Below are 70,803 nucleotides of genomic sequence, written 5' to 3' on the forward strand. Positions count from 1 at the left end.
GAGTACTGGATAATATTGTTTTCCGAGCATGAGCACTGGAAAAATTGATTCGGTCCGTGTCCATGGACAAATCCAATCCAATTCATTGTGACCGGTCATGAATGCACCCAATTAAAAAACGATCTAAATGGGTTAAGGATCCAATTAGTCAATGATCTCTAAATGAATGAATATATCCAAACTTTTAAAAGTAGGATTTTGTTAATTTGAGACTTTTTGGTAGGGCTGTTCAATATGGTAAAACCGAACCGTACCGAACCGAACCGAACCGAAATAGACAATATGGTTTGGTTTTGGTATATACCATATAAACCGAATGGATATAATTTTATAAAAACCGTAGGATTTGGATATGGTTTGGTATATGACCGATTAAACCGAATAAACCGAATAAAACCGACTAAAAGTAGAAACATGTAAATATGTATCTATTTTATAACAATACATGAATATCTATTTGTTATATAAGTTAAATTTGTGTTAATAACTATTACCATAATGTTATACTAATAAAGAACAATTTGTAAAACAATTGAACTATAATTAAATAACAATACATCGCAATTCAGTCATCTTTTTTTTATCTTTTTGCTTTATTTTATTATTCATTAAATTAATATGAAGATTATAAATTTGATAGAAAATAATTAATGGAAAATATTTATAACTTTTTTCTTATCTATAAACAAACAGAGTTTCGTGTCCAATCGAAAAAGCATGACTTTAATGAACACTAAATATAGAAGAGTGGAAAAACTTTTCTTTCATGTTTCTGTTTTGTTTCATATTTTTATTTTCAAAATTTCAGACTTTGATTTTAATTATAGATTTGATTATTTTATTTGATGGTAGAAGAATTTTTACCTTTTTATTCATTTATTTGAACATGTAATATATTTTTAATAAATGACTGTGTTGACAATATGACTCTAAAATTCATTTTATATGATCTCAAACTAAATAATTATGTTTTTTGGTATAAAACCGAATAAACCGAAAACTGACGGTATATAAACTGAACCGAACCGAAGTAAATATGGATTTAGAATGGTAGTTATATTTTACTAACCGAAATACCGAAAACCGAAAAAAACCGAACCTAAACCGAACCGATATCCGGATTGAACACCCCTACTTTTTGGACTTGGAAAATGTATTTTTGTAATTTTGGCGGAAAAATGAAGTTTTTATGGTTTTGATTTGAAAACAGAGATTCTACGCGGGAAAACAAGATTTTACGATTTTAACAAAACTACACAATTTTGTACATTTTGGCGGGAAAATACAATTTTACGGTTTTAGCCGGAAAACATGGTACGGAGAGGTCGGAACAGCCATTAGCGAGAACAAAAAAAAAACATTCTTTCTCTCGCATAGAATGGTTAGAAATTTAGAAAATGTAAACAAACTATAGCATATATTGGAACTTGAAAAGCAGACGGTTTCTTTGGGAATCTCATTCGTGACCATTACAGAAAGTCAACATAAAAAGAATAATATACTAATAAAAAACGAACAACTTTATTTACTTCTGTTTCGTCCGTCTGTCTTCGTCTTTTCATTAACACCCTTTGATCTTCTTCTTCTTCTTCCCCCTCCCTGAAGATTAGGGTTTTGTAATGTGTTTGTAAGGAGAAGAAAAAAAACAACAATGATAGGAATCTCGGGGTCAATTGCGAGAGACGGGCTCGAGACCGAACCTGTGTCTCGATCTCCTTCGTTGGCTGATGGATCTCCTCCTTCTGATCTCAATCACGCGGCGGATGTCCTCAGTAAGGAGTTAAAGAATGTGGGTCTGGATGAAGAGAAGATGATGAGTGTCCCTGGCGGTGTTGATTCGAAAGCCCTAGAGGAGGAGGAGGAGGAAGAAGAAGATGGTGTGAGCGAGAATGAGAGTGAGGCGTTGTATCCGGTGAGGCCAGGAGCAGAGGATTGCGCGTTTTACATGAGAACTGGGAGCTGCAAATTCGGATCCACTTGCAAATTCAACCACCCTCTTCCAAATCCCACAAACATCCAAGTAAGTGAATATGCTTTGTCTTTACGTGAAAGATTGTTTGTTTTTTTTTTTTTTTTTGATTAATCTTATGGAAGGTTTGTTTATTTTAATTAGAGCCACATGTGTATAGATACTTCTATATTATACTATCTGTGTGCTATGTGCTGGACCAAAAGGAGAAACCTTTTCTTAGTCTTTATCTTCTGTCTCTCATCTGTATATGCTTCTATTGGAACCAGGGGAAGATTTGCCTTTAAAGAAACATCATTATTTTAATCAGTGGCACATGTGTATAGAGACTAGTATATATATATATATATATATATATATATATATATATATTAATTTGTGCTTCGTTGCTGGACCAAAAGGAGAAAGCTTTGTTTAGTGTTTATCTTATGTATATGCTTTTGGTTGAACCAGTTTTAAAATTCTGTTCTTGTTTCCCTTGTTTTGAAGATTGCTAGGGAGAGTAAAGTAAGAGAAAAGGAAGAGGATGCTGATAAAATGAGACTCATGGATTGCAAGGTTCCTTTTACCAATTACCATGCTCTCTTTTGTAATTATTATCTTCATGGCATAAACTGATACTCAGTTCTTGTATGCGGTTTGCAGTATTACTTCAGGACAGGAGGTTGCAAATATGGATTAACTTGTAGATTCAACCACACTAAACCAAACTCTGATGTGCCACCCTCTGCACCTGAGCTTAACTTCCTCGGCCTTCCCATCAGACCTGTAATTCCCCCATTTTTAATTCACTTTTTTTTTTGTTGCTTTAAGTTTTGTCAAATGCTATATAATCAAATCATATGCAAACAACCCAATTTTGCAGGGAGAGATAGAATGTCTTTTCTACATGCGCAATGGCTCCTGTAAGTTCGGAGCTGACTGCAAATTTAATCATCCTGATCCCACAACTCTTGGAGGAACCGACTCTCCGTCTTTTCATGGTAACAATGGTGGATCCGTCGGATCATTTTCCCCCAAAAGTACATTCCAACCAAGTTCAACCTCATGGTCTTCACCGAGGCATGCCAATGGCACAGCTCCTTTTATTCCATCCATGTTGTCTCAGAGTCGTGGAGCTTCATCCCAAGCTCCCGAGTGGATTGGCTATCAGGTAGTAAGTTGTGGATCTTAATAATAATGATCTATTGTCTGAAGTTTATTTATTTTTTCTTTTTTTTTGTATTTGCCTAGGCTACTTCTATGTATCCGTCAGAAAGGAGTGTGTTTTCTACTTCCACCACATACCTTATGAACAACTCAACAGCTGAAACAAGTATTTTCACACCATACAAATATCAAAAACCTGCTGAGGAGTTTCCAGAACGTCCTGACCAGCCTGATTGCAGTTATTATCTTAAAACTGGGGACTGTAAGTTCAAGTTCACTTGCAAATACAATCATCCTAAGAATCGATTGCCGAAACAGCCTCCTTTCGCTCTCAATGACAAGGGCCTTCCCCTTAGGCCTGTAAGTCCTTGTGCTTCTCTGTTCTTGTGTGTATTGGTATTAGAAAGTTGTTAGGCTTTGTAACCGATTGTCTAATCTCATTTGATGTTTGATGGACTCTTTTGGCTCTAGGATCAAGTCATCTGCACACATTACAGTCGCTACGGCATCTGCAAATTTGGTCCAGCTTGTAGGTTTGACCATTCCATCCAGCTCCCGGATTCGACAGGAAGCTCCCATGTTGTCGTAGAACCTCCTCAGGTCGGTGCTCATGGGAATGAAAGTGACGGTTGGAATTGATCACCAAGCTTCATGAGCTTACATAACTGATACATTTTGTCTTTATCGTGGGTTTTTTTTTAAAAAAATTTCGTCACAAACGTTTAGGTTAAAAAACTACACTCTCTGAACAATATCTATGTGGCAAGCCTATCCTCGGTGCATTTGACAGATTTTCACCAAAGAACTTTTGTAATCTATCCACCACACTAGGCCTGGGCATAATATCCGAAATCCGAAATCCGAACCGAATCCATACCGAAAAATCCAATCCATATCCGGTCCGAAATGTAAAAAATATCTGAATGGATCTTGAAGGTGGTACAAAACATATCCGAACCCGAAGTGTTATTAACCAAATCCGAACAGGTAACCCGAAAAACCGAAAAATCCGAAACAATATCCGAAGAAACCGATCGGAATGTCCAAAATAATATACAATATAATTATATGAAACATGAATATATACTTCAAATATTCAATTTCATATTTATTTTGATACGTTATCTAACAATAAGTATTTAAAATTTAAATAACTACCTTGAATACTTAATTATATATAAATAAATAAGATATTTCTTATGTTTTACTTTTAAATTTTAGATTTTATTTCGGGTATATCCGAACCGATCCGATATAACCCGAATCCGAATGATATATGATTACTTTATGGGTTTTATGATGTGATACAAAACCGACCCGAACCCGATGTGTTATATCCGAACCCGACTCGTTCTTGCAAATTTACTAGAATGGAACCTAGGAGGTGTTATAAAAGAGAACCGAAATCCGAAAAACCCGATCAACGGGTACCCGAACGCCCAGGCCTACACCACTCTCTACCTCTTGAGGTTATAAATGGAACCTGCCTGTTTTTTTCCATTGGTTCTTTATTCGTAACTGCGATCAGTTTTAAGTTTTGGAACCTGAGGACAGTTGATGTTTGTTTTTGCCGCAAAGGGGTTTGAGACGCAGGCTCTTGAGTATTCAGACATATAACATGACGTTTATGCAGTTTTGTATTACATGACTACTAAGGACATATCTCAATCTTTATATATTCGAACCAAGAACAATGTAAAACTATAATTTATTTTTGTACCCCAAAAAAGTGAAGCAAGAAGAAGACAAGTTTGCAACAGCTCACTGGTTCTGCTTCCTTATCATCGACTTCTTCAACCGAGTTAGCGGAAACAAAGCCATCCCTTCTGCAACACAGAGAAGAAGCTAATATCTGTGAGAAGCCTACTCTTTTGTCAAGATTTGGTTTTGGGGGTGGAAAGAAGAAGGTATACCTTTTCTCGTGGAGGTTGAGGATTACGTTTCTTCTGATGGTTGTTTTTACTCTGAGGCTCTGGACCTGTAACCAGACTCTCAGGTCCCGCGACAGCTGTTTTCTTGGTCTTCTTGTCGTCACGAGCCTGGTTGAAGATGACGGTGAACCCTTGTGCTGAGGCTGGATTAGTGGCGTCCCATTCCCCAAACTTTGGCAGTTGTCTTCCTTTGTTTCCCTAGAGAAACATATTTGTTCATCATCATAATTCCATATAAGAGTTTAAGTTATGAAGACAAAGAGATGGATATTGTTCTTACCGTGGCCATTTGTCCAAATTAGAACAGAGGATCTTGAATATGATAAGAGGAGAGAATATTGATGATGATATGGGAAGAGGAGATGAAGTTTTAATATAAAGGATGAGAAAGGAAGACCACGTCGTCGTTGAAACACATCAATCTCCTTTGGTTTCATACACCTTTTCTCCTTCCCGCGTCTTTCCCAACAGATATACCTAAAATAAATTAATTAGCAAATTAAATATATATATATATATATATATATATATATAAATATATTGGTGAACAAAGACTAAAAACGTGGAGTATAGGCAAATGTTCTCGTCTTCTCCACCAATTTCACTATGCATCAATGGTATTAGACCAACTTTCAACAGCCTTAGAAGAATTTTTCGAATCTGTATGGTTATAGTCTACTGCTATGTTTAATTAGTTTCTAGTAGTCTAGCTAAGGTCGTGTCAAAAGCCTGTATATTATAATCTACCTCTGTTATGGTGGGCTGCTACTATATGCCTTCTAGGATCGCAAATGGTTGGCGTTCGAATAAATAAATAAAAGCTTCGTCAAGTCTGCAATGCCTTTTTATTAGTATAAAATAATTACTTTTTTTTTTTAAAAGAAAAAAAATTAAACCCGAATCTATTAAAGATACAGACTTAATCCCTGGATGAGAAGTGCATCCCACTGATAGACCCATATCCGTATACGGTGACCAGAAAAATGTGACTTAATTTCGTATGACAGTTGGATCGAAATTGAAATGTGGTGAGATCCCAAGGCCTTCTTCTTACTATTTGCCCACGGATTCCCGATCTATAAAATAGTTACTTTTCAACTTAATACAAAGGCCCTTGCGATATTCAAATAATAACAGTGTAATCCAAATCTAAAAGCAATGTCCTCGAAGCCAAACTTTACTGACCGAGTAGATGATGAAACGGATACGACTATTGGATTGTGTTTATCTAGCCCCATACTGATTATTATACATATATATTCAGGATCACGATAGTTAACTATAGAGTATAGACTATTATTACATAAATAGTTTTTCGAAAGCTGGTTTAGAGTCACATAAATAATTGCACACAGTATTTTCTTTAGAGTTAAGATTTTTGTTTTTTAATCAAATTCTTTAGAGTTAAGATTTATAATACAAGAGTGGGACAGATCCTCTGGTCCAAAATAACCCAAGAGTGGGGCTTAAAAAACTAATTAAAACTTGAGAGCTTAATTTTTGTTAAAGAAAAATAATTAATAAAAGAAAAAAAAACTTAAAGAGTATTCATAGAGACTACCTATTATGGATTTGTATATAGAGTCGAAGAGTTTCCGAATTGGTCCTGCCATCAGCATGGCTGGCACTTCACAGCCATCTGTAAAACGTTTTGCCTTAGAGAATTCTATTCTGTCGGATATTTTAAAATTTATTATTTTTTAATTAAATTCTTTTACAAGGGATAATGTTAGATATCACCGTACTAAATGTTTTTTCGCCATACAGACATAATTTTCTTACTAATATTTATTAATAAATATATTATTAATTTAAAGATCAGCAAAATAATTTGTTGTCATATACTTACAAACTCTATAAGAAATTTAACATCAACTATTTATATATGATGCAGTTTTCACTAAAAGCATATATAAATATATATATATATAAAAAAAATTAGAAACAATCATCTTATGTAAATATTGTATAAATATATTTATCTACATTTTTTGTTGTATTTTTTTCATTTTAATTTTTTTTTTTCATCAATTATGTTTATCAGAACATAGTTAATATAGATAATTACAATTTTCTAGACCACTGAATGAAGTTCTGAACTCAATATTTTACTGGATATATAAATATACATTCATAAATTTATTTACTGAAAAATATTGATATTATTTAGGATAATAATATAATATACATGAATTTTTTTTTGTCAAAAACTAATTTTCCTTTTGAATATATGATATACCATGGATTTGACCCATTTTCATCCATGGTATATAAGTGTTTTACTATCTATATATTATATATTCTATCCTATTAGGTATGTTTTCAGGTTCAGGAGTATCTCGGAGTAAAGTGATGATTATGGAAAATTTAGGAGCTTAAAAGAGATTTCATCCGAGCTGACCATTAGAGGTCGATACGAAGAAGAAGCAATCGTTCGATGCACATCCAGTGCCGTCGATCGATACAGAAGAGAAGCCTCGACGATTGAAGATTATGATCGATCGATGTACATCCTGTACCATCGATCGATGTCGAGACGCGATATGCGCAACTTGGTTCCAGTCGACTTTAAACCCAAGGCTTCACCAAATTACAAGATTACCCCTGACGAGTTTTTAACCTAATAGTTATATACTTAACTAAGTGTTATGAGGCAAGAGAGTTTTTGGCCACCATTGTATTCTTATTTTCAGCAGAGAGTTGTAGGAGAGAAAATCATAGAGAGATTTGTGATTGGAACTCCATTGATTCATATATTTCATTCTATGCAGTTTTTATCTATATTTTGTGTCATGAATAGCTTAGCTATGTCTGAGTAGTTTACTTGTTAGATTCAGGGTTCAAATAGGTTAGAGAGATTAGCTCCAACTATAGATTTGCTAAGTTATGATATTCAATGATTGATTGTTCATTAATGCTTGTTTTAGCCTTGCTAACTAGAACATGAACCTAGGAATTAGCATGAGTCAAACATCTTTGACCATCATGTCCTGAATCTAATCTGTCATGCTAGGCATGCTAGAGAGATGCTAACCGCTGATCTAGGAGACCAGTGAGCATTATCAACATGCGCCTAGGGCTTAGCTAGAAGCATCGATCGATATTGTCTTCTGACAATCGATCGATATTGCGAAATATCGATTGATTGACACTTTCTTGTGATCAAAAGACGACAGTTGAGATCCAAAATCTAGTTAGTTAACCAGTGAAACATTGTCATCGCTGATCACTGTGATTAAGGAGTTGAGCTCTAATATATCATGCATGCAACTGTTAAGCATCTATAGGATTATAATCTCCAACACCTGAATAGAAACCATGCATCTAATATCTTCCAATAAGTTACACCCCCAATCATCTTGTTAGTCGAGCAATAGACTTGCTCAATTACGATTGCTATTTACTTTTAAACCATAAAACAATAAACAGTTAGAATTAATAATTTGACTAAATTTAATAGGTTCCCTAGCTCCTTGTGAATTCGATCCCTAAGTACTGCAACTGAACCTCTTATTTGAGAGTAATTCATTCTTTAAGATAATTTGAGTGGTATCAATATATTTATTATAGTTAATTCAAGTTTAATGGTTAGTTATGTAAAAATTATTCTAACTATTCATTAAGGGTAACAACAATATTAATTTGTCTAACTTTTAACCCGAAAACTCGAATGCGAAAAATCATGTCGCAAATTTTTCGTTTTGCTAGACTCTTCCAAATTATTTTCATGTTATTAAAAAATTTCTGTATGAACTAATTAACGAAGCTACTATATATTATGAATCTATGATGTCCATTTATATTTTTTTATCAAAACTTGAAAAAATCTCATGTTGTATATATATATATATATACACGTGAGAAAATGGTCTTAACCACTTATAAAGTATATTGATTAGATGTATACTCGATATGAAATGAAAGTCATTTATAATTATATATTCTACTGAAACTCATAATTAAAATAAAAATTCAAATATGCAATAAATGATGTTAAAAACAATAACCATTGTAAAACACGATAAACAGCGACAGATCCAAAATAAAATTATATATTTACATAATACTGATGATATATGGGTCACCAAATATTTAGAGGTTGAGGTAGTGTTAAAGTCAATGGCATCTGATATGCCAACACATGTCATGTCTTGTTTTCGATTGCCAAAAACAGTCACAAGAAAATTAAAAAGTGCAATCGCACACTTTGGTGTAGTAGTGGGAATAATAAAGGTATCCACTAGTTTTCTTGGGATACATGTGTACGTATAAATAGGATGGAGACATATGTTTTCGAGATTTACAAAACTTTGCTACTGCTCTCTTAGCAAACGGTTATGGAGGCTAACTGATAAACCAGAATCATTATTCACCAAAAAATTTAAAGGAAGATATTATTCGAAAACTGGATCCTCTTGATCCAATAAAATCTTATTCTCCATCTTATGCATGGAAGCACTACCTTAACTCGATATCTGGTTAAGAAAGGGCTAATCGAAAGAGAGAACATAAAAATATATTTCTATATGGAATGATCTTTGGATCTCTATTCCTCGTCCGAAATCAGCATTACAAAAATATCAAATTCAATTTCTGAACCTTCTACTGAGAGTAGAAAATTTAACCATTCAATTGATTTTTTTCATGGATTGAGGATCTAATTAAGGTATACAAACATCCTGATGATGTAAAGATTATTATGAGTATACCGGTTAGTCGGTCATCCAAACACCAGATACGTATGAATGGAATCCCACAGTTACAGGAAGGTATGTGGTCAAATCGGGGTACAAAATGGAAAATCACAACTGGACGTGCGATTAACATCTGAAGTTTTTTAGTCCTGACACGAAACCCCTACTAGCATTTACATGGACTTTACAATGTCCTCCAAAATTAAGACAATTTGTTTGGCAAGCAATATATGGGTATGTACCAGTCACAAAAAACTTACAGACTTCTGACATTAAATGTGATTCACAATGTATAATTTTTGTAGTGGAAGAGGAATCTATAAATCATGTTTGTTTTGAATGCCCACGAGCTGTAAAAATGTGGGCATTTTCAAAAATTCCATCGAACCCAAAGATTTTTCCAAGAGCTTCGATCAATACAAATACTGATTATTTGTTTTGGCGATTGCCTAAGGAGTCGGATTTTGGAAATTTCTCTTGGATAATGTTGTATATATGGAAAAATAGGAATGACAACATTTTCAAGATAAAAAAGAAAATCAAGAGGAGATATTACAGATAGCGAACATTAAAGGAGATTCATAGACATAGACAAAAATCGGACACAGTTGTTTCCCACCGAGATGTGACACAGTAATCCTTGAGTATGGGGGAAGATAGATGGTGTTTTGTTGATGGCACTGCGAAAGAACATGATAAATTTACAAGACAAGGATGATTCTGCAGAAAGGAGTCCTTAACTGAAAAAATGATGGGAGCTATGAACATCCAACGAAGCTTGTCACCTTTACATGATGAATGTGAAGCTCTGATCTTGGAAATGGAATGCATGAAGACCCTATCATACAAGGAGATGGTGTTTACAATTGATTGTTCTCAATTGGTAAAAATGGTGTCTGTACCGAAAGAACGCATTTGGAAGAATTTCATCTATGTAAGGAATTTTTCACTCACTTCAGCATTCTACATATCCCGAGGGAAAATAACACAATGGCTGACAAGCTTGCATAAGGTTCTCAGACTCAGTCTTCTGCTATGGTTTATGTTGATTCGATTTCATTGATTGGTTCTCAGACTCGGGATCTTCTTAGTTTAGTATAGCCTATGGTAAAAAAAAAACTATAACTATAAAAATGTAAACACCGCATAACACAAGTGACCAACCACTAGTAAAAATCTTATGATATAATAAAATAGTAATTAAATAAAAATTACAAGTCAGCTACATTTTTATTTTATTACCGGTAATTTTTAGATAATTTTTATTATATTTTCTGGTGTTTTTACATTTTTAATTTATACATATATAATGTTGATGTTAAAAACACATCAAACTCATATATTTACAAAATAAAAATGCTAATTTTGAAAATTTTAAGTTATTAATTTTTAGATAATATTATAAAATTTTGATTTTTGTTGATTTTTTAGATTTTTAATGGTAAAACCCCTCAATTATGTTTATTTAATGTAGAAACCCGTAAACTAAAGATTTACCGGTAATAATGGTAATTATGACCTGATAGAATTTAATTCATTAAATAAAGTTAGTTTGGAAGTTTTTTCGTTAAATATTTAGATTGAGGTTTTTACCCAAAACAAAGGGTGACATAGGAATTTAATGGGAATAATCAATTCCTACTCATGCCTTAAAAATTACATTATTTATGGAGAATTTCTGCTGCGTTTGATTCTTTGTCATTCCTTGAATTTTAAGGATTGATATGGAACAAAAAGAATAAATATTCATTTTCATTCTTTTTATTTTGTTCATATTCATTCATTTCCTATTCGTTCTCATTCTTATTCCTATTCTTATTCCTATTCTAATGGTCACCGACTAGAACTTTAGTTGAGTGGTTTCAACTTTAAAAATCCTATATAAAATATACAACTTTCCAGCCAGTTTTTAAAACATATCTAGTTACTCGGTTGGTTAAATCTAGATTCGAATCTCTAAACAACTTATTGAACCATTTATTTTTTGTACAAAGCCTTTACATTTTTTTGTACTTCCAGCCCAAATTATTTTAGACTTTGTCAGGGCCGGGATAGTTACAGTAATCATATATACTTGCTTTTGTTGCATTATAGTTTTCCTAATTTTTTCTGTTCGGGTTAGAATCTCTCGTTGTAGTTTTACTTTATTTCATTGTAGTTTTATTTCTATTTTTTCATATATTTTTTTTGTATATCTATGTCTTTATAAGAAGAAAATTTGGTGTAAAATTTAATGTATACACACAAAAAGTGTACTGCCAGAATATTCTTATAACACAAACTAAGGAAATTATATAGTCTATCAGTTGTACACTATTATTATCATGTCGTATTATCATCTCAAAACTGTAAACAATAAAAAAACTAAAAAATGATAATTCATTAATTATGAATTGGATGATACCCATGTTCGAGAACTCGTTAGACACTAGTCGGGCGATCGGGTTGGACCTAGTGTATAACAAAAAAATCGGGGATTAATCGGAAATTATGCGGAGCGGAATTTTTCAACTTTTATTTAATTTATCGGTATATATACTAAATTACTTAAGAGAATTACCAAAAACCTAAAGTGGTCTAGTGGCCATTGTCATATTATTGGCCAAAGTAGGGTTGGGTTCAAATCTCCAATGCCTATTTTTCGTCATTGTTTAAAATTCATGTTCCTTTCACCTTCTTCTTTTCTTGTGATACGATCTTAAACCCTAAACATGGTGGCTACCTTTTTGTCATTTTTACAGTGATTTCTTCATTTTTTTGCTAGATCGGTACTAAGTATTGATGAATCTATGAAATATTATTCGTTTTGTAGAGTTTAAATGAAGAAAAAGGAAGTTTTTCCACAACATCTGATTTTTTGGCCGATTACAGCCTAATCCCGGTGGCTCCGGCCCGCTCCGCGACTTTCCGGCAATTACGCGGCCCTCGGCACCGCTTTTTAGAACATGGGACGATACACACATAAAAATGTTTTTTCAGTAAAAATTAAAAAGATGATTAACATTTTTTTCTTTGTGAAAAAACTTAAACATGATGGAAAACATTTAAGAAGATCTTAGAGCATCATTATTGCAGATCCTTAAGTGGGTTTTTAAGCAAATTCAATGATTTAATTAAATCAAAAGAAAATGAAATTCTAATAATTGATTCTTAAACTGTGATTTTCGGAACCGATCCTTAGAGCATCATTATCCTAAATACTCATTTAGGGTCTCTTAGTTATTTTATAATACTTTTAAACAATAAATGAGTGTTAAGAGACCCCGCTAAGAGACCCGAAAATTTATATGCTCCAATGCAAGTATCTTAATTAAGATTTCCTAAAAAAAAAAAATGAATGATGTTTCTCATATGGTAATAGTATTCACGTTAGAGTGCTCTCATACCTCGAGTACCATCAGGGGAAGCAACCAATCCTCTGAAATAGCAGTTGTCCTCAACCTGCAGAGTCAATAACCACTTGTATCAGTTTAATAAAAGATAAAACTGACCCATAAGAACATAAATAAAAGAAATGGCAGCCTCTATGTTGTGACACAAGATGTGAAATCTCACACTCAATGAAGGATACTTGTGGAGTATCTGAGACTTTCTCCTAAGAGAAGCTGTTCCCACAACGCTTACAGCTGGAAGCTCAGCTAACGAAGCTGCAGTCAGACAAATATGACCGTTTATTAAAGCCTCGTCAATCTCTTTGGTGAAAAGCCCTTTCCCACCAATATCAGCAAGCGGCTGAGAGAGGATCTTGTCAGCAGTGGTTTTGATTATCTCGATGTGGATAGCTCCGTCTTCAGTGAGTTCAGGGTGTTTTGACTGGAGCTTTGCTCGTGTCTCGTACGCTTGAGCAAGTGCTAACGGACTGTCCTACACAATGAAGAGTATATATAAGTAGCAGAAGGCCTAAACTTAATTAACCACTAATGCAAAATCAATCACACATAAAAACAATGCCGAGATTGTCTAAGGAATAACCACAAGAACCATGAATCATCTCAAACCAAACACCTTACACACTTATCGCATCTACACATCTACTTAGGATCCAACTATAGGACTGGTAAAAATCAATACTTTGAATCAGAATTGCGGAAACAAAGGCAAACCCATTAGAATTGAATCGCTCTCATAGACTTCAAAAGAGATCAGTGACCCCACAAAGGAGAGAAATTTTACCTTCCATGTGTGCCAATTCTGATGATAGCAGTTCGTGTCTTCTGTTCCACGGCAACACAAGCTCTAACGGCGCCGGAAGAGCTCTGTTTTCAGCGACATTTAGCTAGAGACGGAGAACTGATCTATGGAAGAGAGAATCCGATGACGGAGACCGAACCGAGGGAGCAGGAGTTGACCGGGGGAGAAGGTTGACGCGTGAGAGCGACCTTGTGAGCTTGACAGAGAGATGAATAAGCGATATCCATGGATTCCGGGTAGCAGAGTGCAGAAAGAGAAAAGATTTATCACGAGCTTTTGGATTCGAAACCGACGGATTACACGGGAGAGAGATAGAGATGAGAGAGAGTAGGAGACGTCCATGCGACGCGAGACAGAGAGAGCGCTTCTGCGATTCTTCTTCGATTCTTCTTTCTCATTTTCGATTCCTCTTCCTTGTGTTCGATTCGTCTTCCTCTTCTTCGTTCTTCTTTGGTTTTCCTTCGATTCCTTTGATTTTCCTTCGATTTCTGAGGCCAAAAACAATCATAATCCCTTCGATGGCCAGAAACAAGCTTGATGAACTTCACAATTATAGGAGATAAGTTGTCTGATGGTAATCATAACATTAAGTGCAATCATTGCCATGAGCTCTACAACATAGATCTAGGTAGGAATGGAACTAGTACTTTGCTTAGGCATTCGAGACGGTGTTCAAAGACTCCTGGATCTACACCTGGTAGTAATAGGAAGCTAGATATGATGTCTTCCGTGAGATGATGGCTATTGCTATAGTAGAGCATAATCTGCCTTATGCATTTGTCGAGTATAGAAGGGTGAGAGATGCTCTTGCTTATGCGAATTCAAGTATTGAATTTTGGAGTAGGAACACGGCTGTGTCTGATGTGCTTAGGATTTTTGAGAAGGAGAAAGCCAATCTTAGGAAGGTGTTGACTGAAGTTCCTGGTAGGAATATTGGAAAAATAATAAAGCTCGGTTTAAGGAGTTGCTCGTATGGCGTGTGATGTTCTTTGCATCCCCATAACAACTGTATCTTCAGAGTTTTCTTTTAGTGTTGGAAGCCGGGTCCTTACTAAGTACAGAAGCCGACTGCTCAACTATAATGATGCTCTTAGCCAAAGGAAGAGCACACATGTCCGCATGTGGGCAAACCTCAACTATAATTTTTTCTTTTCTTTTCTCTCCCTTTTCTCTTTGTCGTGTCATCTTCTCTTTGTTTTCTCCGACGATGGCGATCAATTGTTTGAAGGTCTTGATTGTGAGGCTAAAGAGAAGATCGCTAGAGAGTTAGCTAAACTCGTGTTTGGATCACAAGAGAGCTTTGTCTCCATCTGTTTGAGCAGTTTCTCATTGAAAGATTTGTGGAATAAAACGTCGAGAGATGAGGAGATCAATTGGTTTCCGTTTGTGGAAGATCTGAGCCAGAGTTGGTCGATACTTGGAAGAGTAGAGCCATCCACTCTTTCTCTCTCTCCGTAGCGTTCATCTTCTTCCTCCTCAGTCACAACAGAAGAAATCGTTTCGTTTCTTATCTCGCCTCCAAGGCTAGGTGAGAACTCTCTTCCTTGGTCTTATTGACTGAATTTTTCTGATAGTGATTAACAATGAATCGATCCAGCCTTTGATCTAATCTCTTTCATTTCATATGGGTTCTCTTTCATTCGATTTGTTATATTGATTTTGTGTAATGGATTTTTGATGTCTTTGGATTGTTATTGAGAGAAGTCTAGCTTGACTAGTTCTATGTTGGCTCTTGCTCATTCGTGTCTGGTTTAGTAATCTAGGGGATGAGAACTCGTCAGTATATTATGTCAGTTCTGAAACTTATTATGAATTATGACCACGAGAACGGAAGCATACGTTTGTGACAAAAGCTAGCTTATGTGTCTGAAATTATCACTCATGTAATATGATAGATCCTTGATCAATGTAACTCCGTAAAATCTTTATTGAATAGAAAAGCAATACAATATCTCTCAGCTTTGTAGTGTGAAACAATCTAAGCTCTCATGGCGAACTAAGACTGCATCATCGATCTCATAGCGAACGAGTGTTCTAGACTCATAGCGTCTTCAGAACTTACAACAACAAAGCATGATTTCAAAATAGAGAAGTACTTGACTCTTTATACTAAAAGCGTAGAACAATATTGTAACTGCAAACCCTCCTTCTCCAAGCGAGGCTTTCATTTAAATCTTCATTCCTTCATCACTCCAACTCCTTAGCCTTCCCGCTCTTCTTATTCTTCCTATAATATGTGTTATGGTATCTATCATAATATCTGTATGTTGATGCAGGTTTAATGTTGAAGCGAGATGTTGGTAAGTATTCGATAGGCAAAACAATTTATGGAAGTGACAGAGCAAAGCTCAGACCCTCCTTCTACCAGACCAACTGTGGATTTCACAATGGGCGGGTAAGCCACCATACCTTCCAGTTTGATTACTTGATATTTTTACGAGAATTAGTAGTTGCAAGCCGAGTTTTTTTTAATGTAGCTTATCAATATAATTGACTGATTTGTCCAACCTTTGTTTTGAATGGGTTGATGTCTCGCCTGGAGGGATAAAGTGACTGAAGATGGTGTCACCGTTGCTAGAGGCATTGAGTTGAAGGATAAAGTGAAGAACGTTGGTGACGGTACGATTACTCCACTGCTCTTAACTTGATTATATTTTCTTGTTTTTTTTCCTTATTGTCTTGTGTGGATAGTTGTTGATAGAGGTGATTAAAAAATGAGTTAGGTTGTGGTTAGTGAATATGGTTGTGATGAATAAATTAGATACATGTCAACTCACAATGAGTAAAGCCAATTAAAGACCCCTATCACACACGATCTTTTTCTGTTTTAAATGTCTTGTTGGTGTTCTGTTTTAAGAGTTTAAGCTCTGTTTTCATTTAAGTTTAAGTTTCTTGTGTGATGTTGTTGTGTAATGGAGTTACCGTATTTAAGTTGAAAACGTGTGGCCTGTTCTGTTAAGTTAAAAAAGTGTAATGGAGTTATTTTGTAGTTGTTCTGTTAAGTTAAAAACGTGTGGCTTGGTCTTCTTTTCTAAGCAGGAAACATGACACAAGACGAGGCACGGACTTGGGTGAGAAGTGTGTTGTGCTGATGACAGAGGTGAGAAGACGAGGCACAAACTTGGGTGAGAACGACAGAGGTGAGAAGTGTGTTGTGCTGATGACAGAGGTGAGAAGACGAGTCACGGGTTGTGTATCTTGTGGTGAAAAGTGGTGAGAAGACGAGTGCTGATGACATAGGTGAGAAGTGTGGCTTGGTCTTCTTTTCTAATCTTTGTTTATTTTTGTTTTACTAATCTTTGTTTTAAAAAAAAAAAAAATTTATGTTTAAAATGTTATCTTCTACTGTACTATGTTTTATTTAAAATAAAAATTTAAAATTTAATAAAACAATGTTTAATCTTTTATTTTTTAAGAAACCTTAATTAAGAAATTCCCAATGAAGCATAAAATCTATGAATTTTTTAACTAAATTTTTTAACTAATTTTTATTATTAAACAAGTCACTAAAAAACCTATACGGAGTTATAGGGATAATGATGCTTTTACATGTTTACATCATAGTTTGTGTATCTATTCTCCACACACACAAAAACAAAAAACAAATCAATCATCCAATTTTCAAAGATTTGTGGGGTTCATCAGCCATATACAAATGTTTTGTTCTGTTTTGTTGTTTTTTTTTTAAGAAAGGACATTGTGTTTTGTTTAGAAATGTTTTCCCTTATTATATAGAGATTAAACATATGAATTAGGGTTATATATATCCGTAGAATTAATTCTTTACATGCAATAAGAAAATTAACACTTTTTCTTTATTTTCGAAATTCTTTTATTACAAAACCTGGATCCGATCTGCCATAGTTCGTTAAAATTAAATAAATAAATTTTTTTATTTTTTTTGAATAAATGTTAAATTTATTCATCAAAAAAACCCTTCTTACATCAAGTGTAACCTCTATTCTCAGAATTCATAAATCTAATTTTTAGACTTCAAAAAATTACATTCTAGTACTAAACCAAAATTGTAAACCTTCTTCCCAACCCTTCATTCCTTTAGTTCTTAACAGACTCAGTTTGTTCCTCGTACATTTTTCCAGCAACTTGATCGGTATCTCAATAGGCATTGGATTTTCCTCATGCTTGATCCTATTTCTCTCTCGCCACAGAGCATGCACTGTTGCTTGAAGAGCATATCTGAGACAAAACTTCTTCTTGTTCCCCACCATTATATATATGTAACACTCGACCATTCGGTGCATTCCCATTGAAAGAGCTTCACTTACAAGTTACAAATCTCAACCTCCTTCCACGATGTCTCCCTCCATCTCCCTTATCCTCGCAACCGCCGTCTCCATCGCGATCCTCTTCTTATCCACAATCTCCTCCGCCGCACCAACTTCCGGTGTCCGCCGTCCATTCAACAGAATCTACGCGTTCGGCGACTCATTCACCGACACAGGAAACTCACGCTCCGGCGAAGGCCCAGCCGGATTCGGACACTTGTCAAGCTTTCCCTACGGCATGACTTACTTCCTACGTCCAACAAACCGTTACTGCGACGGTCGACTCTCCATCGACTTCGTGGCACAGTCGATGAACTTACCGTTCCTGCCACCGTATCTCAGCCTCAGATCCACTAGCGGTAGTAAAGGCACCGCTGCTGATAGTTACGGCGTTAACTTCGCCGTCTCTGGAGCAACGGTGATTAAACACTCTTTCTTCTCGGAGAATAATCTGACGCTTGATATGACTCCTCAATCTATCGAGACGGAGCTTGGCTGGTTCGAGAAGTATTTAGAGACACTTGAAACAAGAGATAAGGTTTCGTTGTTTAAAGATTCTCTCTTTTGGATCGGAGAAATTGGAGTAAATGACTATGCGTACACCGTTGGTTCTGCTGTCTCGAGCGACACAATAAGAGAACTCAGTATTTCAACACACACAAGGTTTTTGGAGGTAACCTTTCTATCAAATCATGTGCATAATTAACTTTTTTGCAATAGTGATGACTGATGCCTAATTCAACCGATTGGTTAGATTCGGTTAACTGAACCAATTAATTGTTCTCTAATTTGCAAGAACTGTAAAAACTAATAATCATCAAAACTAAAATATTTTATAAATTTATAGATTTGTTAACTAAAAAATAATTTCTTTCAGAATCAAAATACATTTCACGATTTTATATATTCACTAAATTTTAGAGGTTTGGTTTTTATTAATGATTTAAAGTGTACAAGCGTTTTACATGTAGTTCTAAAAAATAAAAATAAAATATTTTCAAATTATGAAAAATAGGGATACAATGAAGAAAGATATATATTACTTATTTATGTTCATAAAAATTTATATCTAATATTAATTAATTTATGATATTATATCATATATTTGCATAAATTTTTAGAAAAATATTATTAGTATTTACACTGATCTAGCTGTAATGGGAACGAAGATTTTTTAATTTACCGATTAGTAAGTTATAGAATTTATTATATATAAAACACAAACAATTATCGTATACAATATTTCATATATGTATATATTGCAACTTGCAAGTCATGACACCGAAGTGATCTAACCGACAAGTCATGCTTAAGATACCTCGAGCAGTCGAGCTATCAATACAACAGGAAGTCCATGCATATGGAGGATTAAGAAACCGGTAAATACGGCTTACAAATTTGACGCACTAATCTACTATAAACCTTTGACCCAAAAAAAAAAAATCTACTATAAACCAAATATCTTAGTTTTCCAACATTTACAACTCTAGATAGTTGATATTTATGCATCATTGCTAATCTATCTCCAATTTAGTTTCATTTGAATTTAAGATTTCCGGTTTACAAGAATCGAGTCTAGATTGACATGATAGGGTCTCCAACAGAGAAAATGTATTTTTAAGATTACGATAAAGGTGCGAAACCTTAACAAATTTGTGTGTTTATTGAATAAAAACCCTTAAAAAACATGTATATGATATGGATAAATGAAATTTCTTTAAAGTTTGCTAACCTAATAGACCAGGCTGGCCTAGAGCTTAACCGGATCTTGGAAGAAAAAGATCTGCTGGTCGTAAACCTAACAAACCGGCTTGGCATAGGTTGATTCTCTTATGTTTGGTTATATAACCTTTTTCAATTGTAACTGCAGACATTGTTGAACAAAGGTGTAAGATATATGTTGGTACAAGGACATCCGGCGACTGGATGCTTGACGTTAACGATGACTCTGGCTGATGAAGACGATCGAGACAATCTAGGATGTGTTAAGAGTGTCAATAATCAGAGCTACACTCACAATCTTGCACTGCAATCCAAACTTGAAGAACTTAGGTCAGTCTATATACATACTAAAAAACTATACAATGCTTAGCAAAGAGAAAGTATTTAACCGACTCTTCCATCATATTACCCATATATGTTGCTTCCAGTTCCAGGGCTGGTTCATGTGATTGCTTTCAATTAGTGAGGCACGGTTAACTAAAACCAACTAACCGACTTGAAACTTTAAACCAAAGCTAAGCAACATGAACCGAATATAATTATAACCAATGGACGATTATTTTTGGATTTACATGTTTTATATCGATTAAGATTTCTAATAATTTGATCTTACTAGTAGAATATTTGTTTAATCAATTTAACACTTAAATAAAATTAGTTACTCTTTCTCTCTAAATATGTTCATTTGATATAAGTAAACACAGAAACAAAAAGCGAAATGTGTTTATCCCGAATGTCTGTTCAAGAGCGTTCTATTATTAACATTTTTGTTGTAAATGCAGGATCAAGTATCCGAACGCCACAATAGTCTATGCAGACTACTGGAACGCGTACCGTAAGGTAATAAAGAACCCTAGTAAGTACGGTATCTCCGAAAAGTTTAAGGCGTGCTGCGGAATAGGAGAGCCGTATAACTTTCAAGTGTTTGAGACGTGTGGGTCAGCTTCAGCCACGGCGTGTAAGGACCCCAGTCGTTACATTAACTGGGACGGAGTCCACTTGACCGAAGGCATGTATAAGGTTATGGCCGATATGTTTCTTGATGGCTGCTTCACTCGACCTAAGTTTAGTTACTTGTTGAACAAGAAACTAAACGGTTTATGATAGAAAGATTTTACCGTTTTATATGTTTGGTTTTGGAGTTTTTGACATTGTTTAGCGAAATATGATCACACGATTTTTTCTTATTTTACTTAGAAAATGTGACCCGTTCTGAGCTCATACATAAAAAGCAAATGTACTGGAATCTAATGGTTTAAAAATTTAGAGCCTATTTTTCTTTATTCTTGTTGTGAATAAGTTTAAAGAAAATTGTGGCCCTATTTTAAAACACATAACCAAATTTTGTTGCTTTATTTTAATATGTAAACAATAAAAATTTAACAACAACAATCTAAATAAAATTAATTTCTTAGATCAATAGTTTTCTGGAAACACAAATGGTAACAAAATTTTACTAGAATGAGACTCGAGAAGCTGAAGAAAAGTAGCTTTAAAAAAAAAAAGATTGAAGAAAAGTAGAAACATGAACCACATTTTAGGGTTCTGGTCATCTTTTATCTCGCTGTGGATCACAAACATTTCAGGACCAAAATTTTAAAATTATTCAAAATTTGAAACAAGTATCTTAATATATCTATACTCTTATTTATTAAGTTATTTTGCTTATTTATCATGTTTTCCATGATTTTAATTAATTTTTTTTATTTGTCATGTTTTAATTAGGGTTTAACTGAAACATTAAATTATTAATAGTTTTTAGCTGACTCAATAATTCATTAATTTAAATAATATAACTATAAAATGTGTAACTAGATATATAATTATTTTTATTTTGCTTATTTGTCATGTTTTCCATGATTTTAGTTAATTTTTATTATTTGTCATATTTTTATTAGGTTTTAGCTTAGTCATTTTTATTAGTTTTTAGATGAGATATTAATTTATTAATTTAAATAACATAACTATAAACTATGTAATAAGATATATAATTATATTGATTTTTTTTATTTGTCATGTTCTCCATGATTTTACTTACTTTTGCTAATTTATCATTTTTTAATTAGGTTTTAGCTAACTCATTAATTTTTTTTGTTGTCATCTTTTGGATTTAAATTTAACAAGGATCAAGAGTTTAATACATAATCATCACATCCTATACTAGTATGGATTGATCAAAAACTCTGCTACACAACGCCTTTAGGAGAGACTATGCCGGATACCAACCGGAGCCACAAGCTGACACTTTCGGAAACGTTAAGACACAAGCTAAACCATAAACATCACACAATAAATCCTTCACCAGAATCACACTTCTACGAAGTAGCATCACACATAATCAATAGTAGAGCCAGTACCCTTAAAGGCCCTTTTTGAAAAAGCCAAAACGAAGCCGGAAGCAAGCATCAAGGACAAAAGAACGAGAAACACACAAGGGCTACCCATTCAAACCCAAACCAGACCGCCACTTAACTGAAACCATAGCAAGAATACCAAACCTCCTGGAGATGACAAGAACCACTTGCTTGAGCCGGATCCAAACTAAAGGAACAGAGCCTCATCGCTTAAACCTCTTCACCACTAAGAACAAGACCATCGAAGACAGATGGAGCGACAGGATACTGGACACGAGACCACCGTGAGAAGAGCAAGACTTCTAAACTGACGGAGTGGAGACTGGATAATAAAAGAAGCGGCGGGGATACACAACTTAAACCATTGGGTCAAGCCTTGAGCAAAAACCCGTTGCTCACGAAAGCCAATCAGAACGGCAACCACCAGCGATTTAAAGAAATACGAACAAGCAGGCCACACAATCCAAAGACAGAACGAATCAAATCTAAGGAACCGCTAAGCGAAGAGAAGCGGAGAAGGTGATACCTGAGAAGGTTCAACTTGACAAGACCAAAGCAGAGGACCTTCGAGAAGCCAGAAACCCAGGAAGAGATGAGCACGATGGACCCAAACGCAAACCACAAACGACTCACCTGACAACAACTTGACCCAATCTGATGGAAGAATTAACAACCCACATCAGAGGCAGCCTTCAACCAGCACTGCACACCAGAAAGAGATACAGATCTAGTCAAGCCCATCAACCGAACCACCGCGGCAACAAAAAAATCAAACACACCCCAACATCTTCCAGACTATCGAAGGAAAACCTCAAAACACCTCTACCGCCTAAAGAACTACACTACCGGCCCTCTCCTGGCGCCGACGAGGCTGCCGGAGAAGGAGAAACGTTGATCTTTCTGTTTTCTCTCTCTAGCGGCTGCTAGGGTCTTTCAAAGACTTGATAGTCTAGGAAATCTTTCAGCTGAGTCATCAATTTATTATTAATTTTTAGGTGAGTTATTAATTTATTAATTTAAATAATATAACTATTTCAAACTTTGTAATTAGATACATAATATTTTTTAAAAAAAATTGTAACTTTGACGAGTTAGGAGCAATTCTTATTATTCTGTTTTAAAAACATATTTTTTACTGAATAATATTAAATCATATTTGTCACCGGATGATGTGGAATATAATACTTCTTTTTATTATAGTTTATAGTTTAGTGATAGATTTATCTTAGTCTATGTCGTATTATAGTTATAGTAGTATGTAAATGCTAATACAGAGAATTATGATGCCGGCTTTATCTTAGTATCCATCTTAATAATGTATTATAATAATTCGCTGACTATATGCTGTGATAGTTCATACGTTTGATGGGAAATACATACAAAACTTTAAATAATATGAAACACTTTCAAATGTTGTCTTTTTGAAAAATAAGCCCGTTTCACTTTTTCTTATTAGAGATATTAAGTCAACTAAAAATTGTATAAAATTAGAGTAAAGGTGTCGATACTTTAGAATCATGAAAAAAAAAATCAAATGAATTGGTGTTGGTTGATACCGTTGTAAATATATTAATTTCTTTCATTATTGATTCACATTAATTATATGATTTGGTGTTAGTCACTTATTTTGAAATTTAATTTGTAGAGAACTAGGACTCATGATTCTATTGATAAATGTTCTTTTGGCGACTTGTCTTTTGGTAATTTTCGATCTAAGTTATCTAAGGGGATTCTTTTATTCTGCATAGTTTCACCTTCGGTGATTATACCATAAACTATAGAACGATTCCTCTGCTTTTTAAGATATATTTCTATAGAATAACCAAAATCTTACCTTGTGATGATTTTCCAAAAGATAACAAATAATTATTTCAAGGAATTTAAAGAAATATTGGGACATCAATACGAAAAGACAATTTTATTCTGTGAAATTTCTATATCATATTTTGTTTTTATTGATGTTTCATATTTATGATATGTTTGTTCAAGAGTTCTTCTTTCTAATGTTTTATGTTTCATATATTATTGAAAAAAATTGAATGTTGAACCTTAAAGATATCTTATTGCAGAAAGAAGATTTTTAATTAGTTAGAATTAACTATTCGTGACACAATGCAAAATTTTATTCAGAGTTTAATTTAATTTAATGTTTTTCTAATTTGGATTTAATTTCCAGATAGAATAATATGTATAAACAATTAAAAAAATATTTCTACACAACAAGCAATTGAGATTTGGTTAAAAGACCGAAAACACACAAAATTTAGTATTTGTATCTAATTAAATACGTTATCATAAATACAAAAAATAATATTAAAATAAAATTATTAAGAATATATATTAGCTTGCACGAGAATAAACTAGATGCGAGCCCACACCTAGTTTTTAATATTGGGTCTGATTGGTAAGGACTGTACCTTTAAAAATTTTGCTGTAGAAAAAAATCTGTAGACTTTTTGCTGTGGATTTAGATTTTATTACTGTAGAATTTTATAGAAAGCATTAAAAAATTGCTTTGAATATTTGGCTCTGCAGAGCACTTGTACCTGTAGATTATTTCAAGAGCTGTGGTTTCAAAAAAAAAATTAAAGATTGATTGCTCTAAATTTGGTGATTTAGAAATAAATAGGGCCGTGGACAGCACCTAAAGCAACTACCAATCACCCCCGATATGATCAACTGTTATAAAAATGAATCTTAGTTGAATGAATAATCTATTTAAGATTGATGGCAACAAAATGAATTTATTTAAACTATGATACATGCAGGCCGAAGGGCCAATAAGTATTAGAATGGGCCGATAGTGAGGCCCATAATTTCATCCGACAAGACCTGGAAAAAATCTCTGCCGGGAGAAGATTCCACAGGACGATTCCCGCTCTTTCTTGTGGATCGAGGCGCCAAAAACCAAAATCGATCGTCTTTTTAGATTCCATTTCGAAGAGCACGAGGCCTCAATTTCACCTTGAGGCAGCAAATCGAATTGAGAGAGATAATGTTTGGGAGGCTAAGACCGCCGCCATCTTCGCCGGACAGTCTAGAGAGATATCCAGCGAAGATCATCAAAGACGATCCTCTCTCAGTCTACGGTACTCTCTCTCTCTTTTCCAATTTTCAGATTCCGACCACTTGTTCTTTAATTGACCAGCAAAGGAACCCTTAGTCAAGCTCGATTTCAAGATCTAGGTTTCCTTTTTGTAGAGTCAACACTGCTTAAGCTTAAGCAAGGCTCAAGACTGGACACTGTTGGTCCTTCTCCAGAAACAGAGTTTGAGAATCCGCCTTCATCTTCAGATACACAGAGAGAAGCTCATGATGATGTGTCTCTGTGCAATGGCTCTGATGATGCAATAATGGGTGTAGACTCGGGTTCTTGTGTAAAGAAGAAGAATCCGTCAGTGCTATCTATGTTTTGCAGGTACAAGAATCAAGCTCAGGCACGAAACTTGTCACACACCGTGGATACCACAACGACTGAGACTGAGTGTGCTTTGTAATGCGACCAAATCTGATCTTCATGTAGTTGCCCGAGATTTTCCATATTGCTAAGAAAGAAATATAATTGTGCTGAGTTTATTGATGTAAAAATGTAACTAGACGATTCTGTTTGGGAAGGTGTCTAGAGATACTATGCATTTTTCTGTTTGTGTGCAATTATATAATTGTTGGTTAAATTTCTACCCTTTGATTTTATGCATCTGAAAATTGTAAAGACAGAGAATCATTGTCCCAATCAAATCTTGAAAACACTTGTTTTGTTCTTCTTATTCTTGGAAAACAAAAATAGAAGCCACTAAGAGTGGGATTTGATGTTGGTAATATAAACCATGGTCTAGTCCAATGCCTAAAATCAACCACCAAAACAGATTCATTTTAAAAAGTAGGTTTTCGATAATGAGGCCTTGTAATAATTTATTCTGTTAATATAAAAAAAATCCAATTTAGAAAGAGAAACATAACTACTCTGTATCTGAAAACATTAACAAGTCAAAGCGAAACATGCATATCTATATTTTCCATTCTAAACTCTAAAGAATCTGTGTTTACAACGTCTCTGCAGTACGTGGCCATGATCCGGGATTAGAGAGGGGTCTAAGTGCATTGTCATTGGTATCACCTTATCATATTCATTCCGGTGAACGCCTTGTGTGCTACTTTTGCTCAGTGTGGTAATTAACTTCATTTGCCTAGTTGCAACGTCAAGAGAGACAATGCTTTCGGGCAAACAAAAGTAGACGAGGAGAGGGTTGTATGGATGACAACACAAAGGTTTTGGATAAAGAATCCGCTTTCTAGTTTCTGGATGAGTCACGAAACGTGACATAAACATATAGTTTAGGTCAGAGAACGTCCAGTCTTGCAGCCAAGGAAGGTCAGTGAAAGAGATAGGATCATCATGCTCTCGTCTCCATATGGATCGTTTGTAGTCCACGAGTGTCCAAATATAGAGATGTTGATGATCAACAGATGCAACGAGCTGAAGGATGCGTAGATGGCCTGTGGAGACAGTTAAGGTCTCTGAGACAATTACGTCGGCACCATAAGAAGCATGAGACATGTCGTGGGAACGATGGATGAGTAGGCATGTGTTTTGATCATTAGGGTTGTAAGCCACGACAGGCCCGTCCTCTGCTAACCAATGTAAAGCTCCTTTAAAGGGCAAGGCTTGGTATTGAGTTGGACACCATCCGGATTGTGACCAAGGCGGATGCTGAACTCCAACGCCCTTCCATGTACCGAGCATAGAGTCAAACGAGAATAATCTAAAGCAGGATTGTGTAGACATCTCCAACATGACAACATGGTAAGCCCTTTTGTCCCATTGCCTATTAATCCAATGGGTAACCCCCAAGTCGCACCGCAGGGATCAGGAAGACGAGTCCACTGCATAGTCACAGGATTCACAATATATAGCTCTTAAGATTTCATGCACAGCAATACATCTTTGCAAGAAGCTAGAACACAAATAGGAGGATCAAACTCGGGATCAACGTAGTTGTTTAGGTCGAAGCCTTTCCAAACCTCCAAGCATATGTCGTTTGTAGCATATTGATGAGGCTGGGTGTTGAGTATCAAAGCCAAGCTTGGGTTGTTATGAGAAGAAGAAGAAGATATGAGAGAGTTCCATCGCTTGCTCGCGTTTTTGCAAGACACGAGATCTCTAGGGTTACGTAGCTTTGAAAAAATCTCGTGCAACACCAAGCTCTCAGGTAAATCATCGATGATATTTGGTTTTTCAACTTTGCGTTTTCTTCTTCTTCTTCTTTCAATCCAGTACAAAGCTCTCTTTGATCTCTTTCTTTTTCTCAACGACGCCATCTCTCGCTCTTACTTTAGTTTCCTTTGGTATATTGTATATTTACAAGCTTGCTAAACCCTAGTCCATGTTGACTTTCTCTTTTTTCTTTTTTCATTTTCCCTTCTTTCTATTGTTTTTGTGCATAACATTTTATTAAATATTCTAGAAAAAAATTACTTTTTAAAACAACAACAACAACAATAATAATAATAATAATAATAATAATAATTGTTATTATTGTACACAGATTTTGTATTATATAGAATAAGGAAATATTTCCATATTCCTACATTTTGAAAGATCATTCGCTAGCCTTCAAGGGGCGGTTTACGGGTAAGTTACCTGAAACATGATCTAGTACTCTTACTTCGCCGCATGCACTTGAATCTCTTATCGTTAGAGCTGCTTGAGTATCCATCTATAGGTCCAAAGATGCTAATTACTAATAGAGGAACAAAGGAGATATAAGACTGATAACCTCCGATACTAGCTAGAGGAATGGTGCAACTCTTTCATTTGCATCTGGGCAATATATATTAGCACGCAAGTTCAATTTTCTTAGCCTTTTCGAGTGGGTAGGAGAAGGGGAGAGAAAGTGAAGACGGGTTTCTAGTGTGAGTGAACTTCTGATTGATTTACCTGTTTGTGTTATATAGCTTTGATCAGTCAAAAGAGTATATATATGACCATGCATGGCAGTACACGCTTCCAAAGGATGTTCAAGCCTTAAGTACCGTGTTTGCGCTGTGGCTGATCGTATTGTGGTGGTATATGCTGCAGGAGTTGGATATCTCTCTTGAATGGGTGAGCTTAGCCAATCCCGAGGAAGGATTTGATTTTTGTTGTACCTATCATCCATCCTTAGGCATCTATCTGTGAACATGAAGCTATGAGAGACATCGAAGAAGAGAGCAAGGCAAGATAGCTAATTGGAGAGTGTCCATGTTTGTACTATCGGTACAAGTGAGCACTAAACCTAACGTGGCTCGCAAGACAAGAGAAACTCTTAGTCTGATGAGAAAGGCTAGTTACATTAACTAGAATGGTGGAGAATATTAACGTAAGGGAAGAGAGACGTTAGAGAAGAGTCACAGGTTGGTTAAGGAAGATCAGAACAGAGTGGACCGCTGTGACCTGTCGCTCTCTACAAAGCTGGACGAGCCAAGACTGACCAGACATCTCTCCTAATTGTTTATTCAACCTTGTACTGTATCCTATTAGTTTATTGTTTCATCTTTGTCAACTTGTGATTGTGAATGTCCTCAAATAGCTTGTAACATGTTCTGAATCAAGTAAAGAAACTATTTTCATCAAGACTCTCCTTTCTCTCTCTATCTCTCGGATTCTCTTATCTCTCTCTCACACTTGTTCCTCATTGTTCCTTATTCTCCACACAAATCTGTCCCTAAATCTTCGTATTCTTTCATGGTATCAGAGCAACAAAGCTCTTTAACATGTTTCTCACTTCCGCAAACACTTATACTCTGTTCTTGTTTTATTTCTTCAAGATTCATCCTATTATCCACCGTTTAATAGTGTGTGAAAGATGGAGAACAGCAAGTCCGCGAACATACCTGTGACCTTGAAATGGATTAACTATCTCCTCTGGTCCGAATTGGTAAAAACTGCCCTTGGAGAGTTATGGAGGCATGTATCTACTGGAGCAGCCCCAAAGCAGATCGCCCAAGGAGAAGATGGAAAGGAGGCCGTGGTGGTTGATGAAGAGAAGTGGTCTCAAGAACCAAATGGTGCTTTCACTTCTCCACAGCTCTCTGGAACCGGCTATCTTGGAGTCTTACTCTTATTGTGAGACTACCAAAGAACTATGGGACACTCTCTACAAGGTTTATGGAAATGTTTCCAATCTTACTCGATTCTTTGAAGTCAAGAAAGCTATTAATGCTCTCAGCCAAGCCGACATGGAGTTTCAAACCCACTTTGGCAAGTTCAGATCTCTTTGAGCAGAGCTGGAGATGCTTACGGTTGATCCCTCAGTCTTGAGTGATAGGCGTGAAGAAGATAAGGTCTTCGGGTTGTTGCTTATTCTCAACCCCACCTACAATGGCCTTATCAAACACATCCTAAGAGCTGATAAACTTCCAACACTTGATGAAGTTTGTGCTCAAATCCAGAAGGAAGAGGGGTCACTTGGACTATGTGGGAGCAAAGGAGAACCGGTTATGGTACACCAAGCTGAAGAGGCAATAGCAAACAAAGGAGTGTACAAGCAAGAGGATATGAAAGTCCTGATATGTGACCACTGTAAGAAGAAGGGTCACATGAAGGATAAGTGCTGGATCCTCCACCCACACCTTAAGCCAAACAAGTTCAGGGAGCAAAAGAACCAGTATTAGGATGCTAGAGCTCACTTTACCGCAGATGGAGCTAAGACAAGTACTCCCGGATGTTCCTCACTCTACTCCAACAATGGTATGGGAAAAGCCATGACAACTACAGCCGCTTACTCCACTGCAAGAACCAACCACGATGAGACCATGAAGAAGTCAGACCTGGATGCTCTCATCAAAGCTCTCAAAGATTCTGGTAACCCTAAGACTCTTGGTTTTTCATTAAACACATCACACACTGCTGAGACTGGCATGAATGCATCTCATACTATTAGACCATTGGTTATAGATTCAGGTGCATCTCATCATATGATTAGTGATTCAAACTTAATTACTAATGTGAAACTAGTACTAGGAAATGTGATGATAGCAAATGGTGATAAAGTGCCAATAAGAGGTGTAGGAGAACTTAAACTATTTGACAAAGTGTCTAAAGCTTTCTATATGCCAACCTTTGCATCAAACTTATTGTCGGTTAAGAAGGACACAATTGCTTTAGACTGTCATGTTACCTTCACTCCTATGATGTCTATTTTCAGGATATTGAGAGTAGTAAGTTGCTTGGCAAAGGTGTAACCAAGGGAGACTTGTACTTGCTTGAGGACACAAAGTTGGCTTCTGATTTATCTTGTGCTTTAAACTTTGTTTTTGAATTTCCTAAAGATGTAATATGGCATGCTAGACTAGGACATCCTCATTCTCGTGCCTTGAACATCATGATGCCTAGTATTTCTTTTAAAAGTGATTGTGAGGCTTGTATTTTAGGAAAACATTGCAAATCTGTGTTTCCTAAATCAATGACCATCTATGATAATTGCTTTTATTTAGTTCATTCAGATGTGTGGAGTGCCCCTTGTGCATCTAGAGAACAACATAAATATTTTGTGACATTTATAGATGAAAAATCTAAGTACACATGGATAATTTTGTTGCAATCAAAAGATAGGGTGCTAAAAGCCTTTAAAAACTTTCAAAGCTATGTTACTAATCACTTTCATGCCAAGATTAAAATCTTTAGATCAGATAATGGAGGAGAGTACACAAGCAATGCTTTCAAAAATCATCTTGCCACACAAGGCATCATCCATCAAACTAGTTGTCCTTACACGCCCCAACAAAATGGTGTGGCTGAAAGGAAGAACAGACATCAAATGGAGGTGGCCAGGAGTATGATGTTCCACATGAATGTACCTAAGAGATTTTGGGGAGATGCAGTTGTGACTGCCTCATACCTAATCAACCGGATTCCCACAAAAGTACTCCATGATGTCTTTCCTTATGAGGTACTGAATAAAACTAAGCCATCAATAGACCATTTGCGTGTGTTTGGGTGTGTGTGCTTTGTGTTAATTCCAGGTGAGCTGAGAAACAAATTAGAGCCTAAGAGCACAAAAGCCATGTTCATTGGCTACTCACCGACCCAAAAAGGCTACAAGTGCTATGTTCTTGATACAAGGAAGGTCCTAATCTCCAGGGATGTTAAGTTCACTGAATCTAGAGGCTACTATGATGAGAAGAGTTGGAATGATCTTAAAGATCTCTCTCAGTCAGCCTCAGATAAGGCGATCAACTTAAGGAGAACATTGGAAAACCTTGGCATCAGCTTGCCTAAGGAAAATGATGCACGCCATGATAAGTTTGTAGAAGTCACTCATCTTGATCCTGAAGGGGGCAATGGAACTGATGTACAGCAGGAGGAAGCTTAAACTGAAGCAGGCTCAGATGTTCATGATGTACAGCAGGAGGAAATTCAAACTGAAGCAGGCTCAGATGTTCATGATCAAGATGAGATTACTTCAGAAGTTGAAACCCAACCTGAGACATCACAACAAGGAGATGGAGGAGTGGCTGATCCAGTATCACAACCATTGAGAAGAAGTAATCGAATCAAGAAGCCCAACAAAAGGTTGTACTTCAATGCTGAGGCAGTTGCTCATCCAATAAGTGCAGTCTGCTCTCTAGCTCAATATCCAGAAGAACATCAAGTCTTTATCAGTGAATTGGATCAAGAATGGATACCAAAATCATATGAAGAGGCCATGGTAGATGAAGAATGGAGAGTCTGTTGGAGATGAGGTCAATGCCATGATCAAGAATGATACATGGTTTGAAACTGAACTTCCTAAGGGCAAGAAAGCCGTGACAAGCCGCATGTTGTATACAATCAAGTATCTAGCCAATGGACAGCCAGAGAGGAAGAAGACAAGACTAGTTGCAAGAGGATATACTCAGGTGTATGGGAAGATTATCTAGATAACTTTGCACCAGTGGCCAAGTTCCATACTATAAGGATTCTTCTGTCTCTTGCTGTCAATTTGGAGTGGGATCTATGGCAGATGGATGTGAAGAATGTCTTTCTTCAAGGAGAACTGGAAGATAAAGTTTACATGAGACCACCTCCTGACCTAGAGAGCATGGTCAAACCAGGAAATGTTCTGAGGTTAAAGAAGGCAATCTATGGCTTGAAACAATCCCCAAGAGCCTGGTACCACAAGCTAAGTACAACACTTAATGGAAGAGGTTTTATGAAGTCGGAAGCTGATCACTCTCTCTTCACCCTAACAAGCCAGCAAGGTATTGTGGTGATTCTAGTCTATGTAGATGATATCATCATCACTGGTAGCAACAAGGAAGGTATCATCTCAACTAAAACTTTCCTTAAAAATGCATTTGATATTAAGGACTTGGGAGAGTTGAAGTACTTCCTTGGGATTGAAATATGCCGCTCTAAAGAGGGGCTTTTCTTATCACAAAAGAAGTACACACTTGACATTTTAAATGAGGCAGAAAACCTTGGGAGTAAACATGCCAAGACACCATTGGAAGAAGGCTACAAGCTACTGCGAGAGGGGGAGTAGGAAGCTACTCCATTTGAAGATGTCAAGAAGTATAGAAGAATGGTTGGCAAGCTTATCTACCTAACTATCACTAGACCAGATGTGTGCTTTGCTGTGAATCAAGTGAGTCAACACATGGGAGTCCATCATTGGAACATGGTAGAGAGGATCTTAAGATACTTGAGAGAGGTGCCTGGCCAAGGAGTTTGGATGACTTGCAACAGAAGCACCGAGGTTGTAGGATATTGTGATGCTGATTGGGCTGAAGATAGAGTTGATAGAAGATCAACCACAAGATATTGCACCTTTATTGGAGGAAATCTAGTCACATGGAAGAGCAAGAAGCGGAAGGTTGTCTCTTGTTCAAATGCTGAAGCAGAGTACCGATCTATGAGGAAGCTTACTAGTGAACTCATATGGATCAGGGGACTGCTAAAGGACTTGGGCATTGAGATCAACAGGCCAATGACCATGCATTGTGACAGCCAGGCCGCAATACACATTGCATCCAACTCAGTCTTTCATGAGAGGACTAAACAAATAGAAGTAGACTGTCACAAGGTGAGACAAACAGTGGAGCAGCAAGTGATTCTTCCATACTACACTAGAAGTGAAGATCAACTAGCTGACATATTCACCAAGGCAGCCAGCATCAAGGTTTGTGAGTTCATTCATCCTAAGCTTGGACTTATAGACCTCACATGTCACTGATTCTCTTGCCATGAAGTATTCTACTCTTTTTCCTTGACTTGGTTTTTATCCCAAGTGGTTTTTCTTTAAGCTAAAGGTTTAAATGAGGTAATGCTTCATGGTTTCCAAGCTTGATCATTCCCTAAGGTCAAGCTTGAGGGGGAGTGTGAACATGAAGCTATGAGAGACATCGAAGAAGAGAGCAAGGCAAGATAGGTAATTGGAGAATGTTCATGTTTGTACTATCGGTACACGTGAACACTAAACCTAACGTGGCTTACAAGACAAGAGAAACTCTTAGTCTGATGAGAAAGGCGAGTTACATTAACTAGAATGGTGGAGAATGTTAACATAAGGGAAGAGAGACGTTAGCGAAGAGTCACGGGTTGGTTAAGGAAGATCAGAACAGAGTGGACCGCTGTGACATGTCGCTCTCTACAAAGCTGGACGAGCCAAGACTGACCAGACATCTCTCCTAATTGTTTATTCAACCTTGTACTGTCTCCTATTAGTTTATTGTTTCATCTTTGTCAACTTGTGATTGTGAATGTCCTCAAATAGCTTGTAACATGTTCTGAATCAAGTAAGGAAACTATTTTCCTCAATACTCTCCTCTCTCTCTCTATCTCTCGGATTCTCTTATCTCTCTCTCACTTGTTCCTCATTGTTCCTTATTCTCCACACAAATATGTCCCTAAATCTTCATATTCTTTCACTATCCAGAAGACACCCTCTCATTCACATTTTATCTTTCTCTACGCAATGAAGGTGTTTATTTGTTACCCAACATGTCCCACTCAGGTTATAGTGCCATCTCCAGATCACAGAAGAATTCATTCGTAGTTAAATACCTAGTTTCTCATGATGTGAACTTGTCAAAAAGGGTTTCTTGGACTAGAAGTTACCTTCCCTTTGGGACACCTGGCCTTAGGTTGCAACTTGTTAGGCATTTTTTCCAGAGTGTGTCTGACTCTCCATTACCTTCCGTTCCAAGATGCCAACAAATGCTTTTAGTTGTGGTACTTGGCTGGCTCCTTCAATAAATGGAACCATATAAAAAAAACACAATGCCAAGGTAAATTTAGCTCTGCGAGGTAATTTCAACATGACGTAGCCCAATGTCCAGTGCTCTGTTTCTTCCAGAGCTTCTGAAGTTTTGGTAAAGGCTGCAGAAAAGACGATTTTGTGTGGATGGGAGATATGCCCATTGACTCTCGAATACACCTTCCCTCTACTCTTTATGTAAGTCAAAACACAATGTATCAACAACCCGTGACTTCAAGATTCAATCAAACTAGGCAGTGGAATGAGAAAAGGGAAGTGTATCCTTGTCTGTTTATATCATCTTCTCTACTTGCTGCTTGTATAATACGGAAACAAGAATCACTAGCTATATAACACATTCAACAGAAACACACAAAGCAAAGCAGTTTCCTAAAATATTAGGTATATTCAAAGGCAACAAAAAAATCAATAGTTTCTTACGTAATATGGCAACACACATAGCAGTTTTCTAGTTATATTCAAAGCACAAACAACATATTATGGTAGGTAGTATAGTTATATGTTTTTGACTTGGTTATCAAGCAAGCAAAGAAGAATCAACGCACTCGCTTGTACCTGATAAAGGCGTCAGCAGCAGCTTGAGAGATCTGTGGTCCATCCAGCTCAGGATTGCTCCCCTCGCTGTTCGTGATGGCAGGATCCAGATCAAATATGTGGTATGAGCGGTCGATGCGGGTGTTGGGATTCATCAGTAGCTACGTTAGAGAATCCATCATGGACTGCGTCAGGATTTGGTGATGGAAATCAAACAAGATTGAGTAACTTAAACTAAGACAAGGACGTCATGTTAGGAAAAGAAAATGTCACTTTTATGGAGATATGGAAGTCGGCAGGATCCTGGAAATATTACTTTCATGCATGGAGTTATGGAAGTTGCAAGTATTTTGGAATATTTCCTAATAGGTTTATGGAAAGATGCCCTAATCCGACTAGGTTAACCTAATAGACTCCTACTATATAAGAGGAGCTCGTGTGTGCTCTTTCTCCTTGGTCCAAGAAAAGACCTAGCTTGGTTTGTGAGCTTTTGTTGTGAGAGAAGGAGATGTTCTATATTCTTTGTACTTGAGATTATAGTGGATTGCCTCTTGCCAGGCCCCAGTGGACGTAAACCATTCTGGGTGAACCACTGGGTAAACAATTTTTTTGTGTCCATCTTCTATCGTTTCCGCATTCTTCTTCTTGTCTCTATTATTCTACAAACTCAACTTTCTTACTTACGTCTTCGAGTTCGTCAGAGAGAGTATCACCGAGTTTTTGTGTTTGATTCTGGTTCTTGAGTCAAACAGTTTCGTCGTTGTGGTTCAACAGCAGGAAGCTTCAATAACTTGTTTGTAGGAACGGAGAAGGAAGAAAGTCATTGACATCGTGGATGTTTGCAACTTGAATCCCAGCTTTCTCGAGCTTGTTGGCGTGGCCACCGTTGAAAATTCCGAAGAACTGGATGATGAGACAGTTAGTACCAACGCATAGATGTACGGTTGCTGCGGCGGAGATGATTCTTGTTAGCGTAGCGAGTGTTTCTGATCCACCTCCTCACCGCCTCCGCTTTGTTAGTAACCGTAACGTTGATGCGAGTGCCACAGAACTTAAGCATGAAGGCACGGTGATCAGCATGGTGAGAAGCTTCCATCTCTGTGAGTGTGAGAGTGGGAGGAGGAGCATCGTGTCGTCGTTGATTGGAACGATTCGCCATTTTTGAAATTCCAGAGAGACTGTAGCCAGAGATATCAAATTATAGTATGATTTAAGTAGTTAAAAGATTATATATTATCATTAATGAAATACATTTAATAAAAAATATTAAATGATTATCCAAATAAAAATATCACACATGAATTAAAGTGAGTTTGTTAACCAATCCGGATTTTTAGGAGTCGATGTTATATTAGGAATGATATATTATTAATCCATATTATTAGTAATAAATGAATGATAACTGATTTTTAGTGAGAGTCTATTTTAAAAAAAATTACGCATGAATCAAGGTTGTAACTTATGTTTGAATATATAAGACTAGATCTCGATCCGCGCAACCGCTCGGGTTTTTTTTTTCATTTATTTTTATATAAACATTTTGTTTTCAATCCTAAATTGGTATATATTATAATATATATGTGTTTATCAATTTTTAAAACATAATAAGTTTACGGTATATTTTTTTCACTAAAGAAATTGTTTCAAACTTTCACATGTATTTGTATCTTCTTCTATATATATATTTTCGGATTATTATTTCATTATTAAAATCGTAACTATATTTATATAAAGATTAGTAAAATATTGTTTTACTGTCATATTCAAAGATATTGTAACATTTCACAAATTTAGAAAGTTTTTAAAAAATTAAAACTTTTCGCTTCATAGATTTATATTATCGAGTAAATAATTAAACATTTAGTTTTTGTTTAATTTTTAAAATAAACTATATATTTTTAAATTTGTTTTTATTTGTTTAAAGTTGTAAAGATTAATCATTGTTAGATAATATGATTTTTGTTATTTAAAAAAAATATTTATAATTTTAAAAGTTAACATCAACAAATATTTAAATAATTAACATATGGAGTTATAATATGTCAACACTAAATTATATCTATTTAAATTATATTATCTATAAATACAATGGATCATCTATTATTTAAATCAAATTATTGATAGTCCAATAAAAATTTATGGTAGGCGCAAAATTTAAATGATAAAATTAGAGATTAAATGTAACATGACTTTCTAGGAATATATCTATTAGGTCTATTTTTTAAAAAAAATCACGTATGACTCGTGGTTGTGACTTATATTTTAATATATAAGATTTATTAGTTTTCATTTATTTATTAATTAGTAGTATATATAAACCGGGTCGAGTAGACTCGTTAACTCGATTTTCATGCTATCCTTAGAGATTCCACAGTCTCTCGTGTGCCTCATAATCAGCAGGGCTTGCTATTTCGAACAAGTCTCATTTCAGAAAGGGCCTTGTGAGTGTCTCCAGCGGTGAAACTTTGAATCGAATCTCATTTTGGTTGTGCATTTGGATTGTATTCATTGTAGTTTGATTGATTCTTTGTGGCAGGTTGAGATGAAGTTATAGAGATGCTGAAGATGGAATTAGACGCATGTGAAAGGTTAAAAGAAAATTGATCTTTCTTCTTATTGATGTTGTGATCATTTTCTAGGATTGAGTTTGTTTGTTAGTACACAGGTTAAGCATAACGAGTAATGCAAATGGGAGATAACCTCTGGTACATGGTGTTTCAATCGAAATCTCTAAGAGGTGTAACACTGTACCAAGTGGAGAACCGTTACATGGACCAATTATTGTGGTAAGTGGGTGAACCAAGGACAAGTAATATACTAACATCATCATCAGTTGATTTGGTGAGAAAGAAAATAGTGATTAAATCCTTTGATAACTATTGTTATTGGATCTAGTTTTCACAGAACCGATTCTGTAGACAGTGGAAACACTAAACAAATGGATCTTAGATTGTCCCCTCTTTATGATGTTAGATTGAAGTCTCTCTCTCTCTCTCTCTCTCTCTCTCTCTCTCTCTCTTTTAGCTTTTCATAGTTTTAGCAGCCTTGCTTTGGCTGAAACTTGCTTATACTACTTATCTACTACTTTTACTATCGTTTACAGCTTCAGTATCCATCTCCAGGCTTAAAGATGCTATTCATTGATTCTTGTTAGTTCCTTACTTGCATAATAGATGCTCTTGTGCATGATTCACTACAGCAATCTCGTAAGTGTTGCTCTTATCATCTTCTTATAGATCGTTCACTTCCTTTTTGCTTTTAGGACTGCTACTGATTATATATAAATTACCCTTTTCTTGTGGTTGCTTTCTTGCAGAGAGGAAGCTCTTCGGTTGGGGGTTTGTTACTTACAGATTCTACTACGGGCATATCATAATCATCTGTTTCCTCAAGTAAGGCTTTCTACCTCATGCCCCCAATGCCTTTGTGTGTCTGATTGTGCTGCACCATATGACAGGTTATAGTTTTCACGGAAACATGAGTCTGTAGACTTGATTTGGTGAGAAATAAAGTAATGATTGAATCCTTTGATCACACCGTAGCGTGCGTGGAGTTGAGAAATAAGTTATTTCTCTGTTTGCGCCTTGGAATGCAAAGAGCACTGATGTGATGGCCTGTATACATATAGAATGTTTACTTTTGATGGCAAGCTGGAGTGGACTCAACTTGATGTTAGATAAATCATGTGACAGTTTTGATAGAAATCATGTGGGCATTAGGCTTTTTCAGTGTCGTGCATTTGATGCTTGAGTTCTGAAACATTTTTCTTGGCCTTTTCATTTTCAACTTTGTATTTCGAATTTCATGATTTCTTAGATAAAAAAATATTATGAATCTAATTTTCTTCCTAGTTAGCTTTTGGTCTCGTTAAACGCATTGTCTGGCAAGATTCAGCGGCATGATTGTACCTGTATGTTGCTCCTATCTACTTATATATTCTTTCTTGTTTCACGATTCATGGTTTGTTCTATTATGTTGCTCCCTTTGGACCAAACTAGAGAGAACACTACATAACTAATAAGTTTCCACCTATGAAACTTGATTTTGTGTGTGGGTAACAGGCAAAGTTTGAAACATAAAGTCTCAACCTTTTTAGCTTGATTGCCCTATAAGTATAGTTTTCAGTTACTCATTTTGGTTAGCTGATTAGTCACACGTTGATATTTTTAAAATCATTGTCATCTTCAGTGGGGGGATCAAGGTCAAGGGGTTGGTTTCCTGGTTACCCAATACTATATAAGGTAGCTCTTTTAGATCAGAAGTTGCTCGTTTTGTTAACTGATTAGTAGCTACAAATGTGCCTACTGTGGCTGATTGGCCTATCTGCATTCTGATGTTGGCCTTATCATTACTTTAATGTAGGTCTTGGTTTGTGTGTGTCTCTTGGTTGTTGCTTGAATTAATAGATGCTGAATGCGCTCTACACGGGGCGGGTTGTTACATTTTTATTCAAGCCGTCCTCCTTGTAGTTCATTGCATGTACTCTTCACGTATGGGTAAGCAGGCTTGTTACTCATTGTAAATGTATGGTTTCGGTAACTCTACTTTCTATGTTGACTTGATTGCTAAATCTTTGCTGGTTTACATCTTTGAAGCAGGCTTCTTCACAGTTTGCACCCCCATCGTATCTGGATCTAGAGGCTAGCAGATAACAATCACGAGGACACAACATATTTGACTTCTCAGCATGTATGTCTCTAAGCAATAAACATGGCCTTCTTTGCATAATAGTATGATTATACTTTATACTTCACAGAGATTCAATTAAAATGATTGTTCGCAGTTTAATGTATTTTCTTCTTTCCTTGCTAATCTTGGAACTATTAGTGATTACGCAAAAGTATATCAGGAACTTGAGATATATCAGGAACTTGAGATCTTTGTTACCTTAACTTTATTAAGTTTTACATTCTCTTATTCTGCATATCTCAGTTAGTACATTGTGAAACGTTGTTTTATTTAAAAAAGTTTGCAAGGAATCTCATTGGGTTTGTTACTTCCAGATTCTACTACGGGCATATCACAATCATCTGTTTCCTCAAGTAAGGTATCTTACCTCCTGCCTTTGTGTGGCTGACTCTGATAGGTTATAGTTTTCACGGAAACATGAATTGCTGAAGTTATAGGGTTGATTTGGTGAGAAATAAAAATGGTGTTTGAATCATTTGATCACACTGTGGCGTGGAGGAGTTGAGAAGTAAATCGTTTCTCTCCTTGGCAAAAAGATTTTGGTGTAGAATGCATAGAACACTAATGTCCGTACACATATAGGATTGTTTCTTTATAAGGCAAGCTGGACTCAACTTGATGTTAGATAAATCATGTGTCACACTACAAGAAAACATGCCTATTGCAACATAAATTTGCAACAGAAATATTCCCTCGCAAAATTGCAACGGAACTACGAGTGAATAGCGACGAGAAACAATACCCTCGCAAAACGCTTGCAAATTTGCAACGAAATAAGTTCCTCGCAAATTTGCGACCAGTTTGCGAGGGAAATATGACAAACCGACGCAAAGCCGACGCAAATTTGCGATGAAAAGTCTTGTCGCAAAACAGTTGCAAATTTGCGAGGATTTTGCATTTGAAGTGCATTTCAAATTATTCTCCTTGCAATTTCGTTGCAAAACAGATAGGTTTTATAATACACGTTTTTTTTTTCGTGTAACTAATTTATTAACCTCGCAAATTCCGTCGCAAAACGGATAAGTTGGTGATACACGTTTTCTATATGTGTAACTAATTTTTGCAAGGGAAAGAATGCCCACGCTAATCCCTTGCAAAGTTGTTAGAATTCCCTCGCTAATCCCTTGCAAATTTGTTAAGCATTGCAAAACCGTTGCAATATCTGTTGCAATTCACTCGCAAATCCCTTGCAAAAACCTTGCAATTATCTTTTAAATGTCTATATATAGCAGCTGTGATCAGTTAGTAAAACATAGAAGAAAAAAAACGAAAAAAAAGTTGTGCAAGAAGGAATTTAAAAAAAAAAAAAAAAGAGTTGAGAGAAAAATATATTAAGAAAGAAAAAAGAAAAAAAAATTGAGAGAAAAATGGCGTCCAGAAATGATATATATGCGTTACGGGCATGGATGTACAATCATAGAGATCCGGATACCGGTGAAGTGAAGAGAGAATATCGGGCGGGGCTACGGGGTTTCTTACAACAGGCAACTAACCAACCATTTGCAAGGGAAAATGGTAAAATATTCTGTCCCTGTGTAAAATGCAAGAACGAACCATATTTAGAAATTGATACTGTGAAGAAGCATCTATATAATAGAGGATTTAGACCACAGTACTACATATGGTTTTTGCATGGGGAAGGTGCATCAAGTAGTAGTACGGGTCAGGGATTTGAACTACGAAGTTATAATGCTAATTATTATGATCCTCGTGAGTCAAATATGTTTGGAAATAATGCGGGTGATGGGTATGAGCAAAATATGTTTGAAAATAATGCGGGGGATAGGTATGAGCAACATGGAAATAGATATCACAATATGGTTACAGATGCATTGCATGAAGCTGCTATTCCTGATAGTAGTAGGGAAGAAACTAACATAGACGCACAAAGGTTTTATAATATGTTAGATGCTGCCAATGAACCTATCTACGAAGGATGTAGAGAAGGGCTTTCTAGATTATCACTAGCATCTAGGATGATGACAATTAAAAGTGATCATTCTCTAAATGATAAGTGCATGGATTCGTGGGCTCAACTCATTAATGAGTATTTACCGGAAGGTAATCTTGCTGCCGATAATTTTTATGAAATTCAGAAGCTAGTTGCGGGTCTTGGTCTACCATCTGAAACAATTGATGTGTGCGTTGACAACTGCATGATTTTCTGGAAAGATGATGAAAATCTGGAGGGATGCCGATTTTGTAAAAAGCCAAGATATCAAGAAACCACAGGAAGGAATCGTGTGCCTTACAAACGTATGTGGTACTTACCGATCACAGATAGATTGAAGCGTTTATATCACTCAGAAAGGACAGCCGCGTGGATGAGATGGCATGCCCAACATTCGGTGAAAGATGGCGAGATTACACATCCCTCAGATGCTAAGGCATGGAAACACTTTCAAACCGTATATCCCGACTTTACGAGTGAGTGTAGAAACGTTTATCTTGGTCTATGCACGGATGGATTTAGTCCATTTGGTATGTATGGAAGGCAATACTCTTTATGGCCTGTCATCTTGACGCCATACAATCTCCCTCCGGATATGTGCATGCAAAGAGAATTTTTGTTCTTGAGTATTCTAGTGCCTGGTCCAAAACATCCAAAGCGAGCACTTGATGTATTTTTGCAACCTTTGATCCATGAGCTGAAGCTGTTGTGGCATTTTGGCGAGGAGACATGGGATTATTCGCAGCAGCAGAACTTCAATATGCGTGCAGTGCTTATGTGGACCATAAGTGACTTCCCCGCATATGGAATGTTATCGGGTTGGACCACACATGGAAGATTATCATGTCCATATTGTATGGAGAAGACAGATGCTTTTCAGCTGAAAAATGGGAGGAAGTCATGTTGGTTTGATTGTCACCGTAGGTTTCTTCCGCCGCATCATACATATCGTAAGAACAAGAAATTGTTTAGGAAAAACAAGGTGGTCCATGCTCCTCCCCCAATAATGCAATCAGGAGCATCTTTGTTAGAGGAAATTGACTATTATGGTGCTAACGAGACATGTAAAGTTGAGGGAAATTGGCACATTCAAGCTAACATGCCAGACGGGTATACGACATCTCATAATTGGCATAAGAAGAGCATATTTTGGCAACTTCCATATTGGAAAGATCATCTCTTAAGGCACAATCTTGATGTGATGCACATAGAGAAGAATGTTTTTGAGAGTATCATGAACACTCTTTTGAATGTGAAGGGAAATAGTAAAGATAATTTGAAATCGAGGTTAGATTTGCCGGATTTATGTGCAAGACCAGAGCTGCATGTGACAAGAGAAGGAAAATTACCAGTCCCGGATTTTAGATTGTCTGGGGTGGCAAAGCAAAAGTTGTTCGAATGGGTAAATTCAGATGTGAAATTCCCAGATGGTTATGTGTCAAAATTCTCGAGATGCATCGAGAATGGACAAAAATTTTCTGGTATGAAGAGTCACGATTGTCACATTTTCATGCAACGACTCCTACCATTCGCAATGACGGAGCTATTACTAAAACACGTCCATGAAGCAATAGCGGGTAATAAAAGTGACTTTTAAAATTGTATATAAATTTATTGTATGTGTTAATTGAAATAATATTTTTGTTTGATGATGAATTTGTAGGAATTGGAGTATTTTTCAGGGATCTATGCACCCGAACATTAACAAAGGATGGGATCGATTTGTTAGCCAAGAATATTCCTGTTTTGCTTTGCAATCTGGAGAAAGTCTTCCCCCCATCTCTATTTGACGTTATGGTACATCTCATGATTCATCTACCTCTTGAAGCGGCTCTTGGGGGTCCTGTACAATTCCGATGGATGTATGTATTTGAAAGATTCATGGGATTTCTCAAAAAGTTTGCCAAAAATCTTGCCAGAGTCGAGGGTTCGATAGTTGCAGGAAGTCTTACGGTGGAAACTTCACACTTCACATCCTACTACTTTAGCCCAACCGTTATAACGAAATCTGATAAAAAAAATTAGATATAGTATTTCCGTTAACAATTTTCAATATCAGAATATAGGATATGCGTTAAACTCTCCGGAACACTTGCCAAACCCTAAATGAATCCCTAAAACCCACTAAATTAAACTTTTTGCAAGGGATTTGCAAGGGTTTCATCGCAAAAGCCTCGCAATATTGCAAGGAACTTGCGAGAACACTTCGAAACCCCTGTCTAAACCTCAAACGAAACCTAAAGACATTAAAAAAAGATTTTGCAACGGATTTGCGATGAAACACGATAAGTCTCTCGCAAAACACTTGCAATTTTGCAAGGGATAACCGTTGCAATTCGCTTGCAAATTGCAAGGATTTTGTGACGGAAATTAGGTTGATATATAAACACACTTAACCTTTCCTCTCCATTTCACTCTGCCGTCAAAGAAAAAATAAAAAGAAAACCTCTCTGATCCGATCTCCTCTCTGTCTCCCGCCTCTCCTCTCTTTCTCCCTGTGGTCTCTCCTCTCCGCCTCTCCCTCGCCGTGTCCCGCCTCTCTCCGCCCTCTCCCTGCCTCTCCTTCTTCCCGTGGTCTCTCCCCTCCGCCTCTCCCTTGCCGTGTCCTCTCTCCTCCGCCTCTCCCTCGCCGTGTATTCTCTCTCCCCGCCTCTCCCCGCCTCTCCTTCTCCCCGTGGTCGCTCCTCCCCGCCTCTCCCTTGCCGTGCCCTCTCTCCTCCGCCTCTCCCTCGCCGTGTATTCTCTCTCTCCGCCTCTCCTTCTCGCCGCTGCCTCGCCGGATCTTCGCCTCAGCCTTGCCGGATCTCTCTCCTCAAGGTTGCTCTATCTGACTTCATTATTATTTTTTTAGGTTTTAATTATAGTTTAGGTTATGGATTTGTGATGATGATTCTGTGGTTAGGGTTTTCAATTTTTTAGGTTATGATTCTGTGGTTAGGGTTTGAATTATTTACATTATGATTCTGTGGTTAGGGTTTGATTATTTAGTGTTATGCTAAGTATTTTTGTGGTTTTTGGTTATCACTTTAGGTTATTGTTTTTTTGTGTTGATTCTGTCCTTGTTAGAATTTAATTTTTTTGATTAATTACAGTTACTAAAAATTTTAAATTATTGTATTAATCTTTATATTTATTTCTTTGCAGATGTCAGGAAATGATTATACCCGATATCTGTCTGCTGGTAGTAGGAAGAGTTATGGCAGTAAGAAGAGTTCATCCCGTCGTAGCAATCCGGGAAGTTCTTCTAATTCTCAGATGGCTGAGAGCTCGGCTGTACCTAACAGCCAGACACAACCTTCCCCTCCAGCTCCCGCTCAAGCTTCCCCTCCTGCTCCTGCTCAAGCTCCTCCAGCTCCCGCTCCCTCTCAAGCTCCTCCAGCTCCCGCTCCCTCTCAAGCTCCTCCAGCTCCCGCTCCTGCTCAAGCTCCTCCACCTCCAGCTCCCAATGCTGCCGCAATGACGTTGGAAGATTTAGCGGCAATCAATATGATTCTGGCTAGTCCTGGACATCATCTTCTTTTTCACCTGCATCCAAATCGCCCTCCAAATACGGTTTGGTAAGTTTTTTTTAATTATATTTCATTGTAATTAATTATAATATTTTCACTTTTATAATTTAATTCTCTCAATTGCCTTTAATTTTCTGTGATAGGTTTGATGAAGATGGGAGCGTTGCTGCATCGGTTCGTCAAATCTTTGAAAGAGATTTCAAAGAACCGCATGCTAGTTGGAAGCAAACCCCTGGGAATGTCGTGAGACGTTGGTTTGAATCCTTTGCGGTAATTCATTTAATTTTTTCAAAGTTTAAAATTCTGTAAAATAATCTTTTTATGTTCACTACTAATGTCTATTAATTTTTTTTTTATGTCAGCAAATGTATCATTGGGATTCTGGTTTCACTAGCCTGGTTCGCGATTCTTTCGAGGCCAAATTGAAAGTCCAAATGAATCGCCAAGTTTGTCGGTGGAAGAAAGTGTGGCGGGTAAAAGGTGATGCAGCTATGCCTGTTTGGTTTGACCCAAATGTTTGGGCTGGTCTCGTCACTTATTGGCTAGATCCAGGCACTGAAGTCCGGAGTTGCAATAGTCGGGCAGCCCGTTACTCTGAACCCGATGGACATGGGCCGTCTAAGCATCGTTCAGGTCAGACTTCTTACAAGGCCCGTGCGCGAATTATTGTAAGTTCTCCCTTTTTTTTTCTTGGTTCATTTAAGTTGCGATGTGAAGTTTCCTATTATCTCTTAAGTTGTGATCTCAATTTTTAATGATTTGACTTAATCTTTTTAATTTTAGGCTGAAGAAACAGGAGAGTCTATTCCTGATTTGCTTGGGGTTCTCGAGATCACTAAACGAAAGCCGGATGGGTCTTTCGTTGACGGCAAATCTGAGCAGCTCTACAATGACGTGACATCTAAATTTTAGGAGTTATCTCAGGCAGCTAGTGCTGATCCCGAGAGCACCGGTTCTGTTGGTCTCACTCCAGCAGAAAAGAACAAGATTTATTGTGAGGTAATTTTTTATTGCTGTCAATCTCAATTTTTTTTAAGTCTTCTTTGATATTGATCTCTGATTTTATTATGTAGCTTGCTCCCCGCAAAAAGGGACGAATTTATGGAGTGGGTTCTCTAAATCAATCTGTAGGATCCGTTTCTGCATCTTTTCCTTCTTCTAGCAGTTCTGAGGACCAGTCTTTGAAGAAGATCATCAAGGAACAAGCTCTTGTGATTCAGAGCCAGGGAAATGAAATCGGGAGGCTGAGTGCTGCTGTTCGTTATCTAGCTACCAAAGATTCTACCTTGGCGAACATTCTTTAGTCCGATGATGTGCCTTCTTCCCACAACTCCGAGGGCATGTCTCATGACTCTAGAGATGATGAATCTGATGCTATTTAGTTTGTTGCTATCTTTGTTATGAATGTTAAAACTTTGTGTGTTTGTATTTCTTTGTATCGAATCTTGAATTTTTTCTATTTCAGTAATATTTTCGATAATTTAATAATTTTTTTTATAATTTTTTCTAAAAAAAAAATTGTTTTAGATTTTGCTAGAAAAAACAAATACTCAGCAAAACGCTTGCAAAAGTGCAACGGAAAAGAACACGCAAATTTGCAAGGAAACAAAATACCATTGCAAATTTGCAACGAAAATATTGCTTGCAAATTTGCGAGGAAAGGAATACCGTTGCAAATTTGCAACGAAAATATTGCTTGCAAATTTGCGATGAAAACAAAACGCTCGCAAATTTGCGAGGAAAAGGTTCCGTTGCAAATCTGCAATGGAAACATTTCCTCGCAAATTTGCGTGTGTTTTGCAAGCGACGTCGTTTCCGTTGCAAAGTGCGACGATTATTTTTTCGTTGCAAATTTGCGACGAAAGTCATTCCGTTGCAAATTTGCGAGCGTTTTGCAAGCGAATTCAATTTGCGACTAAGGATTTGCAAGGGAATGTGTTTCCTCGCAAATAGCTCGCAAATGACGATTTGCAACGGAATTGCAATGCATTTTTCCCTTGCAAGTGACGTGTTTTCTTGTAGTGTCAGTTTTGATAGAAATCAGGTGGACACTAATAGGCTTTCTTAGTGTCGTGCATTTGATGCTTGAGTTCTGAAACGGTTTTTTTGCCCTATTTATTTTGGATTTCCTGATTTCTTATATGAATCTTAAGTTTCTTCCTCGTTAGCTTTTGGTCTCATTAAACGCATTATCTTGCAGCTAGCCCGCTGTAGCCGTTCCATCTGGTGTTCTTTAATCCATTGACTGGCAACACTCAACGGCATGAGTGTAACTGTAATTTACCTATCTACTTATATTCTTTCTTGTTTCACAATTCATGGTTTGTTCTATTATGTTGCTACCTTTGGACCAAACCAGAGAACCACTATGTAGCTAATAAGTTTCCACCTATGAAGCTTGAGTTTGTGTATGGGGTAACAGGCAAGCTTTGAAACTTGAAAGTCTCAATCTTTTTAGCTTGATTACGTAATAAGTAAGCAGTTTTCGGTTACTCATTTTGGTTAGCTGATTAGTCCCACGTTTGATATTTTAAAATCTAGTTAAGAAGATTGTCATCTTCGATGGGGATCAAGGTCAATGGGTTGGTTGCTTGGTTACTCAGTACTATATAAGGTAGCTCTTTTAGATCAGAAGTTGCTCGCTTTGTTAGCTGATTAGTAGCTACAAATGGCCAGTAATAGTAAGGCATCATCGGTGTGCATGGTTCTTAGGTGTTGCTTGGCTAGCTTGGCAGGGGTTTCTGCTGTCGATGATGTTCCCCCTGATTCTTATGTGTTGAGATCAATGAGCCGTCGACCTAGATCCTAGCTGAAGTTTGATCAGACATGGCTTATTCTCAGTCTTCTAGCTTAGGTTTGCTTCAGTCTATATTGCCATACGCTCAGCGGCGGAGCCGGAAAATATTTATACTGGGATCATAATTTAAATAAAATTAATTAAATTAAAATTAATTTAAAATATAATTGTCGCATACCAATTTAAAAGTATTTGTAATATAAACTATTTAGCTGTTTTAATTTTTAGAAGAAATTATATTTCAAACAAAAACTATAGTACATAAGATATTTAAAAAAATTAATTGTTAAATAAAACTTTAAAACAAAAGTGGAAAATGAACTAAATAAATTGCAAAACAACTGAAAGAAAAAAAATATGTTGCAAAAGAAATATATTCTCTATAATGAATATTTTAAAAGATCCAAAACAATGAGAACGTAAACAAAACAAAACAAAAACATATAAGAAAACATTAGAAAAGCAATAAAAACTGGTTTGATTTATATGTTCATTTTAAAGGGTGCAGTGAGGAACATCGATCCTGGATAAGGAGGGTAAATGAAAGGAAGTATACCAACTGAGCAACTGTTTTTCACATGTCTAAGCTTAAAATTTTATTTTTTCATATTTGACCGGGGTCAGCTGAACCCCCTCCTCACCATCTAGCTCAGCCCCTGCATGCGCTTGTCTTTTGGTCAGTGTTTCTTCTGTCTTTGTTTGCTGTTGTATTTTAATTTTTCTCCTTCTGCTACTAAACTGAAAATTGGTAATTATATAACATTTTTATATTGTCGACAGAAAAAATTAAAACGTTAAGAACCGACGGGCTCTTATTGACCCGAAAAAGGATTTGGTAGGCTTTCATTTCGTTAATACATGATCATGATCTACAAGATGGTCAAGATATGGTAAAATTGTGTTCTGCTCGTCGTATCGAGTTTTTGTTGTGGTGTACAAGAGTGAGGGCTTGTCTATACGTGAAATAGTACTAGTAGTAGTAAATCACTGACAGCAGTAGCTACAACAAGCGCAAGTTGAATCTAGCACTCGAGTGACCACAACATACATAGATTGTCACGTCTACAATAATCCTCCACTAAATTTCTGTTTATAGTAGACCATACAAGAACATCTCGGTGATCGCCTTGTAAGCAATGGAGGAATACCGCAACATTTTGCTTCATGGTGGTTTTTAGAAACTAGTCAAGATCTGAGTCTTAATTTCAGCTCACGCTTACTATCTGCCAATAAAGACAGTGAAGTGACCCACAAAAAAGGAGTTAAAATAAACGAAATGAGCCTTTATGCATCGCTTACTCACCAGGAGACACCATGTCCAGACCATAAGTGGTTTAAAAACGATCAGCAATCTTACAGAAACCTTGTTACAGAACATACCGCTTATAAGAATAAATAAGGAAACTATTAAGGAACGAACCTAAAAAAAGACTACAGGTTCACGTAACACAACTTACAGATGGCGAGTCCCTTCCATCTTTTAGAGTATTATATACCTCGTGAAGAAGATAACACAAAAAGAAAAGACTATCAACCTAAGAAAGAAACTCGAAAAGCAACGTATCTCTCTCAATTAATTTTGATACTGGTATTTATACAAGGTAGAGGGAGCGGCAGACAAGGGCGGATCTACTTAAGGTAAGTAGGGGGCAGCTGTCCCCCATAAAATTTTGAACTTCCCTCTAAATGTTAAAGCAAAATTAAGTTGCCCCCGTTGAAAAATAGTTTCTGCCCCCCTTCCCTAACTTAATCTGTTCTCAAATCTCTGTGTAAAATACCATTTCCCTTTTCTTAAATACCATTTATTATATTTGGTATAGCATTACCACGTTTCCTTATTTAATTTGAAAACATTTAACCATTGTTGCTTAAATAATAACTTGTTGATGGCTGTAAATATCAAATAAACATCTATTTAACTAATAAATAAGAATAAACATTTTTAGTTTATCAAAATACACTCAATGGTGATGAAATTGTTTTTAATTAGTTATCCACTCATAGTGAAAAATAAAATACTTGTTTTGAGGAATTTTTTTTTTATTATCTGAACATATATGTATTTATATTTGTCACACCAAGAAAACATGGAAATTTTGTTTTTAAAAATTGTTTTTACAAAATTGAAATTTCTTATTTACATTTATAAACAAAAGAAATAGGAGGTTTACATCCCTATTAAACTATATTGTATTTCACTTAAATTGAAAAATGCATTTATAAAATAATTGTTAATTAATATTTTTTTAAAAATTATTATTTGCCCCCGATGAAATGTTTTTCTAGATCCACCACTGGCGACAGACACACACACCTTTTATGGACCACTAGATCAGCAAGTTCCTCCTAATCTTCTCTTTGGTTTAAAAGCTTACAAAATAAGAATACAAATATTTAGACTCCTCAATTACGGTTTGGAGGAAATGTTGGCATGAACTCCTTAGATTTCTGGAGAGGTACTTACAGTGAACCATCCATGGCTAAGAGACTCGTCAACTGTAAGCCTCTTCTCAGGGTCAACACCCAAATAGTCTGTTCAACAAGCCAAATCCCAACTCTGAAAGAACTGGACCTCCTATAAAAGATGCAGCAGGAAATTTCTTACATAGTAAATTGTACGGTTGCTTCCGAAACTTGGCTTTGGAATCTGGGAGCGACGTGAATCCAGGCCAGGTTGTCTCACTTGGTGTTTCAAGAACCTCAAAGATCTGTTGAAGCTGATCAATAACAACTCACCCATAATGCTATCAGTATCAACTGCGGTTGAGTACTCCTTCGTTCCTACAATAGAAGTTCTGGTGACCTGTACCACTGTGTAACAACCAACTGCGTGTAGGGCTTAATAGGACTCCCATATTGCCGAGCCATTCCAAAATCGCATATTTTCAGCTCACCGCTGTTGTTCATCAGAAGATTAGACGGCTTCAGATCCCAGTGTCTAATCCAGTTGCTATGGAGTTACTTCACACCCTCCAACAGTTGTATCATCAGGCATTGTAGAGAATGATGAGAGTATAAGATTGAAAGAATATGGTATTGACTCTCATAATGATAAAGCTTATACATGTACAACTTATATAGGAAGACTAAGATAAGACATGCGCTTTGTGCATGATGAATTTATATAAAAATTATTTAAGAAATATCGCATGGAAAAATAAAATTTATATTTTTGATCGAATAAATATTTTTGGCCTTTAAACAATTTTTAAAATTTTTTTTGTTAATTACATAATTTGTTTACTGATGAACTGATCTTATTTTTAAAAATATTTTAGGTCAAAAAATTACTTATCACATAAGAACCTAACGTTTATGCCGAATAATCTCAAGCCTACTATTTGGTTACAATGAAACTATGACAGCTCGGTTTTATATCATGATTTAGCAATTTAAAAGTTAATTATGGTTATGAAAAGTGTTTATGTTCACGTGCTAATCCTATCTATCTTCAATATTTTTCTCATTTTTGTGTCGTTTTTTTCATTTTGGTTATTGTTCGATATAAATATTGATTTTTGAGTTTATTCTCATTTCGTTATTTTGTTTTGGTCTGAGATTTATAAAATGTTTAAGATTTAAAATTATTAAAGACATACATACTTAGGTTAAGATCCGCGTCTTGAGCAGCATAAATATTTTATATTTTATATTATTTTATGTTTTTCTGCATATTATGAAATAATAAAATAATAATTATATATTAAATAACTAATAAATCAGTTACTATTATCTAATAAATTGGCGTGCACATATAAATCAAACGACCGCTCTTGTTTATTCTCAATCATTTTAGGGTAAATAAATCAGAACAATCACTTATCTATCGTATCTGATATATAATTAAAATTTAAATGATATTATCATAGATATATAGTATACTTTTAATATGGATATTTATTAAATGAGGTTTCTACTTATATAATTTTATGATTATTTCCATATTTGTGTAACAAAATTTTACACCAAAGATTTTTTTTAATGTGGAATGTTTAGTGGTTTCAATAATTTATAATCATTTAAAAAAACAATGAAGATTTCAAAATTAAAATATTAACTTTCCAATATATGTTCAACGCACATATCAAAATATAAGTATGTATTTTTATATGATGTATAGTTTAATTTAAACGATATGAAATATATATATATATATATATATATATATATATATATATATAATAACATAAACACCTATTAAAATAAAATTATTTATTTATATGATTTTATAATAATTGTATCTTATTATAGAAAAAAGTTTAAACTTTGATCACAAAAGTTTATTTGAGACTTTTAACAGTTTTAATAATTTATACTCGTTTTGGAAAATTCAAATACAACATATAAAATAAAATATAAATTTTTATTATATGATTAATGTAATTTAGTAATTTATTTTAATAATAAATAATTAAACAAAAATGATAGAAAGAAAACAGATTGTTAGCAAATCTTTATTATTTAAAATCATTAATTGTCATACATATTTTAATCGCATTAGGTAATTCCATAGGTTTTATTTAAGGAAAGAATATATAATAATTTCAATTTGATAAATGAATGGTTCAAAATGGACATACTATATAATATAACATTCTCTAGCAATTTAATTTTGGATTAACAAAATTCTCAATTCATTCTCAAGCCGCCACGTAAGCAAAATTAACATTTCAATTACGTGACAACTCAGCATGGCACTTTTTTAAGTAATACAAACTACATGTTATTTCGCTATTAATATATAGGAGATAAGAATATAAACATTAAACCTAGTTTCCTTAACTAAATATATACATATCTCAATAACAATATTCACAATTATGTTTTATATCTTCATGATTCTCTATAGGGCCCCTCAAGCTCAAGGCGGTGATGAAGTGACAACTGAAGCTAGGCTTGAGATTGAACGATAATAGATCAAGACATGATGGAGTTAGCAATGGTGGTTAGTGATAACGAGTTTGACTCGTTATGACTCGTTGACTCGCTCGACTCGTTAACTCGATTCGCCGTTCGTGAAAACACCAAATCGAAGCTCACTTACAAAAGATCCCAATGATAGAACGATCTTTCCCAGAGATGAACTAAGGATGAATATAGAATTGTATCAAGGTTTTAAAAAGATTACAATCTCAATTTCTGAATGAATGAAAACGAAAGAGACGACTACTCTGTTTAATCATCACGCGTAACAGAACAAACAAACTCGCCCAATAGAATTAAAACATGTGTCGATCTTCTATTGGCTCGTACTTTCTGTTAGCGCGTCCAACGACTTCCTTCTATCCTCCACTCGTTTATTGCCATCTTTCCTTCTCTCTCCTCTATTTCTTTTCCTGTAACAGTTAGGAGCTTGAGGCTTTTTTTCGTTGGTGGGGAAGTGATCTCATGATGAAGATGAAGAGAGACGGAGATCCAATTATCTGTGTTTGTGAACGCAGCGGATCCAGTAACTGTGGTAGCGGAGACGGAGGAATGTTGCAGTCATGTTTGACGGAGAGACCGGAGGACATAATATTTGTGTTTTTGACATTGGAAGTCTCGTCTTGTTGACATCGTGAGATGGTTGGAGAGGAAGCACCTTGGCTTGGAAACAGAAAATAGAAGGTCGAAGGCTTATAGATTCAGAGCCACGTATGATGAGCTTGAATAATGGTAGGAAGCACTTTCGCTTGGTAACAAAACCATTTTTTTTTAATGTATTTTTTTTTGTTTGTTTTCTAATACCTAAGAAATATAGAACAAAGAAAACATTTTTTTTTCAAAAAGAAGAAATAGATTCAGAGGTCTTCGGAGACATGAATAATAAGAAGCTCCCATGGCTTTAAGAAAAACAAAACAAGAAGCATTAAGCTTTGGTTTCGGAAGTGAAGCCACGATAGGTTAAGGATTATAAAGATAAAAATGAGGCATAAATATAAAGAAGCACTAGGCTTGGATTCAGAGGTCTATGGTAGACTTAAATAACAAAAAGCTCAATGGCTTAGATTCAGAGGTTCACATGAACATGAATGGTGGAAGCATATAGCTTAACAGAAAATATAATAGAAGCTCAATGGCTTGAAATCAAAAAAATAAAGAAGCTCTGTAGCTTGAAGAAAATAGAAGAAAAACAGGAACAAAATAGATCGTTAGATCATTGTAGCTCTGATACCATGTAGAGTATGATGAGAGTATAAGATTGGAAGAATATTGTATTGACTCTCATAATAATAAAAATTATACATGTACAACTTATATAGGAAGGTAAGAATATAAACATTAAACCTAGTTTCCTTAACTAAATATATACATATCTCAATAACAATATTCGCAATCTAAACTATTAAAGCAGGATCCTATTGTCCTTTTTACCTTATTATGCCCTTTCTTTACTAACATTGCATGTTTTATTAAGGGCAATCAAGTAATATTAATAACACATCTATATTGGGTCATTTTCTTTAGATCCACCCCACTGTCCACATCAGATCTCTCTTGGGCCATTTGTGCCGATTAAGAAATCAGATCCAATTTTCACTTTTTTTTTCTTTGGGCCATTTAGTCCAAGTTCAAAAAAAAAAATTTCAACCATTATTAATTTTTTTTTCTTTTCTTAATATAATTTAAGCATTCATAAAAAAAATTGATTTTTTCATTGAAAAGTATAAATCTTTATTAAAAGTATATAATTATTTTTACTAAAAATATTAACCACATAATAAAATTAATTTATCAGAGTTATACCAACTTAATTCATTAAAAAAATAAAGTTTAATTTTTTAAACATAAATAGTCATTTAAAATGAAACACAATAAAGAAATATAAAAAGTTTAAGTCTTTTATAAAATAAAACACAAATATATGAAATATGACATTTACTAAATATTTGTCAATTGAAAAAAAAAGGAAAATAAATATTTGTCAAAATCTAGTATATATTAAAAGATAAGCATTTGCAATAAATATGTTCACACACATTGATACGTATCAGCCTCACAATCATTCCAACTTTAAAATGCTTACGTGTCAGTCTCAGAGTCATTTAACAATTAATGTGTTCACTCCTTAATTTTCTTAACTCTATCGCAAACAATTTAATGTGTTCATACACTTTTTTTTAATCAGCTCATTTTTAGTTTCCGCATTTTTAACATTTGTATTAGTAAATTGAAATTTCTCCGGCAAATACTGGATAATATAATTGTTGAAAGAAATAAATTACAAAATTATTAAGAATCGCATCAACTAAAATGTCGTGATGAGAATCTTTTTAGAAATTAAAAGTTTTATATCTTGCCAAACTTGGCCATGGTTGAAGTTTATGCGTACGAAAGCAACAAATAATGGTGATTCTGAATTAAGGAAATTAAGGTGAAAAACACCACACACATAGTTAAATATTTAGTTTAGCTAAGTATTGTTTTTTTTACAGAGTTTTCATATCAAACCAAGAATTAGAAACATAATCAGATTGTTAGAAAATATCATAAATCAGAAAAGCTTAAAAGAAAAAATTCGCGAAATCGACTGAAAAAACAGAATTCATGTACCGTGTGAAGAGATCACATTATTTTGACGCAATTCTAACTCATTTCAATCGATTATATCGTGTTTGAATTATATCTACCAAGAATTTTTATACGAAAGTACATGTTATTGGTTATAGTCTATGTCAATTTTGGAACATGCCCAACAATATTGACACGACGCTCAACCATTTTTATTGGTATTCTTAAAGTTTGGTCCAATAATTATGTACGTAAAATAAACTCAGCATATTTGTTTTATATTTATTTATCTTTCTTTATATTAGTTAAAAAAAGTAAGTCTGGATTAAATATTTGGATCCGGAAAACCGATTGGAACTTGATTTGAAAGCAATACTAAACACAAACTAAAAATGGTTAAGTACTCAAATGGATCTAAAAATTTAATATCCGGATAACCAGACCCGAATCCGATCCAAACTAAAATATTTTGGATACCAAAAATATCTAAAATATAATTTTATACTTAAATATATTAATTATTTTAAATTTTATATCTATTAGATATTCAGTAGTATGAAAATATCTAAACTAACAAAACATGTTCAAAATACTGAAAATATATATTTTTCTTCATCTAAATATTTAAACTGAACTATTAAAGCAGAATTCTATTGTCCTTTTTACCTTAGCATGCATTTTCTTTACTAACATTGTCTTTTCTTTACTAACATTGCATGTTTCATTAAGGGCAATCAAGTAATATTAATAACACATCTATATTAGGCCATTTTTTTTGATCCAGCCCATTGTCCACATCAGATCTCTCTTGGACCATTTGGACCGATTAAGAAATCAGATCCAATTCTCACATTTTTTTTTCTTTGGGCCACTTAGTCTAAGTTCAAAAAAAAAAATTTCAATCATTCTTAATTTTTTTTTTCTTTTCTTAATATAATTTAAGCATTCATAAAAAAATTGTTTTTTTCATTGAAAATTATAAATATTTATTAAAAGTATATAATTATTTTTATTAAAAATATTAACCACATAATAAAATTAATTTATCAGAGTTATACCAACTTAATTCATTAAAAAAATAAAGTTTAATTTTTTAAACATAAATAGTCATTTAAAATGAAACACAATAAAGAAAGATAAAAAGTTTAAGTCTTTTATAAAATAAAACAAAAATATATGAAATATGACATTTACTAAATATTTGTCAATTGAAAGAAAAAAAAAACCGCGCTTTGAAAGCGCGGATCAAAATCTAGTTATGTTTTATATCTTCGTGATTCTCGCATTTTACTTCCCTTGTGCTGAAAGGCTGTTTCATCCTGTCCATTACGCCTCTTAAGTCATGTTCCAAGTGTTCCACGACCATGAAAACACCACGACTTCCTTGACGTTTACATTAGATGGATATGACTGCATGACCAAAGAATGTTATCTCCCTCAAAGATGTCAAATGGGAATCCATATTCGTCTTCCATGTTCATCTTGATCGTTTTGAGTGCCACAATCTCCTCTGTCTTTCTGTCCCTAGCTTTGTAGACATTCATAACATAAATAGAATTGTATCACACAAGTAAGTTATTTACAATCTCATTTCTTTTCCTTAAAAAAAAACTCGTTCTTCACAACAATGGTAGCAATTTACTAACATAAAAATAGACGTTGCAAAATTTGTCTTGCGATATTTTGCCAATTCCTTTCAAGTGTCCGGACCGAACTAAAAATCAATTGCGGATTTAGTATTGGTTGTGATCGGTTTACTCATTCCAGTTTGATTTGGTTGTCTGACCCAATTGCTCCTATTAATTTCTGATTTTGACTGGTTTCTTTGAAACAATAGTAGGTTGGTGAAAACAAATACCGGTTGTTTTCAAGCCTTAGGAATCTACAGATAATATTTTTTGCACGATTTTGCCGTACTAGTGTACAAATTCACTCATTGTACGTTTTCTAAATGATTCTATTAAACCGTGCGTGCATGGTCAAGGATGTGACATGACTTCCCTCCTCTTGATCTTCACCTTGAGTCCACCAGCCATATGAGCTGTCAAAAGAGGAACAAAAGCCGGCTTGTGCTTATTAACCGTTACAATCTCAAACCGACTCAAAACATAACCTACCACGTACTTCATCTGCATGAACGCCATCTCCTTCCCTACACAAACCCTGGGTCCAGCCTGGAAAACCGGAAACTTGAAAGGACTAACCGGTTTCAAAACCGGCCGTGTACTCCCAGGTTTAGAGTCAAACCACCGGCTTGGTTTAAACTCATCCCAGTCCTTCCCCCACAGATTCTCCATCCTCCCCATACCGTACGGGAAATAAGTCACCTTATCTCCTTTCTTAACACGTGTGCCGTCAGGCAAAACGTCGTCGTTTGCAGCATGCTTAGAGTCCCACGACACAGGTGGATAAAGCCTCATGGCTTCACATAAGCAAGCCTTCGTGTAGCTCATCTCTTTCAGTTCCTCAAACCCTAGCCCTAAACTTATCAACGGGTCCACTTCCTCTAGAAGCTTCCTCTCCACGTCACCGTTTTCAGACAACAACCAAAACAGCCATGTCATCGCCGCTGAAGTCGTATCCCTTCCCGCCATGATGAAACTAATAACCATGTCTCTCACCGATTCTCCGTCGTGGCCGGCGGCTAGAAACCTCGACAGAAGATCTTGTTTGGCTTCTTCTCCGGTCCCAATCTCAAGACTCTTCTTCTTAGCTCTGACAATCTCGGACACCAACACGTGTACGGTCCTAATCGCTTCTCTCAACCTCCTCTCGCTTCCCACGTTCAACGCTCTCTTCACTTTCCAAACAGCGTAAACCGGCTCCGTCGCACGGCGAGCACTAATCTCAGCAGCCGTATCAAAGGCCTCGGCTAGTGGGTTAACGGGACGGGTCAAATCCAAACAATCCGGATCCCAACCCAAAGAGACTTTACAAACAACATCGAAAGCAAAACGTTTCAAAACATCTTGCAAGTCCACTGCCATACCAGCATCAGCCGCCGCCAAAAGCACCGGTACGAGGCGGTTCTCGACCTCTTCCTTAAGAACCTCGAAAGAGAAACTCCTGAGCGAACGAGCAGAAAACACGTGGCTGGCGAGTTTACGCTGCGAGCTCCATGCATGACCGTCGACGTTAAAAATGCCTTTTCCGAGGAGATCACCGAGAAGATCGGTGAAAGGTTTCCCTTTTGGGAAGTTGAAGAAGTTTGTTTTGAGAATGTATTCTACGTTTTCTGGGTTAGCTGTGACGATGGTGCGACGGTTTCCAAGGAGAGGAATTGAGATGGTCTGTGACGGAGAGAGACGGAGGAGCTCGGTGTACCATTGGAGAAGACGTCGACGGTTTTTGTTGAAAGAAAGTGTGGAGCCAATGAGTGGATACGCTCTTGGACCATTTGCGGTGGTTTCTTGGATCTTTTTTGTTGAATATGATGATAAAATTAAGAGGATGATCATTACAAGAACTGCTAGAAGAAAAATGTTTAGAAGAAATGCCATTTTTTTTCTTTCTTGATTTTTGCTTTGGTGTGTGTCTGAGAAAGCTGGTGAATGATTTCAACTATTTGTATGTGTCTACGGGTTCTTACTTCGTCGTGGGTATTGCGTGTGTCTTATAGAAGAGAAAAGGTGGTGGCGGGTCCGTCGTCCTAAAGGGCATCGTTTTAAATAAGTTTTCTTTTTATCCACATGGCACTATATTATTATGTGGATAAAAGTAGATGTTATTTTTAATTAATTTATTTTTGTGACTAATGTAAATGTTGCTTCATTTATTTATCTTCTTAGTTGGAAATATGAGAATATTTAATCGGCTCCTTTTAAGAATAAGATTGTATCAATGTTAGCTAGGTTTGATTTATGATTGATTTAAGTAATAAACTCCATGAGGAAATTTGAATTGTTGTAGTGTAAATTTATACACGAATTTTTAGCAGGTGGATACATTAGTAAAATACAATATACACTTGATTTAAGGCAGTTACATTGTTTTTCTATTATACAAAAACAAAAACATGATTTATTTTTTACTCAGTAGAGTCCATCCGAGGCACACTTGTCTTCAAAATTTTGACGTGTTGTAAACGCTTTAGACTTTTGGAGAGGTGTTAGTCAAAAGCTTATCACGTGTCATATTAGCCGACAAGCGTCAGAAAACCACTTATAGAGCGAAACCGTAACACCAAACACAATCAACTTTGTAACGTAACTATATCATTCTGTACGTTACTATTTTATTTTTCATTCGGTACGTTACTACTACAACAATACAAGTATGCATATTTTTAAAAAGGTGAGCAACAATAATTCAAATGATATACGACATCTCCCAGTAATGGTTATAATAGAACGGTTCATCCCTTGGGTTAACATTTAAATTCACCCCACTACTAAAAACCAATTAAAATGTCACATACATTATTAATTAAAAAATATTAAATTAAATAAAAAATAGCTAAAAAATAAAAATGCTAATTTTAACGACGCTAACGCCGCTAGCGAAACCCTAAACCCTAAATCTTAAATTTTAAACCCTATACCCTAAATTCTAAACTCAAATCTAAATCATATACCCTAAACCCTAATCTTAGATCCTAAACCCAAATTATATACCTTAAACCTAAAAAATAGACTATAAACCTAAACCCTATACCCTAAACCCAAGTCTTAGACCCTAAACCCAAACCGTAAATCTTAACCCAAATCCTATAACATCTAAGTTTGGGGTTTGGGTTTAGGCTTTACCATTTGGGGTTTGGGTCTAGGATTTAGATTTAGGGTATAAGTTTTAGGTTTAGGATTTACCGTTTGGATTTATGGTTAAGGTTTTGGATTTAGGGTATATAATTTGGGTTTAAAGTTTACGGTTAGGGTTTAGGGTCTAGAACTTGAGTTTAGAATATAGAGTTTAGGTTTATAGTCTCGTTTTTTGGTTTAGGGTATATAATTTGGGTTTAAGATCTAGGATTAGGGTTTAGGGTATAGGGTTCAAGGGTTTGGATTTGAGTTTAGAATTTAGGGTATAGGGTTTAGAATTTAAGATTTAGGGTTTAGCCGGAAGCATTAGCGTTGTCAAAATTAGCATTTTTTTGTAGCTATTTTTTATTTAATTTAATATTTTTTAATTAATAATTTATGCGTCACTTTGATTGGTCCTAAAGGATAGAGTGAATTTAAAGGTTCACCCCTGTCCGTTATAATACTATGGACATCAAAAAATTTATATTCAATCCCTTTCATTTTAGTTGTCTTCTTAGGTTTATGCACAAAAATATTTAATTTTGCGTATTTTCAAAATAAAAACATCATGACTCATACACAAATCATATTTTAACCAATAGAAAAATAAATTAGAGAATATTATTAGTAAATTTACATTGAAATTTTAAAACGGCATTTGTTTTGAAACGAAAATTTTATTGTACGACGATAATAAACTGAAACGGAGAAAGCAATAGTATTTATCAGTTCTAAATTTGAATACCATAATTGTTTGTAAGATATAATTGAAGTTGATATTTGAACCTGGTCATAAATAAAAGTTGAACTTAAATACATTGGTGGCTTAAAAAATATAAGACATGAATTTAGCGCGGAACGTCTTGAAAGCAGATTTGTCCCAAAAAAAAAACATCTTGAAAGCAGCTTAGCCATTACACTTTTGATAAAATGGTGGGGTACGGTGTCAAATAAATCTCTAGCTCAAATGTGAGGAGAAGACACTGAAAAGAAGAAAATAAAATTACAACAAACCGTTTTTGGTGGTGTCTTTTCATTTTTGCCTGTACCCTTTTTAGGATTGAGCCTATCACGCGCGTGTATCCGGAAATCACCCATAGTTTTCGTTTACTGATATCATATATCTTTACGCATGGAAAACTATCTCTACTGTATTTCGACTTTTAAAAAATATATCAACACTAATATAAATGTTATTTTTGTAACTGGAACACTAATAAAAAGGTTCTTTTTTCTTCTATAGTAAGAGTACAGTTGGGATAGAAATTCATAAGAAGTTTGACAAGCAACCAAAAACTCAAGACTCCAACCACCTGAACAAGTGGAAACGGTAAAGAGAAGTCGGTCAATTTGAGCACAACGGTTTGGGATGGGTTCGCGGCGTATTAGAACGAAAATTACTCCTTAGAGAACCGTGAAAGTGATAGAGCTAGGTAGTAAGGAAATTGCAACGTATAATGGGTGATGCTATGACAATACAGAAACCCACGAAGAAGATTTGGTATATATATTTCTTCTTTTAATCAATATTTTTATAATTGTTTAATTATAGTTCTTATAACGAATATGTTAATTTATCTAGATGAGTAAGGCAGGAGACACCCTGATCTGTTCTGACTTACGCAACTATCTCAACAGGGATCATCCTGTTAATTTGACTTTAGGAAGAAATAAACAGCGTTACTGTAGTGAATTCTTCAAGTTGTAGGAATTTCTATGAATGAAACTTCCAGATTTTCCAACAGAGAATCGTTTTTATTCTGTTTTATTGAACTATTTTAGTGCTTTGTATTTTTTGTTTCGTTTTCTAGTAATGAAATTTGTTCAATTATTTATTTCAAATAACTAAATAATTTCATAAGAAAATTGAAATAAGTTCCGTCAAAATCCAATAAAATTTTTGATGATCTTTGAAGGATAGATTTTCAACGGGTTAATTAGATATATTATCAATGATGTTTGAAAAATAACCTTTTAAGCGGATTTGTTACCTATGTACAGTTCCTCAATGATTTTTAAATAATAATACAGCTAAAATTGAATAAAAACAGCTAAAAAGTTTAACTAAAATTCCGGTGGATACAAATTATTTTTTTGGGTAATTTACCAAAATAATGTAAAACTCAAACTTGAATGCAAATTTACACTTCAAATACAATAAAATGTAACAGTAACCTAAGAAGTTAGTAAAATTAGAATTATCTTTTTACGACTAAACAAAAAAACAATTATAGACACTTTTAAATTTATACCAAGAAAAATCTTCTCGAAACAATGAAGTGTTTACGTATTCATGTATTTAATCTTAAAAATTAATTTCTAATATTTTAAAAAATATTTTGTTGGAGAATAAATTAAAATATGTAAGTATAAACAATTTTAAATTATGTAAATTGTTATAGTTTGTATTGATTCAATTTCATGTAATTGGCTTTCAGATTTGGAGTCTTTTTAAGAATAGAATAGCCATTTGTTGAAAAATATATAAATTAAAAATTTAATAAATTATATTATATTTTGCATAAATAAGTAAAATTTAGATTGTAAGTTATGATTCTCTCTCTGTTCTCTCTTACTTATTTTTCACAGAGAAATTGAGATGAGAGTCAGTGACTTCGCTTGACGCCGGTTCGTTTACGGCGATCAGCTTCCCGTCCGTCGGGATTTTTTCCGATATCCATTAGCTTCTACAAGGATGGATTGTTCGGCTTTCGACTCTGGGGCTCATCCTTTCTCAGGATGTAGTCGCCGGCTTTTGACTCTGGCGATCCACCTTCCCCTCCGGTGGTTTCGGCCGGCTTTGCTCCGGGTTAATCTCGGATTTATTTTCTTCTTACCTGATCTTTGCTTTTGAGTTTTATGATTCATTATGTCATCAATCTTCTGTGATTGAGGACATGCAAATGAATCTCTTATATAAAGCATAGATCTGTCCTTATAGATCGACAACGTTAATGGTTTGGTGATTTTGGGTGGAGTTATGATTTTCTATTTATTAGAGTTGGTAATATATGTTTAAGTAATGTTGATATTTTTAGGATTAGAGAAAGTATTTCGGTGAAATGGATTCCAGCCATTCACCTTAATTAGGATATCTTCTCGTGCACAATATGATAAATTAAGGGCAGAAAAAAACAGTCGTGCAGAAATTGTGGGCGACCAAAAATTAGAGGCGCCGTTCTAATGAATTAGGTGATTGCAAGATAAGTTGATTTGATACAAAGAGACAAAAAGAGGAGACATAATAAGAAAAGGATTAGCCGTTTTTTCTATTCATTTCAGTAACTCTTATCAAGTTCACCGTCCATAAAACAAAACTGAAACTTATATCTTTATTTATTTTAAAAATCTTTTTTTCACCATGCACTATGATATCTCATACTGGTAAACCGTCTTTACATTTTCATTAAGCTATATTCAAAGATCAAAAACCTACGAATACAAAATGTGATGCCCATGAAAACGTTTGACTCTTCATCATGTCACTGTGTATAGTGTGTAATGTGTACATACGTTCCCTGATCCACCCATAACAGTCTTCATTGATTGTAACTTACCATTACTTATAGGTGGTCGTTCCAAACCACGTGGGTTTGGTTCATAGAGGTAGATTTTAAGATTGCACTGGTTTTCACAGAACTGATTATGTTCAAAATATATTTTTTGAGCTTAGATGGTCACTACCCGATCCCTTTTTGTGATGTTTAAACTAAAGTATATATCCCTTTATATTTACCATTTTACCAAAAAAGAGCGGTTCATTATTTAGGTTCATCGCCGTTGCCAGTTTAGTTGTGAAATTATAAGCCGTAATTCTTATTTTTTCGTATTTCTTATGGCGAGCTCTTCTAGAAAGAAACTACAGTCGGTTTCGGCCAGGGATATTTTTTTTTTTGGTAAAATGTTAAGCTTACCATTTTCTGAAAGAAGGATACACTGTTGTTGTTAAACAACTTATTACAAGAGAAAAACAGAGAAGCAGAAAAGAAAGACAAAGGAAACAGACTACACAACAACAATCAAAATAAGAGAAATCGACACTAAGGTGGAAAGAGACGTCTGATGGAAAGGTAGAGCAGGAGGAGCGTGTCGTGGCCATCAGCTGGAGGGGCTAAGGACAAGAGACGATCCCTCATAGAACGATCAACATACTTGGCGATCGCCGCTGCGGTAGAGGAAACATTCTTAAAGATACGGACGTTCCTCTCTCTCCACAGGCTGTAGACGATGACCTGCATCAAAAGTTTAATAACAGACACAGCACCCGAGCAGGAAGCAATATGTGGCAGAGCAATGGTGGTTTCCAAAGAGGCGAGTGAATCCGGAGTGGTAGGGAGCAACCAGCCCGTGAAGTGAGACCAAACTGCAGTTGAGAAGCAGCAGGAGAAGAACATATGAGCGTGCGATTCATGGTCCAGAGAACATAGGGGACACACCGGAGGAACCTGCATTCCCCATGAGATGAGCCTATCTCTAGTAGGCAGCCTTGATAAAACTGACATCCAAGAGACAAAAGAACAGCGGGGAATCTCTTCTTTGAACCAGATAAGTTTATACCACGATACCAGAGGGGAGGGTTGTCTTATAAAGTTCCAAGTAGCTTTAGAAGAGAACTTGGGCAGAAAAGAGTGAGCACCACTCCGCCAAAGGAAACAATCCTTTCCGCGCAAAGATGATGGTGGCTGCATCGTTGAGAGAACCACCTGCAAGGTTTCAGCTTCATCGGATCTCGCCGGTGGAAGAGACCAGTGTCCATTAGGTGCAGCAGCACTAACAGTAGCGTCAATGGGAATACGAAGGTCCCTAGTACCTCTCCTGCCACACACAGAGATTAGGGGACCAAGATCAGTCCACCAGTCAAACCAGAAGCTAACAGACTTCCCATCCCCTAAATTGCATCTCATTAAGGCATTTAGCTTCGGCTTCAGCTTCAGCATTTGGTTGACCGTAGATGAGAAAGTAGTAGAAGTTTCAGCAGTCCAAAAAGATGACCCCGCGAAGACATTATGCTGGAGCCAAGCAACCCATAAAGAGCTTGCCTCAGAGAAAAAATTCCAAACCCTCTTCAGCTGGAAGACTGATTGGAAATCTTCCAACTTCCTGATTCCTAATCCGCCCTCATTCTTCGGTTTACATATATCGTCCCAGCTAACTCGAGCCCCCGAAGCCGATGTAGTCTTATTTTTCCAGAGGAAGGACGCACAGAAGGAGTCAACCTTAGCATAGAACCTCTTTGGCAGTGTGAAGACCGAGCTCCAAAAATTTACCATTCCATAAATGACGGATGAGATCATAGTGATCCTGCCGGCATAGGAGAGGCATTTAACTGTCCAATTGTTTAGCTTGGCAGTTATTCGCTCAAGAAAAGGCTGCAGCGTCGCAAAACTGATCTTCTTAGGGCATAGCGGTAGGCCTAGATACCGAGTTGGGAATTTGCCACGCTTGAAACCTGAGATGTCACTGATGACAGCAGCCTCAATATCTAGATACCCACCAAAGAAAATTTCAGATTTTTCAGCATTTATATCCAGACCTGTCCAGTCTTTAAACCCTGCCATCACGTTCTTAACACCGGAGATAGAGTGCCTTGACCCATCAGTGAACACAAGAAGATCATCAGCAAAAAGCAGATGCGTGACTATAGGCTCAGAACACCGAGGATGGAGGCGAAAATGTCCAGCAGCAGCAGCTCGTTCAAGCAGTTTTGACAGTACTTCCATCACCATAATGAAGAGGTACGGCGAGATTGCATCACCCTGACGCAGCCCCTTTTTCCCCGGGAAGAAACCTGCAAACTCACCATTAATGGCCACAGAGAACCTGGGTGACGAGATGCATTCTCTGATCCAGGTAACAAAAATCGGAGGGAATCCCTGAGCCTGGAGGATCTTAATGACAAAGTCCCAGCAGATTGTATCAAAAGCTTTGCGGATGTCTATTTTTAGCATGCTGCTCCTGCTGCAATTTTGGTTCTCATACTTGCGGATCAGCTCAGCTGCAAGAAGGACGTTTTCACCCAAGCTGCGCCCTTTAAGAAAAGCCGACTGAGCACGACTTATCGAACTCTTGAGAATCGGCTTGAGCCTGTTGGCGATTATCTTGGTGATGATCTTATACACAATGTTGCAGCAGCTTATCGGCCGGTAGTCCCGAAGGCTACAAGCAGTAGTGGTCTTAGGAATAAGAACAATAGCTGTGGTGTTTAGGTCTTTCAGCAATCGGCCATTACGAAAAAACTCAGAAACCGCAGCAATCACATCCCCTCCAACAGTATCCCACGATGCTTTAAGGAACTCAAAAGAATAGCCATCGCACTACAAGAAAAATGGGTTTTATTAGCGGACGGAAAACGCTATCTAACGATACGATAGCGGTTTTAGAAGCGCTGTATCATCGCCCGTCATAATAGGTCAAGTACATTAGATAGCAGTTTTTTGCATTGCTATCATATTGCGACAAACAATAACGTTTTATTGCAAGCAATTAAATATTTTATTATAACGTTTTTTTATTGTTATTATTTATCTTACTAAAAATAAAAATAAAAATAAAAAAAATTTAAAAGATATTTATAAATCGAAATTGGTTACAAAGTTAAAGACCGGTACACCAAATAAAGCAAACTTAACCAATTTTTTTTAACAAAATAAAAGCTAAACCTAAAAGAAAAACCTAGTCTACGCCTCCATGAACTGTCCCCCACAACGCCGTATACATCCCGTCGTCCTCCTCCTCCATTTGTCGTCGCCGTCCTCCTCCATTGCTGTGTCGACCAAGCTCTCGCGTCTCGGTCTTCTCTCCTTCTCCTCCACCACCACGACTAGCTTTCTCTGCCATCTCCATGGAACTACTTCAGATCCGGTGTGTCAACGAAGCCCTCCTCACGTCTCTGTCTTCTCTCCTTCTCCGCCTATCTTCTTCTTCTTCTTTCTGGGTTCCACCTCCACCACCACCTGTAGCTTCTTCTGCCATCTCCACACCACGGCTTCTTCAGATCTCGGGCTCCGTCGCAAGATGTTGTTGATTTCGTTGGCTTCCTTTCCCTACAAAAGAATCCAACACAAACACAATTAGAAAATGAGAAGCCAACACATGAACTTTATCAATCTTAAAACCAAATAAAAAAAGAATTGAATAGAAACAGAGATGGTCGAAAGGAAGGAGAAGATAGAAGAGAGATTGATAATTTTTTAGAAAGAGAAGATGAAAGATCTACAAATCTGAAAAAGAACAGACCTGAACCGTCGGATTTAATCTCATCCAACGGATAAAGAGGTGATCCATGTGCTTAAAATTCTGACCAATAAGAACTCTTCATCATTCTTGCACACTAAAAAGGAACTTGTATTGTTTTTGGTTATTTATATATGTATTTTAATTTTAAAAATTTAAAACATATGAATATTTAAATGATTATGTTTCAAGTTTCTAAGTCTTAAATAATGCTTACGTGCTTGTAGTTATGACTAAATTTATATAATTATAATTTCAAAATTGCATCTTAGTGTTTATGTTTATGAGTTTAGAGTTTGGAGTATGGAGTTTATGATTTATATGTAAGATTTTATGTTATGAGTTTAAGAAACATTGGATTTAAAGAGTACACTTAATATTTGTGGTTAAAGTTTAAATTTAGATTTGAAGTTTATATATTAGTGGATGTATGGTTTATGCTGAAGTTTTAGGGTATAGAGTTTGATAGGAGATTTAAGGTTTATGTGTTTGAAAGTTACATATTAAGATTAAGAAAAAATTGAGTTTACGTTTAAGATTTGAAGTTATAATATGAAAATATTAGAGTTTTAAGTTTGTGTTTAGAGTTTAGGGTTCAAAAACTTGTTTAGAGTTTAGGGATTCAAAAAGCCAAATATAGCGTTTTATTATATTTTGCTATTAAAGATACGCTATCATAGCGTTTTTAAATAAACTACTTTATCATAGCGTTTCCAAATATACAAACGCTATCTAAAATTAAGCGGTATGTCAACCATAGCAGAAAAACAAAAAACGCTATCCTGTACTGCTATCAAAACTCTTTTTTCTTGTAGTGTCGGGACCTGGGCTTTTGTTTAGGGGCATGGAGAAGATAGTACCTTTGATCTCAGTTTCCAGGACATCTCTCTTCAGGTAAGCTTTCTGTAGGTCCGAGCATCTGAAGGAGAGCAAATCTTCCAAAGCATTTAGAGGAACTGGTGAGACAGGAAGATCTGTGTGGCCAAGGATATCCTGGAAATAAGAGACTGAGTGCGCATTTATATCATCGATGGACCCCAGGAACTGGCCAGACTCATCTATCAGATAATGGATGTGGTTGCTATTATTCCTTTGTGCTACTGTTTTATGAAAGAAAGGTGTATTCCTGTCTCCCACATCAGCCCAGCGAACACGCGACCTCTGCCTGAAGAACTTTTGCTCAGCATTGAGTAAGGTGTTAAGGATATCACGCTGACGGTGCTCCTCAGAGGCAGTAACTGGGTCCGGGCAGGTGAGAAGACTTTGCTGCAGGTTCGCTACCCTCACAGACTGCTGCTTTACCCTTCCTGTGATGCCACTAAAGTGCGTTTTATTTAAGTTCCTCAGATCTGTCTTAAGAAGCTTCATTCGTCGGACCAATTTAAACTGCTCAGATCCTTGAACTTCAGCATTTGACCACGCGTCTGAGACAACAGAAGAGTAGTCAGGATGGCCAGTAAGATGGTGATAAAATTTGAAAGGCTTGCGGATACGTCTACTGATTGAGGGAACCCTGAGAAGGCAAGGCGCATGATCAGACTGATCTGGCTGAAGAAAGTCTGCGTATGAATCCGGAAATGAAGCGGCCCACGAGTGGTTGATAAGAGCATGGTCAATTCTTTTGGAGACAGGGTTGGAGCCACTGTTATTCCACCAAGTGAAAGGGAGGCCTTTCGCTTGACATTCGAAGAGCTCAGAGTCCTGCAAAGCTGCAACCATATCATCAATACCTGATGGATCAATAACTGAGAGAGGGTAATCAGAGTGCTGGCTTAGACGAAAGATTTGGTTGAAGTCTCCCAGCACCGACCAAGGAGAGTTAACAACCGGAGTGGAATCATGTATGTAGACCATCTCTTCCCATAAGTTTTTACGCTCGAGTACAGTGTTGAACCCATAAACAAAAGAGACCGTGAAGTTCACATTTTCCGCCATAAGATAAATCCCACAAGTAACAACCTGAGCAGAAGACTTGTAGATGAAGACTCGAACAGACGGGTCCCAAACAACAATTATTCGACCCGAGAGATGATGATCATAGTTGCCGAAAAAGCTCCATCCTATAGGGAGAGCATTATTAATCCGTTGTGAATTTCTTTCCTGAATATGTGTTTCCAAAAAAGCTCCAAGGAGCGGCCTCTGGATATTAATCCAGTTTCTAACCATGGTGTGGCGTCTGGGATCGTTAAGCCCTCTCACATTCCATGCAAAAAATTTCGACATTTATAATTATATAGATTTTGCGACCCTGCGGCCACAGCTCTGGCGGTTAACCAGCAAAAACGGGGCTTCATGCTCATCTGAGCCGTCTGCCTCAGCACTAGGGACCCCCGAGGATGGACCTGACTCATACGAAGAAGTAATCAAGTCGTGCGCAGGTGGGAATTTCTGAATAGAGATATCCGGTGGGACAGTCTTATCAGATGATTCAGGAATGCCATTCTCCCTAACCGGAGTTGTTACAGTGGTGTCCTCTGTATGCTCCTCAGGAGGTATTTCACCATCTTCCAAACCCTGAGAGGATGTGACACCCTTCTTCGCATCACCATCTACCGATCGCTCCTTGTTGTGAGTACCAGCTTTACCTCCTCTCCTACGACGTCCTTGCCTAGACTGTTTCCTCCCCTTATCCTCCTCATTCGTTGGACTAGGAGAACGTCTTCTGCCTTCCGTGTTACTACGAGGCAGGGCACGACACTTGGTGTTGAGATGACCATATTTACCACAAGCATTACACTTTAGTGGGAGCCAAGGGTAAGAAATAGTTATCTCATTTTCTTTCCCATTTGAAAACCCAGAGATCATCTTTGAGGGGAGCTCCCGTGTGAGATCCACACGCACAAATAACTTTGCAACCTGAAAGTTTTCCTTCCGCTCTGTTTCCGGAGCCAAAGACACAGGTTTGCCTACTGCTGTGGCCAGCCGACTCAAACTCTCCTTGTTGAACAGCAAGTAAGGGACTCCCCTTAGCTCTACTGGAACCACCGCACTTGTAATCGGAGCTTCCTCCGGAGTAAAATCATGCGACCATGGAGCAACAAACATCGGGAATCCCGCAATGTTCCAACAAGTCCTGGAGAGGAGGTGCTCCCTTGTCTTAGCAGACGTGACTTTTAATAGATACTCCCCAGCGCCCACCATGTGGACAAAGATTCGCGGCCCTGTCTTAGCCCATACGGCATTAACAACCCCGATTATACGACCCATGGAAGGCCAGTCCCCGTGGAATCTAGCGAAGATGTAATCACGAAACTCCTCCTTAGCTGATTCTATATTTTCATCCGGGATAAGAACGAAAGGTACCCCCGATACGTGTTCAGAGGGT

The 70,803-nt window shown here is 36.1% G+C and overlaps 8 protein-coding genes and 1 long non-coding RNA gene across 13 annotated transcripts; 5 read left to right on the forward strand and 4 right to left on the reverse strand.

Moving 5' to 3' along the window:
* Positions 1–1,358: 1,358 nt before the first annotated feature.
* LOC106428667 (zinc finger CCCH domain-containing protein 43) lies at positions 1,359–3,889 on the forward strand. Its single transcript, XM_013869413.3, has 6 exons — positions 1,359–2,020; positions 2,459–2,527; positions 2,615–2,737; positions 2,835–3,122; positions 3,203–3,478; positions 3,590–3,889. Exons 1-6 carry the CDS (start codon positions 1,652–1,654, stop codon positions 3,755–3,757), a joined length of 1,293 nt encoding a protein of 430 aa, XP_013724867.1. The 5' UTR covers positions 1,359–1,651; the 3' UTR covers positions 3,758–3,889.
* Positions 3,890–4,715: 826 nt separating this feature from the next.
* LOC106428655 (protein NOI4-like) lies at positions 4,716–6,239 on the reverse strand. Its single transcript, XM_013869396.3, has 3 exons — positions 5,330–6,239; positions 5,032–5,247; positions 4,716–4,944 (listed from the first exon to the last, which is right to left on the reverse strand). Exons 1-3 carry the CDS (start codon positions 5,336–5,338, stop codon positions 4,921–4,923), a joined length of 249 nt encoding a protein of 82 aa, XP_013724850.1. The 5' UTR covers positions 5,339–6,239; the 3' UTR covers positions 4,716–4,920.
* Positions 6,240–12,512: 6,273 nt separating this feature from the next.
* Positions 12,513–14,144, reverse strand: LOC106428622. 2 transcript variants are annotated; one of them, XR_001285683.3, is made up of 4 exons: positions 13,917–14,144; positions 13,299–13,602; positions 13,130–13,184; positions 12,513–12,677 (listed from the first exon to the last, which is right to left on the reverse strand). It is a non-coding gene; the product is annotated as an uncharacterized LOC106428622 (long non-coding RNA). The 2 variants fall into 2 exon arrangements; XR_007327620.1 differs by having other exon boundaries at positions 12,513–13,184.
* An 87-nt stretch (positions 14,145–14,231) lies between these two features.
* Positions 14,232–21,162, forward strand: LOC106428621 (GDSL esterase/lipase At3g48460-like). Its single transcript, XM_048765968.1, has 6 exons — positions 14,232–15,462; positions 16,211–16,329; positions 16,477–16,553; positions 16,974–18,893; positions 20,091–20,272; positions 20,725–21,162. The coding sequence occupies exons 4-6, from the start codon at positions 18,249–18,251 to the stop codon at positions 21,044–21,046; spliced, it is 1,149 nt and encodes a 382-aa protein (XP_048621925.1). The 5' UTR covers positions 14,232–15,462; positions 16,211–16,329; positions 16,477–16,553; positions 16,974–18,248; the 3' UTR covers positions 21,047–21,162.
* Positions 21,163–25,143: 3,981 nt separating this feature from the next.
* BNACNNG09570D lies at positions 25,144–25,976 on the forward strand. The gene is made up of 2 exons (XM_013869391.3): positions 25,144–25,385; positions 25,498–25,976. The coding sequence occupies exons 1-2, from the start codon at positions 25,292–25,294 to the stop codon at positions 25,791–25,793; spliced, it is 390 nt and encodes a 129-aa protein (XP_013724845.1). The 5' UTR covers positions 25,144–25,291; the 3' UTR covers positions 25,794–25,976.
* Positions 25,977–37,427: 11,451 nt separating this feature from the next.
* Positions 37,428–44,272, forward strand: LOC106428619. 4 transcript variants are annotated; one of them, XM_048765973.1, is made up of 8 exons: positions 37,428–37,510; positions 37,606–37,657; positions 37,735–37,855; positions 38,173–38,275; positions 38,386–38,461; positions 38,527–39,565; positions 39,668–39,758; positions 40,073–44,272. In XM_048765973.1, the coding sequence occupies exon 8, from the start codon at positions 41,126–41,128 to the stop codon at positions 43,304–43,306; it is 2,181 nt and encodes a 726-aa protein (XP_048621930.1). In that variant the 5' UTR covers positions 37,428–37,510; positions 37,606–37,657; positions 37,735–37,855; positions 38,173–38,275; positions 38,386–38,461; positions 38,527–39,565; positions 39,668–39,758; positions 40,073–41,125; the 3' UTR covers positions 43,307–44,272. The 4 variants fall into 4 exon arrangements, with proteins under 4 accessions (XP_048621930.1, XP_048621926.1, XP_048621927.1 ...); XM_048765969.1 differs by having other exon boundaries at positions 37,735–38,275; positions 38,386–39,310; positions 39,432–39,565; XM_048765970.1 differs by having other exon boundaries at positions 38,386–39,565.
* LOC125591559 (formin-like protein 4) lies at positions 44,179–46,698 on the forward strand. Its single transcript, XM_048765974.1, has 6 exons — positions 44,179–44,526; positions 44,854–45,266; positions 45,362–45,488; positions 45,581–45,886; positions 46,002–46,217; positions 46,292–46,698. The coding sequence occupies exons 2-5, from the start codon at positions 44,854–44,856 to the stop codon at positions 46,128–46,130; spliced, it is 975 nt and encodes a 324-aa protein (XP_048621931.1). The 5' UTR covers positions 44,179–44,526; the 3' UTR covers positions 46,131–46,217; positions 46,292–46,698.
* Positions 46,699–57,261: 10,563 nt separating this feature from the next.
* LOC106428634 (cytochrome P450 94B3) lies at positions 57,262–59,127 on the reverse strand. The gene has a single exon (XM_022707445.2). The coding sequence runs from the start codon at positions 59,004–59,006 to the stop codon at positions 57,486–57,488; it is 1,521 nt and encodes a 506-aa protein (XP_022563166.2). The 5' UTR covers positions 59,007–59,127; the 3' UTR covers positions 57,262–57,485.
* Positions 59,128–68,255: 9,128 nt separating this feature from the next.
* On the reverse strand, positions 68,256–69,701 carry LOC125591974. The gene has a single exon (XM_048766924.1). It carries the CDS (start codon positions 69,699–69,701, stop codon positions 68,256–68,258), a length of 1,446 nt encoding a protein of 481 aa, XP_048622881.1.
* Positions 69,702–70,803: the final 1,102 nt, after the last annotated feature.

The sequence above is a fragment of the Brassica napus genome, chromosome C8 (assembly GCF_020379485.1).
Source record: "Brassica napus cultivar Da-Ae chromosome C8, Da-Ae, whole genome shotgun sequence".
NCBI lineage: Eukaryota > Viridiplantae > Streptophyta > Magnoliopsida > Brassicales > Brassicaceae > Brassica > Brassica napus.

Excerpts from the sequence above, each read along its gene's own strand:
- LOC106428667 (XM_013869413.3), top strand. The coding sequence starts at position 1,652 with ATGATAGGAATCTCGGGGTCAATTGCGAGAGACGGGCTCGAGACCGAA. Across the intron at positions 2,021-2,458 it reads CAAATCCCACAAACATCCAA|ATTGCTAGGGAGAGTAAAGT; the intron begins GTAAGTGAATAT and ends CTTGTTTTGAAG. Across the intron at positions 2,528-2,614 it reads TGAGACTCATGGATTGCAAG|TATTACTTCAGGACAGGAGG; the intron begins GTTCCTTTTACC and ends TGCGGTTTGCAG.
- LOC106428655 (XM_013869396.3), bottom strand. Across the intron at positions 4,945-5,031 it reads CTCAACCTCCACGAGAAAAG|AAGGGATGGCTTTGTTTCCG; the intron begins GTATACCTTCTT and ends TCTGTGTTGCAG.
- LOC106428621 (XM_048765968.1), top strand. The coding sequence starts at position 18,249 with ATGTCTCCCTCCATCTCCCTTATCCTCGCAACCGCCGTCTCCATCGCG. Across the intron at positions 18,894-20,090 it reads CACACACAAGGTTTTTGGAG|ACATTGTTGAACAAAGGTGT; the intron begins GTAACCTTTCTA and ends TTGTAACTGCAG. Across the intron at positions 20,273-20,724 it reads TCCAAACTTGAAGAACTTAG|GATCAAGTATCCGAACGCCA; the intron begins GTCAGTCTATAT and ends TTGTAAATGCAG.
- BNACNNG09570D (XM_013869391.3), top strand. The coding sequence starts at position 25,292 with ATGTTTGGGAGGCTAAGACCGCCGCCATCTTCGCCGGACAGTCTAGAG. Across the intron at positions 25,386-25,497 it reads CGATCCTCTCTCAGTCTACG|AGTCAACACTGCTTAAGCTT; the intron begins GTACTCTCTCTC and ends TCCTTTTTGTAG.
- LOC106428619 (XM_048765971.1), top strand. The coding sequence starts at position 41,126 with ATGGCGTCCAGAAATGATATATATGCGTTACGGGCATGGATGTACAAT.
- LOC125591559 (XM_048765974.1), top strand. The coding sequence starts at position 44,854 with ATGTCAGGAAATGATTATACCCGATATCTGTCTGCTGGTAGTAGGAAG. Across the intron at positions 45,489-45,580 it reads GTTGGTTTGAATCCTTTGCG|CAAATGTATCATTGGGATTC; the intron begins GTAATTCATTTA and ends TTTTTATGTCAG. Across the intron at positions 45,887-46,001 it reads AGGCCCGTGCGCGAATTATT|GCTGAAGAAACAGGAGAGTC; the intron begins GTAAGTTCTCCC and ends TTTTAATTTTAG.
- LOC106428634 (XM_022707445.2), bottom strand. The coding sequence starts at position 59,006 with ATGGCATTTCTTCTAAACATTTTTCTTCTAGCAGTTCTTGTAATGATC.
- LOC125591974 (XM_048766924.1), bottom strand. The coding sequence starts at position 69,701 with ATGTCGAAATTTTTTGCATGGAATGTGAGAGGGCTTAACGATCCCAGA.